Consider the following 71655-nt stretch of genomic DNA (forward strand, 5'->3'; position numbering starts at 1 on the left):
TGCTTCAAGTCAAAACGCTTTACACCGAACTCTGAATTCAACATGCTAATCATATGATTATGTAGCTAACTGTAGAGGTACATTTACATCAATAGTGGCAAAACGTGCATTATTTTCTCATACACAAATTATTATATACAATGTGATTTTCTGTGAGACGATATGTATATATTATGTGTGTGATAGTAATCTCTGTTCAAATCCTGGCTCCGTCCCTGATCTTGAGTCATGGTTATTGGGTTAAGAGCATGTGTTATTTTCTCTTCCGTGGCAACGCACAGGCTCTTTTGCTAGTGATACTACAATGGAGTCACCATCGCCGCTAAAGTCGGATTGTGGATCCCCTGACCAAATTTCCTCTGTTTTAAATTTTAATAATGTGCGTATTCCTGCGCATTTGAAACCGGTGTTGACTTGGGCTTTTTAAGGCAAACTTGGGCATTTAGAGATCTGTTTGAATGAAAGAAAAAACCACAGGGCAGAACCGTCCAGCCCAGCCCATAGTGCAATTACCTCCCGAACCGCCGTCACTGTCTTTTCCATTATCCGCAACATTACCCGCGGATCTCTTCTCCCTCCGACCCCTCCTCCAATGGCGCAGGCCATCTCCCTCCCCGCGCTCCCCACTCCCCACCACCACCACCACTACGTCGCGCCTCGCAGCCCGAGACCCTCGCGCGGAGCCTACTCGCCGTCCCTCCTCAGAGCCGAGCTCCCCCTCTCCGCCGCGCTACGAGTCGGGGACGACTCCTCGTTCCGCGACGCCCGGTTCCTGCTCTCCCTGCTGCGCCAATGCGGCGACCTGCTCCACGGCGAGGACGAGAAGTCTCCGGAAGAGGAGCGCACCGACCTGGCTGCGGCCCGGAGGCTCGCGCCGCAGCTGCACTCACTGGCCGTGAGGGCGGGGCACGCGACGCGGGAGCCCCACGTGGCGTGCGCGCTCGCGGACCTCCTCGAGCGGCTGGGCCGCGGCGCCTCGGGCCGAAGGCTTCTGGCCGAGGGGGACGGCGAGGACTGGAAGGACGCGGTGCTGTGGAACAAGCAGGTGGCGATGCTGGCTGAGGCGGGGGACTGGGACGGCGCGATCGCCGCGTTCCGGGAGATGCGGGCGCGCGGGGTGGCCGCCGACGGGTACGCGTGCGCGCGGGCGCTCCACGCGTGCGGCCGCGCCGGGCGCCCGCGGGAGGGGCGGGCCGTGCACGCGCACGCGCTCCGGGCCGGGCTCGTCGACGCGCACCCGCTCGTCCCTGGGTTCCTCGCCGGCATGTACGCCGAGGGCGCCGACGTGGCCGCGGCGAAAACGGTGCTGCTTCGGACGGCCGGCGCTGGCGTTGTCGCGTGGAACGCGGTGATCGCCTGCTGCGTCCGGCTCGGGCTGGTGGACGACGCCTTGGAGCTCGCGGAGCGCATGGCGAGGGACGCCGAGACGTCGGCGGTGGCTGACCCCACGCTGATCACCTGGAACACCGTGCTCTCCGGCTGCGCGCGCCACGGCCGCGACCGGGAGGCGCTCGCCGTCGTCGGGAGGATGCTGGAGCAGGGCCTGTCGCCGGACGCCGCCACCGTGTCCAGCCTGCTCAAGTCGGTGGCCAACTCCGGCTCCCTCGACCACGGCACGGAGGTCCACTGCTTCTTCCTCCGGCACGGCCTCGCGCCGGACGCGTACACGGGGACGGCGCTGGTGGACATGTACGCCAAGTGCGGCCGCCTCGACCTCGCCCAGAGGGTGTTCGACGGATTAGAGCACCGGAACCTGGCCACCTGGAACTCGCTCGTCGCGGGGCACGCGAACGCCGGGCAGTTCGACAGAGCGCTGGAGCTCGTGGAGGCCATGAAGCGGCACCGGCTCGACCCGAACGTGACCACCTGGAACGGGCTGATCACCGGGTACGCCATAAACGGGCTGAGCTCGCAGGCGATGCTGCTGCTCCGGCAGATCAAGTCCGCCGGCGTGGCGCCCAACGTGGTCTCCTGGACCTCACTGATCTCCGGGAGCTGCCACAGCGGCGACTACCAGTCCTCATTCACCTTCTTCTCCGAGATGCAGCAGGACGGCGTCCAGCCGAGCCTGGTCACCATGCTGGTCCTGCTCCGTGCCTGCGCCGGCCTCGCCCACCTGAACAAGGGCAAGGAGCTGCACTGCTTCGCGCTGCGGCGAGCCTACGACGGCGAGGTCGTCGTCTCCACGGCGCTCGTCGACATGTACGCGAAGGCCGGGAGCCTGACGAGCGCCAAGAGGGTGTTCGGCCGGGTCCAGGGCAAGAACCTGGTGTGCTGCAACGCGATGCTCACCGGGCTGGCGGTGCACGGGCAGGCGCACGAGGCGGCGGCGCTGTTCCACGACATGTGGCGGTCGGGGCTGAAGCCGGACGGCATCACCTTCACGGCGCTGCTCACCGCCTGCCGGTCCATGGGCCTGGTCACCGAAGCGTGGGAGTACTTCGACGACATGGAGGCCAAGTACGGCGTGGCGCCAACAGCCGAGCACCACGCCTGCATGGTCGACCTACTGGCCCGGCGCGGGTACCTCGACGAGGCGATGGCCTTCATCGAGCGGTCGCCGGCCGAGCCCGGAGCGAGCTCGTGGGGCGCGCTCCTCACCGGCTGCGCGATCCACGGCAACCTCGACCTCGCGGAGTCCGCGGCGAGGCACCTCTTCAGGCTGGAGCCGCACAACTCGGCCAACTACCTGGCGATGATGAGCATGTACGAGCAGCACCAGATGTTCGACGAGGCGGAGAGCCTCAAGTACGCCATGAAAGCAAGAGGAGTGGACGCGAGACCAGGGTGGAGCTGGACACAGGTCGGCCGGAGCGTCCGCGTCTTCGAGGTCGACGGCGGGTCGCCGCCGCACCCGGAGACGCCGGAGATATACGAGGAGATGAGCCGCCTGGTGTCGCAGATCAGGATGGTGGGGTACGTGCCGGACACCGGCTGCATCGCCTACGACGTCCCCGAGGAGGAGAAGGAGCGGCTGCTGCTCTGCCACACCGAGAAGCTCGCCGTCGTCTACGGGCTGATCCGGTCGGACAAGAGCGGGGCGCCCGTTAGGGTGGTGAAGAACACCAGGATGTGCAGGGACTGCCATGAGGTGATCAAGCACGTTTCGGCTCTGTGTGGCCGGCAGATCATCCTCCGTGATGCCTCTCGGTTCCACCATTTCGTCGACGGCAAGTGCTCCTGCGACGACTACTGGTGATCGAGCGAGCACCGGAGCACTGGTGATCAGATAATTATAGATCAACTACGATCTTACTTTTTCTGCATCTACATTCTCGGGTTAATTGACATGATGATGAGAATTGGCCATCTGCAGAAGGATCAGGGTGCTTTCATATTGCTCGCATTCGCACCTTCCATTCGTTAAGAAGCACTGTATACATGAAAAGGAAGAGATGCATTCGGTAAAGATAATGGGAGGAAGAAGAAAACCAGAAAACGATTACAATCTTCCGAAAGATGATACAACACAATACTTCAGTACCTAAGAGCAATTCTAGTAGATTCATCATAGCTGCCATCACCATCCGTCGTATGGAGAGCGCACTTGGATACGTAGGCCGTGGCGGATGCATGCAAACACAGAGTTTGCTAAATCTCAGTCGACTAAGATTTAGTGAAGTGTCACATGCTCGACCGTTAGATCAATATATGTTGAGATTCGCTCATCAGTAAATAATTTATCTTTTTTTGGTAAATGAATAACCTGTTCCTGAAAGTTGGTGAAAGGATCGATGCGGCCGATTAGGTGGGGCCGTGGGGTGGGAGAGGTAGGAGACAAAGAATACAGTTTTGCTAAAGCACATCTAGATGTGCCATAAGTATTGCACATCTAAGTCCTATGTCATTGATCTTACGTTAAGATTCGTGTGGATATTTTCTTTTCTTTTTTTCCTCTTTATGCATGATTCACTCACTTAGATGTGCAATAACTAGAGCACATCTAGATGTGCCCTAGACACACCCAAAAGAATAAGCTTAACTTCAAATTTTAGTGCATTGCGAATAAATTAGCTTCTGTAGACATGCAAATAGGTGAGCACACCTATATGCCAAGCCTACAATCTATTAAGCAAGCCAACAATCATACAAAGCAAACTCAAGGAAAAGTATGCTAGGAAAAAAAGTCTAAAACATTCAGGAATGCCAAATTTCACCCACACGGTGTGCAACCTTGAATAGCTTGACTATCAAAATACCAGCTCTGCACATTGATAACAGCCCCTGTTCCCAACAAATTAAAATCATCAAACTTGAAAAGATCAACTAATTTAGCTTTATTTAGGAACCTCATCAAGTACCCATTCTTCACATGACACTTGCATCTCCACTTCCAATTCCAACTAAACATGTTATTGAAGCCTTGAAGAAACTGTGTTGGGGCCTGGCCACAGGCTTTCTTACTTTAATTCATTGCTAGCATCTTCCTAGTCTATCGTATATATCATCCGGGTGATTGGGCATGCATACTTGTGATGTGTGCATGTGAGCGGGAGTGATTCAAATAGATATATACATGCATTATAAGGAGGATTAATTATTCTTTTTTATTCTAAAAAATCACCATAACGAACAGTGAGTAACGTCTCGCATTGCAATCAATGCACACAATGGTAGACAAAACTAGCATGACTTTTGTTAGGGATATAACTATCAGTTAAGACCCGCCCAGAAGGGGCCGGGTCAGCCCCGATGGCGGGTTACAAAGGGAGGCCAGTAAACATTAAGATGATAGTTTATCAAATCTTACAGAGCGGCTTAAGGTCCAATATTGTAAACCGCCGTATGTAAGGAAAGACTTGTAAAGAAAGGCATGTAAAAGAAGTCACCGAGCCGGACACGATTTATGAGCCGGCCGGGACTCTGTAGGCCACCAGGCGTCAACCCGTGTATATAAGGGGACGACCCGGTGGCGGCTTAGGGCAAGAAACAAGAGATCGATAACCAAGCCGGCGAGTTAGCCTCTTGGTGATCGAAACCCCAACAATACCAAACACAACTAGACGTAGGCTTTTACCTTCATCGTAAGGGGCCGAACTAGTATAAAACCTCTCATGTCCTTTGTCCCGATTAACCCCTTTAAGCTTCCTAGTTGCGATGGCCCTACGACTAAGTCCTTCCACTAGGACATCTGCCGTGACAATTCCACGACAGTTGGCGCCCACCGTGGGGCCAGCGCATGGTGGATTGAGTTCTTGAAAGGCAACTTCGAAGGGCTCAAGGGATACGCTGTGGGCCGGATGACCAAGAGTCATCGCGGCAAGCTCTACATCGACAATGAAGGCTGGGGCCCGGAGGCCGGCTCAATTGAGTACGGGTAACGGGTCCCCTTCGGCGGAATTCATGTCTTCATTGGCCGGATCGGCGAGTCAGGCCCTGAGTCGGACGTCCACACCAACCTCGTCGAGACGGCTCAGCGCGCGAGGACCACCCGTGTTCAATCTGTCGTGAAGCATGCTTTCGTAGGCTGCGTCCACGGCGGTGAATACTCTGAAGGATCGGTGGAAGGCGATGAGACGGCCATCTGTTCTGACGCTACATCATCAACAGGTGAGACGGACTCTTTGTACCAGCTGCAGGATGGCATGCTCGGGGGCTGTTCCGATGGCAGCAGTATTCTGGACCCCCTTGAGGCGCCTAATTGGGCCGGAGTCTTCATGGCAGGGACACAGCCCGAGCAGAACTCCACAGCAGCAACAGCAACAGCTACTGGGTCGGCCGCAGCCGGGTCAGGAGACCCTGCGCCCCCCCCCCCCGGCTCAGATTCTAATGTACCTCACGGAAAAACTGATGGCTCTGTTAACCGCCGTGGTAGAACCGACGGATAAAGCCCAGCATGACATAGAGGTGGCACGCGTGCGGGAAGAGATGGTACAAGCTAAAGAAAATTTAGCAGCAGAGGAGGTCAGGATGGCAGCAGAGCGGGCGGCTTTAGACGTTCGTGCGCAACAGCTTCAAGCGGAGACTTTCCGGCTCTCGGTGGATCTGAACGCGTCAAACGAGGTCATGAGAAGAAGGCATCAGAAAACTCAGTCACATCTACCTCTAACGCTCGATCCTAGGAACCTTTTTCATACACCCCGGGCTGGGGCAAGCAACCCGCCGGAGGCGGATCACGACGTCCGGGGCACCGGTTCAACAGCCTATGTCGATTGTGGACCTGACTAATTGTAAACAAGAGGACGGTGAATCTACAACCCATTGGGTGCGCCGGGTCAAGGAGATAATACATTCATCTGATAAGATGGATGCCGGCTCAGTAGTCTTGATGTTGGAGAAAAACTGTCGTTTTGAACCTCTGAAGCAGAAGTTGGGGCGGCTCAAGCGTGACTGCAATGACATGGGCCAGTTGATGACGGCTCTCGTCAAGTATGCTAATTCTGATAGTACCAAGGACCCGGTGTCTGACGAAGAAAAGACAGCGAAGGAAAAGAAGAACGGCAACGACAAGGGTCACCAGCATAACCCGGCAAATCAAGAAGGTAATAAACGTAAGGCTGATGAATTTGTCGCTAATACCAATGCGCAGGGCGACAATCAACGGCGCAAGGGCAGGCAACCCCCTCGGTCGGGCGGGTCAGGTCCTACCCTTGAGCAACTATTGACTTTATCCAAGACACGGCACCCGGGAGAAGCCAGCCACCCACCTGTGGAAGGATTGTACAATCATGAAGCGTTTAAAAATTCAAATGCATTCGATGGAGGTCATGGCCCAGGCGGCGATTCAGGTGGGGGCAGTTTTCATGGCCCGGGCGCCGGATCAGGTGGAGGAGAATTCCACGGTCAGCGCTATCCTGGTAACCAAGGAGGATATAATCCACAACCCGGCCAAAGTAATCAGCAGCAACAGTCCGGATATCAGAGCAACCCAAAACAGCTGAATAGTGGGCAATACCATGTGTTCACCACTAGTTTATGTAAGAAGGACCAGAAGCTTCACAAGAGAGCCGACAATGTCGTTGAGCCGGCGATTCCACGTTACTTACGTTGGTCAGAGCAACTTATGTTGGGGAACGTAGCAATTTCAAAAAATTTCCTACGCACACGCAAGATCATGGTGATGCATAGCAACGAGAGGGAAGAGTGTTGTCCATGTACCCTCGTAGACCGAAAGCGGAAGCTTTAGCATAACGCGATTGATGTAGTCGTACGTCTTCACGATCCGACCGATCAAGTACCGAACGCACGGCACCTCCGAGTTCTGCACACGTTCAACTCGATGACGTCCCTCGAACTCTGATCCAGCCGAGCTTTGAGGGAGAGTTCCGTCAGCACGACGGCATGGTTACGATGATGATGTTCTACCGATGCAGGGCTTCGCCTAAGCACCGCTACGATGTGACCGAGGTGGATTATGGTGGAGAGGGGCACCGCACACGGCTAAGAGATCAAGAGATCAATTGTTCTGTCTTTGGGGTGCCCCCTGCCCCCGTATATAAAGGAGTGGAGGAGGGGGAGGGCCGGCCCTCTCTATGGCACGCCCTAGGGGAGTCCTACTCCCACCGGGAGGGATTCCCCCTTTCCTAGTAGAACTAGGAGCCCTTCCAAGTAGTAGGAGTAGAAGGGAAGGAAAGGGAAAGGAAAAGGAGAAGGAAGGAATGGGGCGCCCCCCCTCCCTAGTCCAATTCGGACCAGCCCAATGGGAGGGGTGCGGCCACCCTTTGAGGCCTTTCTCTCCTTTCCCGTATGGCCCATTAAGGTCCAATACGAATTCCCGTAACTCCCCGGTACTCTCGAAAATACCCGAATCACTCGGAACCTTTCTGATGTCCGAATATAGTCGTCCAATATATCGATCTTTACAGCTCGACCATTTCGAGACTCCTCGTCATGTCCCTGATCTCATCCGGGACTCCGAACTCCTTCGGTACATCAAAACACATAAACTCATAATATAACTGTCATCGAACTTTAAGCGTGCGGACCCTACGGGTTCGAGAACTATGTAGACATGACCGAGACATGTCTCTGGTCAATAACCAATAGCGGAACCTGGATGCTCATATTGGCTCCTACTTATTCTACGAAGATCTTTATCGGTCAGATCACATAACAACATACGTTGTTCCCTTTGTCATCGGTATGTTACTTGCCCGAGATTCGATCTTCGGTATCTCAATAGCTAGTTCAATCTCGTTACCGGCAAGTCTCTTTACTCATTCCGTAATACATCATCTCGCAACTAACTCATTAGTTGCATTGCTTGCAGGGCTTAAGTGATGTGCATTACCGAGAGGGCCCAGAGATACCTCTCCGACAATCGGAGTGACAAATCCTAATCTCGAAATACGCCAACCCAACATGTACCTTTGGAGACACCTATAGAGCACCTTTATAATCACCCAGTTACGTTGTGATGTTTGGTAGCACACAAAGTGTTCCTCCGGTAAACAGGAGTTGCATAATCTCATAGTCATAGGAACATGTATAAGTCATGAAGAAAGCAATAGCAACATACTAAACGATCGGGTGCTAAGCTAATGGAATGGGTCATGTCAATCACATCATTCTCCTAATGATGTGATCCCGTTAATCAAATGACAACTCATGTCTATGGTTAGGAAACATAACCATCTTCGATTAACGAGCTAGTCAAGTAGAGGCATACTAGTGACACTTTGTTTGTCTATGTATTCACACAAGTATTACGTTTCCGGTTAATACAATTCTAGCATGAATAATAAACATTTATCATGATATAAGGAAATAAATAATAACTTTATTATTGCCTCTAGGGCATATTTCCTTCAGCTTATTGTGTGGAGCAGAGAGGATCACCCACCCCGGGTTGATAATCCGGGTCACTTGGCCTTGGTAGTTGGTGGATATAAATTCACTAAGGTACTCATGGATGGAGGCAGCAGCATCAACATCCTCTACTATGAGACGTTCCGTCGGATGGGGTTGACTGATAAGAGTCTTAAGCAATCCAACACTGTTTTTCACGGTGTGGTACCTAGCAAGTCGGCATACCCAGTTGGTAAGATTGAACTGGAAGTAGCCTTCGGGGATGAGTATGACTCCAGAGCAGAAAAATTAACCTTTGAGGTGGTTAAGATCAAAAGCCCATATCATGCTCTGTTTGGACGGCCGGCTTATGCCAAGTTCATGGCTCGGCCGTGTTATGTGTATTTGTAGCTCAAGATGTCGGGTTATAAGGGCACCATTACAGTACATGGAAGCCGGAAAATAGCCTTGGAGTGTGAAGAAGACGATGCTGCCTATGCTGAGTCTGTTTATGCAATAGATGAGTTAAAGTTTTATAAGGATCATGTTGACCCGGCAGACATGACGTCTTTAAAGAAACTAACAACGGAGCATGAGCTGGTGTTGAAGTTCAAATCAGCTGATGACACCAAGATGATTGACTTTGTGCCTGGCGACTCATCCAAGCAGTTCATCATCAGTGCAAACTTGGATCCGAAATAGGAAAGCGCGCTCATCGAGTTCATCCGTGAGAACTGGGACATCTTTGCATGGAAACCTTCCGACATGCCGGGTGTCCCGAGGGAACTCGCTGAGCACACTCTCATCAATATTGATCCCAAGTTTAAACCTGTTAGACAGTTTCTCCGACGGTTCAATAAAGAAAGGCGCAAGGCCATTGGAGAAGAGGTGGCCCGGCTCTTGGCAGCCGGGGTCATTGTGGAAGTTTTTCACCCAGAGTGGTTAGCCAACCCGGTGCTTGTACTAAAAAAGAACGGCACCTGGCGTATGTGTGTGGATTACACCGATTTAAACAAGGCTTGTCCGGCTGACCCTTTTACCCTCCCCCGTATTGATCAGATCATCGATGCTACGGCGGGTTGCGCATGTTTGAGTTTGGATGCTTATTCAGGTTATCATCAGATCAAGATGACAGTCAAAGATCAGGAGAAGACAACTTTTATCACTCCGTTCGGAGCTTTCTGCTATGTGTCTATGCCTTTTGGGCTTAAGAGTGCCCAGGCGACTTACCAACGGTGTGTGTGCAGAATTGTCTTCACAATCAGATTGGGTGTAATGTTCATGCTTATGTGGATGATATAGTGGTAAAATCCAGGAAGGAGGAAACCTTGGTCATAGATCTAAAAGAGACCTTTGATAACCTCCGGGTCTACAAAATGATGCTTAACCCGGCTAAGTGTGTTTTTGGAGTCCCAGCCGGCAAGCTTTTGGGTTTTTTGGTGTCCAACCGAGGTATTGAAGCTAACCCGGAGAAGATTAAGGCAATCACATCCCTGGCCAAACCAACATGCATCAACGACGTTCAACGGCTGGCGGGTCGTGTTGCTGCTTTGAGCCGGTTCATAAGCCGGTTAGGGGAGAAGGCGATGCCTTTGTATCAAATGATGAAGAAAACGGATGATTTTGTTTGGAGCGATGCTGCAAACTCTGCTTTTGAGGATCTGAAGACACAGCTTGCTGAGCCGTCGGTCCTTGCTGCTCCAGTTGAGAAAGAGTCGTTGTTGTTATACGTAGCCGCAAACTCACGAGCTGTTAGGGTGGCAATTGTGGTGGAGCGCAAGGAGGTTGGCAAGGAACATCCAGTTCAACGGCCGGTTTACTACGTCAGTGAGGTGTTAATTGAATCCAAACAACGATATCCACATTGACAGAAGCTTGTATATGTGGTGTTCATGGTGAGCCGGAAGCTTAAACATTATTTTCAGGGTCACCCAATCACTGTGGTTAGCTCTGCTCCTTTGGGAGACATCATTCAAAACAGAGAAGCCACTGGGCGAGTCGCCAAGTGGGCCATTGAGCTTGGGTCTCATGGGTTGAAGTATGTACCACGTATTGCGATCAAGTCTCAAGAACTGGTTGATTTTATTAATGACTGGACAGAGATGCAGATGCCGGAAGAGAAACCAGACAACACATATTGGACTATTCATTTTGATGGGTCCGGACAACTGGAAGGCTCGGGGGCTGGAGTTGTTTTAACCTCCCGTCGAGGTGACAATTTTTGTTATGTGTTGCGGCTGATGTTTCCTTGCACTAACAATGCAGCGGAATACGAAGCCTTGCTCCATGGTCTTCGAATGGCCAAAGAGATGAGCCTGAGCCGGGTCCGGTGTCTTGGCGACTCAGATTTAGTGGCTCAACAAGTATCGGGCAAGTGGGATTCCAAAGATCCTCTCATGGCGGCTTATCGTCGTGAAGTTGATGCTGTTGCAGGGCATTTTAAAGGTTATCAGGTGGAGCACATTGACCGTAGGAAGAACGAAGCGGCTGATGCTTTAAGCCGGTTGGAATCTCAGCGCAAGCCGGTGCCACCTAACATATTTTGGGATATTTTGCATAACCCGTCTGTTAAGTTACCCATAGAAGAGGATCTAGCCGTTCCTGACCCGGAGGCACAGTTGGTGGCGGCTCTTCATGTCATCCCAGATTGGACAGTGCCATTCTTGGCTTACATGACCCGGGGAGAGTTGCCAGCGGATGAGACCCTGGCTCGACAGATAACCCGGCGGTCTAAGTCAATGACGATTTCTGATGGAGAACTATACCATCGCAGCATCTCTGGAGCATTTCAGCGGTGTGTTTCCCCTGAAGAAGGCCAAGAAATACTTCGTGAGATCCATGAAGGCGATTGTGGACATCACGCCGGGTCAAAATCTCTGGTGGCCAAGGCTTTTCGTCACGGTTTTTACTGGTTGACGGCTCACGCTGACGCAAAGGATCTGGTCAGTAGATGTGATGAATGTCAAAAATTCGCACGACGAGCACATGTGCCGGCTCAAGAGCTCCGGATGATTCCAATCACTTGGCCGTTTGCGGTCTGGGGGCTTGACATGGTTGGACCTTTCAAAAGGTCTAAGGATAAAAAGACACATCTTTTAGTGGCAGTTGATAAATTCACAAAGTGGGTTGAGGCAGAGCCGGTAAGTAAGTGTGATGCGGCCACGACGGTTCAGTTCATGAAAAAGGTGATCTTCCATTTTGGTTTTCCACACAGCATTATCACTGACAATGGCACTAATCTATCCCAAGGGGCTATGGAGGAGTTTTGTCAACGTGAGCATATTCGGATTGATGTTTCCTCTGTAGCTCATTCTCAATCCAATGGTCAAGCTGAGAGAGCAAATCAGGAAATTTTAAAAGGTCTCAAACCACGGCTTATGGTTCCCTTACAGCGAACTCTGGGTTGTTGGGTAGAGGAATTACCCTCGGTGATGTGGAGTATCAACACCACACTTAACAGGTCTACAGGTTACACACCTTTCTTCATGGTGTATGGAGCGGAAGCAGTGTTGCCTAGTGACATCCGTCATGACTCGCCCTGTGTGGCAGCTTATGTTGAAACTAATAATGAACAAGCCAGACATGATGCACTTGACTTGTTAGATGAGGAAAGAGACTTAGCAGCGGCTCGATCAGCAATTTATCATCAGGACCTGCGCCGTTATCACAGCCGTTGGGTTAAGTCCAGGACTTTTCAGGAAGGCGACCTGGTGCTCTGGCTCATCCGGGATTTGTCAGATGCACACAAGTTATCCCCACCTTGGGAAGGACCCTTTGTGGTCAGCAAAAACTTAAACAACGGGTCATATTACCTCATTGACATTCGAGAGCACAAAGACTCACGTAAGTCAGAAGAGGAGACCCGCCGGCCGTTGAATATTGCTCAACTTCGGCCATACTACACTTGAGCCACCGGCTCTCAACATGTACATACGTTGATGTTATATATGTCATGATAACTAATAAAGCAGGACCATCGGTCTCTTTTTCTTTTCAAAAAAATTACACATCTTCACTATTTTTTTACTATTATTTTTAAGTGACTATTAAGGAGCTGATCATATTTGAATCAGGTTTAACCTTTTTTGGTCCGGCTTATGATCGTATTCGAATCTAGCTGCAACTCTCATGGTCACCTGGGGGCTTCCTGTTCAAACATAGGTCGTATTCGAACCAAAGAGAACATAGCTGTCATAACCCTTCTGATCGGCTCAAGGCCAAACTCACTAGGGGGCTTCTTGATCGTATCCGAACCATAGCTTAACCCCTTCTGGGTCCGACTTGGATCGTATTCGAATCAGGGTCGTTAAAAACCTCTCAAGATCACTTGGAGGCTTCCTGTTCAAACATAGGTCGTATTCGAACCAAAGAGAACATAGCTATCGGTACCCTCTTGATCGGCGCAACGCCAAAGCCACTAGGGGCTATATGGTCGTATTCGAACCTTAGCTCAACCCCTTTGGTCCGGTTTACTGATCGTATTCGAATCAGAAACTCCCAATCTTTAGTCACAAGGTTAATGTTGTTTCACACCTGTTATTTATCTTATTGGTTTTTTGATATCTCAACTTTCAAAATAAATCAATCATGGTCTTTTCACCGGCTTGATTATATGACAACAAGCCGCCAGGGCATGATAATCATTAGGTATTCAGAAGCATTGACTTCTCGCAAAGACTTGATTATCAACCTCATAAACGGGTCATCTAAACCGGTGGTTTGGAGGTCAAAAGATACAGGTGCGGCTATTGTTTATGAACAGTTTCCTTCTGTATTCATCAAATGTTATTTCAACCGTTGTTTTTCCTTTTTACGACTGGTTCTGTTTTCTACTATGATAACAATTTTGGCTATAAACTAGGTGTTCTGACCCGTTCGGTACTAAGCCGCCAAAGCAAGTCTTTTCCTTTTATCTACAGGACCAGAGTTCAAGTATTGCAGGGACAACCATAAATATGATGCATATATTAACATCAGACAGCACAGAGTAACACACGGTGTCTTATGCACGATGGCATAGGCAGAATATGCAGTGTTTTCACAACTAATCTATTACAAGGCTTTTACAAGCCCATGAAGATGGTCATCACTCCTCCCTCGCCGGTTCACCGCCCTCTGCTGATTGGAAGCTGGGTTTTGACCAATCAAAACCGTTCACGGCGATGAATTTTGCTTCTTCGTCAATTAGGCCGGCCGAATCAACTTCCGGAGCAAATGTATTTTCACGAAGAGGCGGAATTAAATCGGTTACTTTATAGGAGGGAGTCGCCATCTTCTTATTATCCAAATCAAAACCTGGCTGATATTTATCGATATTCGTTTCATCCCCAAGAATGGTGGCCTGAGGTCGCACCTCCCTCACGCAGGCAACGAAGTCATCCTGTTCAAACAGTGACCCATCTTCCTTTACCGTGGGATACCCTCTGGCTACATCAGCCGGGTCTAGATCTGGCACCCAAGCCTTGGAACGGCTCAGGACAGTCAGAGCTCCGGCTCTAGCACATGAGCGCTTGACTTCTTGGAACCTGGCGGGCAAAATTGACAGCTTCTTTAACACATCGCTGAGCCGGTTGGGTCCTTGATTGGCAGGAGAGATAGCGGCGAGTGCTCGTTGTGCGCCAATGTACAACTGCTCTACCAAGGTATAAACCGCCTTCAGCTTAATCACGTGGTCTTGACTCAAATTTTTGCTTCGAGGGCCTGCGTATATTTTGAACACAAAGGGTCAGCTAGCGGCTTGCAGTCCGGATCAAAAGAAGGTAAAAAGTTAGTACAGACGACTTACCAAATATGGCGGACACCATTTGTGACACCCGGTTCTTTAAACCGGTCAGCTCTGTCGTAACCTCTTCAAGGGCAGCTTCAGCCTTCTCGGCACGTTGTGTCAGAAGCATTTTTTCTTCAGCCCAGGTTTTCTTCAGCTCAGAAGTGTTCCGGTGCAAGGAGAGTGTGTATGTGATGATTCCACCCATACTCTTCCAAAACGGATCCCCTCTTGATAGTACGGTTATCCCTATGACTCAATTCCACCGAAAAGAAACGAGGGAAATTAATCTGTCTAAAGTGAAGTCCTCGAGGGGAAACAATCGCATAGTGCCCTTATTAGATAATCTGAAAAGCTTAGTGCACACGATTAGTCCGCAAAAGTATTGCATCAATCACCAAAACAAACCAGTGAAAAGTATGCCCTAACACAAAGGAATCCAGATTTCACAAGAGAACCAAGCACATCAAGAGACGCTTCAATTCCATCCACGATCAAGTCAAGGAGGGAGACATAGAGATTTGCAAGATACATACGGATCTGAATGTTGCAGACTCGTTGACTAAGCCTCTCTCACGAGCAAAACATGATCAGCACCAAGACTCCATGGGTGTTAGAATCGTTACTGTGTAATCTAGACTATTGACTCTAGTGCAAGTGGGAGACTGAAATAAATATGCCCTAGAGGCAATAATAAAGTTGTTATTTATATTTCCTTATATCATGATAAATGTTTATTATTCATGCTAGAATTGTATTAACCGGAAACTTAGTACATGTGTGAATACATAGACAAACAGAGTGTCCCTAGTATGCCTCTACTTGACTAGCTCGTTTATCAAAGATGGTTAAGTTTCCTAACCATAGACATGTGTTGTCATTTGATGAACAGGATCACATCATTAAAGAATGATGTGATGGACAAGACCCATCCGTTAGCTTAGCACTATGATCGTTTAGTTTATTGCTATTGCTTTCTTCATGACTTATACATGTTCCTATGACTATGAGATTATGCAACTCCCGAATACCGGAGGAACACATTGTGTGCTATCAAACGTCACAACGTAACTGGGTGATTATAAAGATTCTCTACAGGTGTCTCCGATGGTGTTTGTTGAGTTGGCATAGATCGAGATTAGGATTTGTCACTCTGTGTATCAGAGAGGTATCTCTGGGCCCTCTTGGTAATGCATATCACTATGAGCCTTGCAAGCAATGTGACTAATGATTTAGTCACGGGATGATGCATTATGGAACGAGTAAAGAGACTTGCCGGTGACGAGATTGAACTAGGCATGATGATACCGATGATCGAATCTCGGGCAAGTAACATACCGATGCCAAAGGGAACAATGTATGTTGTTACGCGGTTCGACCTATAAAGATCTTCGTAGAATATGTAGGAGCCAATATGGGCATCCAGGTTCCGCTATTGGTTATTGACCACAGAGGTGTCTCGGTCATGTGTACATAGTTCTCGAACCCGTAGGGTCCGCACGCTTAACGTCCGTTGATGATATAGTATTATATGAGTTATGTATGTTGGTGGCCGAATGTTGTTTGGAGTCCCGGATGAGATCACGGACATGACGAGGAACTCTGGAATGGTCCGGAGATAAAGATTGATATATGGGATAATAGTGTTTGGTCTCCGGAAGGGGTTCCGGATGTTTACCGAAATGTTTGGGTACGAGAACACTTTATTTGGGCCAAAGGGGAAAGCCCACATGGTTTTTGAAAAGAGCAAAAGGAAGTTTTGCGGAGTCCAGGGGCTAGACGCGAGGGTCCCTGTCGTCTGGGTCCAGACGCCAAGAACCCCTGGCGTCTGGCCCTGGAGTCCGAGAAAGACTCTTGCCTTTCGGGTAAAACCGACTTTGTGGAGGCTTTTACTCCAAGTTTCGACCCCAAGGCTCAACATATAAATAGAGGGGCAGGGCTAGCACCCAAGACACATCAAGAAACACCAAGCCGTGTGCCGGCAACCCCGTCCCCTCTAGTTTATCCTCCGTCATGGTTTTCGTAGTGCTTAGGCGAAGCCCTGCAGAGATTGTTCTTCACCAACACCTTCACCATGCCGTCGTGCTGCCGGAACTCATCTACTACTTCGCCCCTCTTGCTGGATCAAGGAGGCGAGGACGTCATCGAGTTGAATGTGTGCTGAACGCGGAGGTGCCATACGCTCGGTACTTGATCGGGACGGATCGGGAAGGTGTACGACTACATCAACCGCGTTGATAAACGCTTTCGCTTTTGGTCTACGAGGGTACGTAGACACACTCTCCCCTCTCGTTGCTATGCATCTCCTAGATAGATCTTGCATGATCGTAGGAAAAAAATACCGTGTTCCCCAACAAAATGCCCATCTCAAGTTTGACATGGTAAACATTCTCAGTTTTCAAAGGAATGGGCTAGAAAAAGAACAAGTTCAAAATCTCCATAGAGCATGCCCTCCTTCACATGGAATAAATGTAAGTACCAAGAGCAATGGAAAATCAAATGGCAAAAATATAAATACAATATGGATTCATCAAATTTTGACAACGTCTAGATTCATTTAACGATCACACAACCATCAATGGGTAACATAGGTCTTGAACAAGAGAAATCTGGATAATACAAATAAACTTCAAAGAGTCTAGTAATATATCAATTGACTTGGTTGATAGTGTTTGAGAAAATTTTGGTTCACAAAACATGAGTTATTTACAACATCTAATACATCCATATCTTCTCTGCGGAGAGTGCAGTGCTACTTCAACATCTAAACCCAAAGATCATTGTGTGCTTGTCTTCAATTTGTACACTTTCCAAGTGGTTATCTGAATGTTAACTTCTTGTTTGGGGTGAATCATTATCTTTGTGTCAACCAGGCTCTGTCTTGTGAAAAGTATGGATTTGTTGTTTGCGGCGAATGTTGTTGTTAACCCTCACACCTATAAGATGAAACAACTTGGAGTTGGGGTTGGTACGACCCTTCGATGTTATTATGTGATTTGTAACTTCAATCATGTGTTCTCAACTGTCGAGTTATCCTACTATTCATCGAAACATGTCAAGTCGTACTAAATGGTCGTCATATATTTATACCAAACACTTTTACTTATTTGTATTCCATTATAATAAAAAATAACTTTTATTTTAAAATATAATAATCATATAATAGCGGTAACATTAGAAAGTTTATTATTATACAATCAAAGTGCCTATCACTATAAGTACACAAATGCTTAAGTAAAATATTGTTTTATCATGAAAATTATCTTAAATCTTAATCATATAGTTTGGATAGAACATACGACAAAATCACATCTATGTATAAAATAATTTATTCCATTTAGGATTAACAAGACAAAGCACCCTAGGAGCTCTCTTGTTCACCCGATATTTCAAAGTGTTGGATACACCTTGGAGGGCTTAGATCAATACATGTGACACATGGCCATCTTATATGTATTACAATGTGTTCATGTATGTTGTGCCCATTTTAGTATTTGTGGGTATATTGATAGAGTTATGGTAACAAATATTTATATATTAGTATTGTGTAGCTTAGTTTTAACAAACATGACATTCTAGAATATATGGATCTCAACAAGTGTATGTCCTCGAATCCCTTCCTCTCATTTTCGCTAGTTGGTACTACTCATATTTCATGTTCAAATATCCCATCTTCGAGTTTTCTATTAAGTGCAACCAACTTATAAAAATTATGAGTTTATGACTTTACCTCTAACCACTAGAAACCAAACAAACCTTCATACGTCATCACCAAGGTGTTGGTTTCGATGGCCTTCTCTGTGAGCCGATCAAACACAAACTTGGGGTGGAGGAGTTGCACCTCTTCCTGCCCTGGCCAGGAACGGAGGCGCTTGCGCTGAATTAACAACTCGTAGAAGGTCCCCCTAACATGTGTGGTCGCGATGACTTTGGCGAGTGTATGCACCCACAGGCTGACGAACTTGATGATACCAGCACATAAATATGGATGGCGACGAGGATCATGGGGTTTCCTTGCAGAAAGCAGAAGAAGGTGAAACATGAAGGGAAGAGCTCAAAAAGGAGGCCAAATTCAGTACACATCCCCACTGGCCCATGCTCCCTACATGAAAAAAGCAAGAAGAGAGGGGGGGCTCCACCCTGTCTTATAGGGGATGGGAGACTCGAACCCGGGCTGGCGACATGAACATTTGTCCTGTATTACTACTCCACCAGAGAAGAGCCTCTCCATGCTCCCTAGAATGACCCAAGGATTCCGAGCCAGCCATACGAAAGACCCAAACATAATCTAATAGATAAGCTTTCTTTCCCTCCTTTCATTTACCGTGCTTCGTTCTAGGTACCTAAGAAATGCCATTAGCATTACTTTAACAGCTATGGAAAAAACTTACCAACCATGGTACTAGATGCATCTACCAAACCTCCAAATTTAAAGCCCAAATACAATTCATAGCTCTCGAGAAACGAGGAGACAACAATTCAAATATGCCGTGAACAACCATATGTTTAGCATTGTTCATTGCGCCCCTTCTATCTCTTGATTTGTGGATTTAAGTTCAGAAATAAAACCTTGGGGCATGATAAAATGCATCATGTATCAATGCCATCAAAACAATCCAGTTGTTTTCCTTTTGTGAATTAAGTTATATAGTTCTATGTTTAGATAGCAAGCAAGTTTCATAAAAGGACTCGAATATTGTCGAGAGATCAAGATCCAATATGCATGGGTGGTGCGAGAAATTTCTGTCATGTGCGGCAAAAGAAGTTCCTCTGAAATCGTTGATTCAGGCTTTAACAACCGTCAGTATGAATTGTTTCAAGCTCACTAAGAGTTGTGCAAGAAAATTACAAAAACTATGTCCAAGTACTAGTGAGTGGGGTCTCCGGATAGGAGGGGAATGCATTTGCTATTGTGAGATAAAATGGCCATAACAAAATTTAAAGGAGCATGGATCCGAGATCTTGAGGTTTACAATGATGCTATGCTTGCGAAACAGGCTTGGCGACTATTGGAGAACCCTGATAGTTTATGCGCCCAAGTGTTGCGGTTGCGGGGAAGATACAATGCGGATGTCAACTTTTTTTCAGGCGGGCTGCCCGCAAAGTGCATCACCTACATGGCGAGCGATCATCAAAGGGAGAGAGGCTCTAAAGGAGGGACTTATTCGGCGCATTGGCGGTGGCTGAACAACTGAGGGCTGGCATGATAGATGGATAGTTGGAACTACTTCAGTGAGGCCTATCTGTCGTTTGTCTGGCACACGAGTTCATGTGGTGGTTGATTTGATCGAAGAGGATACTCGATGCTGGTACGAGTAGAGATTAGTTGCTGGCAGCCTTGGACATTCCAGACCAAGGTAGAGTTGAGGCCAGTGTGAATGTTGAGAGGCGGGAAGCTCCTGACCCGGGATGGGTCAAAATCAATTGTGATGGAGGTATCGGATTGGTTCAAGGCTGTGCGGGGGCTGGCATGGTCGCGAGAAGCCGGTGCAAAAAGTAAGCACGTGTCAGTCTCTGATTCCTTTGCCATTGAACTGCTAGGAGATGCTTTGCTATTATTGTTGGCTATTGACAGTGGGTTTGAAGTGAACATCAAAACGGACTGTCAGCAGGTGGTGAAGCTTTGGCAATACGGGAGTGACAAGTCTCTATGATACCACATCTTCGGCTGCTCAGGGTCCTCCATCTTCACGAGCCCTAATGCAGCTGCTCATGCTGCGCTATTGTTCAAGTTCCTAGTACATGTGATTATTTTTGGACCCCTGGTCATCTGATTGTTCCTAACTCGCCTATTATTTTGAATAATAAAGTGCCTAGTGGGCAAATTCTAAAATAAATAAATAAAAACTTCTTAAGAGGAATACGCACTAGCTAGATATATTCTCGTCCATGTACCACTGTATGTAACCAGCACCACAATTTGGTTGTATACCAGTTAACACCATGTACGGAAGTCGCCATCTAGTACCAGCCGCCAATGTACATACAACTCATTCAACAGAGAAAACATCCATCCAGCTGCTGTAAATTTAAAGGCTAACAACAACATGTATAGCGGACGAATAGAAGCAATCAAATTTGATTGCCCGGGGGAGAGATGGGAGGGGAGTCACCACCGCCCGTCTTGCTGTGCTGGAACTTGACGACGACGCAGGTGATGTTGTCGCCGCTCCCACGGCCGAAAGCAGTCTCCGTCAGCTTCCGGGCTGCCGCCTCGGGGTCCTCCTCCATCTTAACGAGCGAGACGGCGTCCTGCATGGAGAAAAGGTGAACACACGATGAGGTTTTCAACAATGAAGATGTAGTACAGTACAAATCTTCAGGAGACAACTAGGATAAGTGGCAGAAAAATCTTTTAGATGCAAGTACAAGTGTAACATAGTCAGATACCAGTTGAAAAACCTTCACAAGGTTGCCCAAAAGAACTATGAGATAAATTCTGTTGGCTACTTACTGATTCTACCAGTCAAAAATCACAAATGCATTCCTTAAAAAACCAATAAAATCACAACTGCGCTACTTTTTACTTGATAGGTGGCATTATGTAAAGCACAGAAACTTGCTGCAAAACGTATGTTAATAATCCTCATTCTTGTAAAACCAGTAAAATGAAAGTTAAAAGAAGGTGCTTAATATATTAAATGCTACTCCCACTGTATCAAAATATTGAACTGCAAAAAGGTTTTATATTTTGATACAGAGGAAGTATTTGGCTTTCACAATAAAGAAAAATGTCAGCAAGGTTAAACGAATTTATGCAGCAATCAATCCAGATGTAAATGGCATATTGCTTTCTTGAATTAGGGAATTATATCTTGTGTACTCTCTCTGTAAAGTAATATAAGACTTTTTAGATCACTGAAGTGTTAAAAAATCGGCACACTGCCATGATTTTGTGGACCACATATTACTTGCATGGCAATCATAACGAGTCCTGACTACTTCTTGTTCACAAATCACCACTCCACTATGTATGTGCCATAAATCCAACTAAGCTCATATGTCCAACTGAGTTTATTCTACTCTGGTAGACCTTGTGAACAAAGGGATACCTACACCTCTAAACAAGTAATTAAGTAGATAGTAACTAACCTCATTTGGAACCACATCCCACAACCCATCACTAGCCAAAATCAGAAACTCCAGTTCATCATCTATTTCTTGATCCTGACAAATTAATAAAGGGTCACACAAAAAACCTTGATGACTGATAGTTTGACATATAAGCCATGAAACAGAATATATATATGTGTGTTTTTTTGCTAGAAACAAACACGAAGTATACAAGCACAAGTTACCTGAATCTCTGGTTCCGCGACAACAAATTGCTTCAACAAGCGGTTGCCAAATGCCCGAGACATTGCAAGTACACCACCAACCCTCCAAGTTCCTGAAAAGCCAATTTGCTACTATCAGATTTTCCAAGCCCCACACTCCAAGAAAATGTTATTTCTTCTGCTAAATAAATAGATAGACTACCCAAATGTTATCCAAATATAAACATATGTAGTTCAGTCAAGTTGGTGCTTCTGTGATGGATGCATGACTTACCAGCCCACATAACAATCCCACCAGCACTCTCAATTCGTTTCCTCTCATCACTTCTGTTTGGCTTGTGATCATCAGAGAGTGCAATAGCTGTGAATAAGAAAACACTATTTTACCAACAATTCAGCACGTACATACATCTGGATTGTTAACATTCACACTGTGCCAAAGAAGTAAGCATGTCCCTTGGACATCGCGACAAGTATCAAGACCTCTGATTTGCTAAGCTTAAGGAAGCTTTTGTTAGTGAAATTTGGATGAGATCAAGAAATAATTTAGCAAGTCCCAAAACACCTCTATGTGGACTAGATGTTAATCGAGTAATCTTATGCTAGGCATATTCAAGTTGGTGCATGTCCAACAACCAACTTCATCAGAAAGCCAGGTTGATAAGAAATGAGCAACAATTGTTCCAGAAAAAGAAGAGTGATCAGTGGTGGTAAGTTGACAAACATGTTTCATGCATCTAGGTTAGTGTTTTCCACTATATTGATTGCAAATTATTAGACCCACTACATATTGATCATCATAAATATACCAAGTAACTAATGGAAAGCTGTGATGTATGCCTTCCCAGAGTGTACGGCACCGATCTTTCCAATAATAAAAGATGATGATGACTGAACTCAGTAAAAAGAGACATGTGCTACAAATTTTCACAAAATGGAAAATGTCACTATTCTTAATTTGGTGGAAACTATTTAAAGTAATTAGCATTTCACAACAACCATTAATTTGCATTCATAACAATATACACACCAAATGATAGAGAGAGAGTCCTCCAAAACAAATACTTGATTACATCAACACCGTAACTAAACTCAACTGGTAAGAAAGTGCCCTGAACCATAAACCATCCTACTATTATTGTACAGTAACCATGCTAGGCCCTGTTGTGCATGTGCTAACAAATCTAGCTGAATCAAATACTAATCAATGAACAACACATAAGAATCAATCACCTTTGCCCGACTTTGATATTACAGCCCGAGAGTCACCTACGTTAGCCACGTAAAGATGATTTCCAAGCAGAACTGCTGTCGATGCAGTTGACCCATCATCTCTGTGAGTGTTGATTTCAGAATCCAAGAAATCTGAATCAGTTTTTTTATATGTTTCACCTGCGAGTTACCACTAATTAGATAGTCCACACATGAAATATCAAGGAAATGTTGGAAATAGCATTAACAAAATTATACGAGTTACTTTTTGAAAAGAGAATCTTACTTATTGCTAATTTTGTATCTGACATGAATTGTGGGTGTTTCATGAGGTTCTCAAACAAGTGCTCCTTCAAATACTCAGCAGCACGTGAACCCCCATGACCTGCAAGAAAACAAATGGTTTAGACATAGAACCATTGAGGAAAGATAAGAGAAGTCTACAAGAAAAAAGAATCGCCGACCATCAAATATTCCGAAGAGATTTATTTGTTTATCATCAATTTTAGATGATTTTATGTCAAAGAAGTCTTCCATGCTTGCCCTTTTTCCTCTAAAACTTGAATATCCACAACTCAAACTTCCATCATCACTGCAAATCAGTCAAAATCCAAAAATGCCTGTTGTCAAAATTTAGAAACTTATAATTGCATGTATAAGACAAGTAAAATAATTTTGCAAAAACCCTGATAGCAGATGTGTGTAGCCAAAAAGGCTGTCTAATCGAAGTACAGAACATAATCTGTATATGTTAATAGAAATTAGATGCATGTATTTGAATTAGAAGGTGTAGGTTTAACAAATATGGGTGTATGCGATCAGCAACTTGAATCAAAAAAAGGTAATTTCCTTTTTTCTCAAACTATCCAAGGAAGGAGATTGAAACAATATTCTTTAAATAGCAAGACCAGGACCAAGAAATAGAATCACTAGAAGGGAGCATGTTTAAAGAAATAAAAATTGCACAATTTTTAAGAAGATTAAGAAGACACATCAAGCCATTTGGAAAGAAAATTATCTTTAGAACCATTATTTACGATTAAACCAACGTAATCGACAAGATAATTGCAGCTGCTACAAAATGAGTTCAAGATTTATGAAGTTCTGCATTATATAAAGTACACTTATACAAGGAAATAGCAAACTATTCCAGAACCCTGAGACGCTTCATCTCTACTTTTGGGCCATGCATGATTCCAGCAACCACACTCTAAGCTGCTCATCACCAATGTGGAATGGACTGATGTCACAAGAGAGGATGCTGGGTGTAAAAATGGGAGCAAAATGTAGACAAGTCACCAACTAAATGAAGTAGATGTGATGGACTAGTCATGTTACCCTAGAAAAAGGCATATGATTGCTGATCCCACACAACAATTCCAAGCAAAGTTGGTTTGGTTGAAGAAAGTAATACTGAGTTGAGTAGTTGACCCACTTAATGATGAAAACATGCCAATATTCTATTTCTATCTAGATATTGCACGAGCATCTTTAAGACTGATGATGAAGAAATGTTGTATTAACAGCAAATGTTCCTTTTCAAGACATCATTTCCCATATGATATGTTGTTGATTTTTTTTGGAGAATAACTTGCCAAAATCGAATTGAAACATTTTAGTGAAGCTATATTATTCGTATGGCCAAAGAGTAGTTTAAAGAGTACTGTAGAATTTAGATGTATCTCAGTAGCATGTTCTATCATTCTCAGTTGAAAAGCAGCTTCTATATTATGATATTGTGCTTCCGCATATAATATCCTCCTATAATGTTTCTGTCAAAATAAAAATAACGTATTTTCCTTTTTCAGAAGATGGCATCCCTATGGAGAGCAGACCATGAAAACCAGCAAGCAACCAACTGTTAACGCCTTAACAGAAAAGATACAACATTATGCTTTGCAGCACAATTATGCCGTTCACTGCTCTTTGTCTAAAAGTGAGCATCCACTAACCTTTAGCCGCAGGATGTGTGCATACTATGCAACAGGTTCACTGGATGCTACTTCCAGTAAGAAAAATCGAACAAGAGTTTTCGAATTTATGTTGGTTCCATAAAATTGATGTCCTGGTTCATCCCAAGTCTGGAACAATACATAATTCTGAATAGGGAGAGTACTAGAATATTCCGGCCAGAAAAGGGCAGCGCGGACGTATTGCCAAGGCACACCCACTGCCTTCAGTATTGAATCTAAATTGTCGTTTACCGGTATTTAGTGAACCATGTATTTTCATTAAAGCATTTCTTTCCATTTTGCATGGGAGAGGCTAAAAACCACACGTAAACTTCGGCTCTCAAAAAAATCTATGGTGATGCCAAAATTGGTAGGGCTAGTCGAGTCGTAACCAAACACGCCTTCATAATCCCACAGAGTAACCACCAAGCTAACAAACTGCACACAAAACTTCTTTCAGTTATGATCCTGAATGCAGCATATTGACTCACAGAAAGCTACATTCTGCATCACACACACATGGTCATGCAATTACGTTCTAAGCTCTACCGCACCGCCTTGCATTAAAAACATCAGAACACAAGCTGCACATGTAGAGCATTTGAATCAAACAGGCCAACGGTACTTCGCGCCAACAGATGCGAGCACCCGCAATCGGCGAAGCAAACGAAACCAAGGAGTGAGCCAGCATTATTACCTCTTGCAGCCGCCGCTCATGTAGCCGACCTCGTCGACCCTCTCCCTCTCCCTCTGCCGCTCCTTCTCCTTCTTCTCCTTCTCCAGGTCCTGGTCCTTGGGCACGACCAAAGCCGGCACGGCAGCGGCCACAGCAGGCCCTTGCTTCCTCCTCGCCTGCTCCGGCAGCGCCAGCACCGGCGACGACGACACCTCCTCCTCCTCCTCTTCCTCGGATGAGTGCTCCGAGTCCACCATGGCCACGGCCGCAGCCGGCGACACGTCCATGCCGGCCCCCTCCTCCACCTCCATCTCTACTGCTGCGGAGGACACCTCCATCTCCACCTCCACCTCCACGACGCCTGCTCGCACCTCCCGCTCGGGCGAGGAGGCCTCCTCCTCGACCTCCCCCTCCCCCTCCTCCAACTCCAACTCCTCCTCCAGCGGCTGGTGCGCGGGGGTGACCCCGGGCTCCGCCATCGCCTTCCCCTTGGCCCGAAACCTGCGGTACTTCACGGGGTGCCGCACGCCAAGCCGCTTGTCGCTCCCGGGCTTGGACGTCCCCGCCGCGCCCACAACCTCTTCCCGCCCCGCCCCCGCTTCCGGCGCTCTTCCCCCCCCCGCCTCTGCTACCGCCGACCCCGCCTCCGCAGATGCAGAAGGCGCGGGGATATCCGGCGAACTCTCCTGCTGCTGCTGGTGGTGGTCCTTCACGGCGCCATCGTGAACCATGAGCCAACCTCCAAAACCCTAGAAGCGGCACGCAGAGAGCTCAGATTCAAATCCGCATCCGACGAGCGGGCGAGCGATCTCGGGCACTCACCTTCGGGCCGGATCCGATCGGGCGGCGGGCGGTCGGTCGGGTCGGGGCAGATCGGATCTACGGGGAGCGGCGGCGGCGGCGGCGGGGTGGGTGGGGGTGGGGCGGCGGGCGTGAGCTGGGGTGGGGGGTGAGGTGTGGAGTGATCGGAGCGGAGCGGAGTGTCGCTGCTCTCTGTGCGCGTGCGTGCGTGAGGAGGAGATGAGAGGTGAACAAAAATGGAAGAGGAGAAGCGGCGTTGCGCTACGCCCTACCCCTCCCTACGCTGATGTATTTATTTATTTATTTGTTTCCTGTATTTCTTTACGTATTTAATGTGTATTTATTTACTTGTTTTATTTTTGCCTTCCTGTGTGCGTGGTGGGCCAGGGCGGCCGGGAGCACCTGGGGCGTGGGCGACCGGCGGCGGCAGGTGTGTGCTCGCTGCGGTGTGGGGCTGGCCGGCTCTGGGTCCTGCTGTCAGTGGAGTGGAGTCGACTGGTCCCGGTGGGGACTGGGGAGTGAGGAGGAGCGTGCTGGTCATGGGTCACGGGTGAAACGTGGGCTGGTAATTCTGGATGGGCTACGTAGAAATGGTCAAATGGGCTTTGCCTACTGCGAACTGCCCATGAGCCGGCAGAATTACCAGCACACTAACATCGTACGTGGCCCATCCAGAATTTACTACCAAGCCCATGGGCCGCCAGCCCGGTCTATGCTTTTTCTTATCTATACCTCTATTCACTATAAAAAGATACAAATGGGCAGATCCAATTAATCTCGCCCATCAAATCATGCCAATCCAACGACCTAAACTGCTTCAATGTCAAGCGCTCAACACATTTAGCGTGCAGTTCATTTCATGCCAAATATAATGTTAATCACATAATAACACGCAAATAATATCCTACTTAATATCCGCATGCACTTAATATACTTTCAAATTAACGTGCATTGAACGTACACATTGACTAGTAAGAGTTTAGAAGCTCCTTTTTATCCACCATGGTTTCGAACTTCAGACTTTCTCAAAGGTTCTCTGAATATTTACTTATTGTTTTCTATATCTATTTTTCATGTTTTATTTTCCTTTTAGTTTTGGTTTTTCTTCTTTATGAGTATTTTCAAAATTAGGAATATATTGAATATTGGGGAACATAATTTAAATTCTTGAACAATTATTTGTAATCATAAATGGTTTCTCCAAATTTGTGAAAAAATTAAACATCCCTAATGATTTTTCATGTTCATGAATATTTTAAAACTTTACAAACATTGTAATAAATACACAAATTTAAAAAAAAAATCATGAGCAGCTATAAAACTCATGAACATTTAATAGAACTCATGAAAGAAAAATTCATATTCATGAAGGATTTATAAAATCATGAATATGAACATGGTTTAAATTCATGAAATTTTTACAAATTTATGAACATTCTGTAAATGAAAAAAAGTAATTACTAAATGTTTTGTTGAAGTGTTTCATAGACCAACCCTAGTCTTTTCCTACGTACTTTGTCTTCACTCGTGCACATCCAGAATCAACTACTCAGTCAGTCACTCATCCTCAAATTGCTCCAACCCAAGCATGCTTAACTATGAAGTTTCTTTTGGATGGGCTTCCTGATGAAGAAAAATGCACCATGTTGATATGAGTAGTCTATCATTCATATTAAGACGGGATGCCACAGGGTCCACTTCGAATAAAATAAACTTTGAAGCTTCCCCATGCCTCTATCCATTGGGAGCTTAGTAATTACAAAACAGAACATTTTCGCAAAATATATAGATGTTTTCTTCAAAATTGTGAACATTTCTGCAAATCCATAAATGTTTTCTTCAAAGTTGTGAACATTTCAATAGAATTTTTAAATAGACGGTATGGAAAAAAATTCATGCTTATGAACATTTTTAGAATTCAGAAACATTTTTTAAATCCGCAAACATTATTTAAAATTCATGAGTATTTTTTAAAAACATGAACAACTATAAAACTCGTGAATGTTTTTTAGAAGTCCTGATTATTTTTACATATTTCTGAAGAATATATAACTAACACTCCTTAAATTCATGAATGTTTTTAAAAAATTGTAAAACCAAAAATATTAATGTTCTTGAATATTTAAAAGAAACTGAGAAGCATTTTAATAGAATGTTGGTTTCGATCTTGTTATGCTGGACCCATGACCTAATACTTACAGGTGGGTCCACTTTGAATAAAGAAACTTTGGAGCTCTCCTAGCCTCTATTCATAGGGAGCTTGGTAATTGTAATTTTTTTACATTCTAGAACATTTTTTTGACATTCTGAAACATATTTTAATTCTTGAACTTTTTCAAAATCATAAATTGTTCTCTATTTTTTAAATTTCATAAATGTTTTGTTGAAAAGTGTGAACATTTTTTAAAAATCCATAAATATTATTCATATTCGTGATTTAAAAAATAAAAATTAGAAATCCATGAAGATGATTTAAAATTCATTCCGATTTTGTAAAAAAAATGGGAAAAGGATATATTACTCATGAACATTTTCTGGAATTCATGAATTTTTTAAAAATTGCAAGCATTTTTTAAATTCACGAAAATTGAAATTCTAGATTTTTTTATAGTGTTTGGTATTCAAGACCCACAACCCGGCAAGCGCTTAGAGGTGGGGTACACTTCAAATAAAAAAACTGTGATGCTCTTCTAGACCTCTATTCCTTGGAGCTTAGTAACTATAAGGATATGCAGTCTTGTATTAGCACGAAACCCAAATCAAGATCTAAAATTGCAATCAAGTCCATATCATCATCGTCGCCGCACATATGCGCTCTAACAACCACTAGGGATGGACCACTTGGGATGGTCGGACAACAACCCTGCTAGCTCCAACAGCAAACTGCAAAGGAGAAATGGATGGACTCCAGAGCCGTCTGCAACACTACTCCTCAAAGGCGCCAAGCCAAGAGGAGATGAGTATGTGTTAGTAGACGCGTTTGCTCTCTCGAAGCTGCCCTTCACTAGTAGAGTAATTGACAAACCGAAGAGACCGAAAATTGAATTCACTTCCATGGCTAGCGCTAAGCCATCATTTCGTGATTATATCCGACATGACACATGTTGCATTTCCTTAGTTGGATCTGCTCTCGCGTGCAGTTGTTGCTTTGAGCTATTTATTTAGTTGTCAATCGATAGTGATTCGTCATCATTCGAAGAAAATGGCAGGCGTTGTACCTCTTCCAACAACATCGATGAGTACGAACATCTCCATAATCGCCAAATCCAAGAGTTCCACTCGATTTATACATTGTCACCCTCGCGTTGTTGGTGCAAAGAGCATAGTGGGGGACGACCTCTAGCAGGTTCTGATCTAGCCAATTCTAGCAACCAACCCTTCGACAGCCAAAATCGCAAGGAAGATCACAAGAAGAACGAGAGCAAGCTCCAGAGTCGATTTATGTAATCGCAAAAGGAAACATCAAAACATCACAAATCCTATGGCGAACACATCCTCCTCCATCCACTGCCCCGGTCGGAGACAACTGCGAAGGAGGGAGGGAGAAGGGTGGTTGGTTTTTACAGCATTGAGCCAAACTCCTTAAGCTAAGATACACTAGAGAGGAAAGGCAAAGTGGGCAGGGGCATGTGCTCGAAAAGCTCTTTGAAACAAAGCCCTTTTGTTGCAACTTTGACTAACATCGCCTTTGCCTAAGAGAAGAGGAAACCGATGTCCATGACTTATGGGTAGGAGGACGAGAGCGAACTGGAACAAATCAATGAGCTGCGACTTTGATACTAACTTTGTAAAGTTTGGGGTGATAATGAGTCATGAATGATAAGCTAGTTAAAGATGAAATTGCAAGTCAAACATATCGATACTAATGCTTCTTCGAGTTTGTTTCGAACATTCGAAAAAACAAGCACGTTGAGCTAGATGTTTGATTCGTCATCCGAGATCTTAATTACATTTGTTTGTCATGACCGCAGTATCATGAACAACCATCCTACATGGACATGTCGCATGGGTTTTCTTTGTTTTTGTGTGTTTCTTATCTTGGTACTGCCGATTTCACGTGTATTTCATATGAAGACACGATTTGATTCGTATGAAGACATAGTTTGTTTTCCCGAGACATGGTTTTGAAAAAAAAAACCATAATATAAACTTTTGGTTCCTTCCAAATACTAGAATCATCATAATTTTGATGGTCCTCTGAAAAAAAGTTTCACATTCTAGGGTCAAACATAAAGTTTCACCATTCAAAAGGGGTGGAAATATAAGACCCTTTCCAGATTCGGAAGAAATAGGGAGGGGATGGAGGGGGAAAGGTTTTCGGGGGTATAAATACCGGGAGAGAAGCCCTCGTCTCGTCTCTATCCCCTGCGCCGTTCCCCTCTCCCTCTCGTGACGGCTGCGCGCTTGAACCCCCCACCCCGCACACACTCGCGCCGGACCCGACGAATCGCGGCGGCGGAGGGCGGCGGAGGAGGAGGCGGTGACGGAGGGAGAGAGAGACAGGCGGCCCGGCGAGATGAAGTACGTCCTGGTGACCGGCGGCGTGGTGAGCGGCCTCGGAAAGGGGGTGACGGCCAGCAGCATCGGCGTCGTGCTCAAGGCCTGCGGCCTCCGCATTACCTCCATCAAGATCGGTACGCGCCCCGCCCCCTCCTCGCCCCCCCGCGCCCCGCTCCGCCGAGAGAGAGACTCGATACTGGCGGCGGCGGCCGCCGCCGCCGGCCCGATACGTTTCTTTAGATGTCTTTTCCCCTCTTTTCCCGAGTTTGTTACACGGGGGTCGTCCTAGATCGAAATACCCCGATTTTCGAGGGGATTCAGCCGTCCCCGGGCAGCAATTTCAGGCGAGGCCCGTCACCCGTCCCCGTCCAGGGGGCTCCGCATTGGGGGGCGCCGCTGGCGCGGCCTTGGGATTTTGAACGGTGCTGAACAGTAGCAGCGGTTTCACCCGGCACCAGCCAACCATTTGTTTCGCATGCCCGTGATTTGTCCATGGATCATATTGATGTCAATCTGGAAAGGATCAAGAATTAGCTGGGTTTGGTCCTCAGTGCTGTTGTATCTAATCTAAATGGTACAAGGTGGCCAGGATAAGTTTAAAGAACCACCACTAGGTTTATCCCTCCATTTCTTGTTTCTGTGCTGGAGGCCTTGTGTGTTCCGGAGGGATTCTCGATGCGTTGTTCGCGGCGCCACGCAGGCCCGGTTTAGATTTCTACCATTCCAGCATCCAACCATTGGCGATACACGTAGGGTACACGTTGGATAAACTCGGATTAGTTTGTTTATGCTATTCATCGTTTGATAGTTATTGGTTTCTAGTTAACTACACCCTTCTTTCTCTTGGCTCGTTGTGGCTATTTGTTTATGTTATTGCCAGGAATCATCATTTCGAGTAATTTTTGTGTTGTAGCGTTGGGGCAATGCTGGCTATTGCCTGGCCGGATGCTTTGACTGATTACTTCTGTTCTTGCAAGGTTGGCATCTTCTGATTGTATCATTCAAATGTGCAGATCCTTACCTTAACACTGATGCTGGAACCATGTCTCCTTTTGAACATGGCGAAGTGTTTGTTCTAGATGATGGTGGCGAGGTATTAGAATCTGCTATATGACTAAGTCATTGATGTTTTAATGCTCGCACAGATCTGTTCATTTGATATGGCTTAAATCATTGCAGGTGGACTTGGATCTTGGAAACTATGAGAGGTTTCTAGACATTAAGCTGACACGGGACAATAACATAACTACTGGAAAGATCTACCAGGTGTGCAACTACAACCTACCACCTCTTGCTTAATGGCAATGTCGAACTATAGCTGGGTCGGATAATGGACATGCTGAATCATTGGCTGTATTTCAACATCACTGCAATTTATTAATCTCAACAGTATGACTTGGTCATACAAGGTCATTAGCTTCTTATCCACTTTCCTTGTTACATAGCCATCAAACATAATTTAATTTAATAAAGCTTCGTACATTTTGATGTTGACATCTTGTAACAGCTTAGGATATAAAAAAACTTGTTTTCTCATCCACCTTTATATTGAATGTGCAATATAACTTATACTTAAGCATATGAGTAAGTGAGAAACTCAGAATAGTGGCATGTAAAACATGTGCATTTGTAAATATGTGTTGTAAAAGTTGCAAAATAGTCTGATCTTGCTTGTTTATTTAACTTAATATATTTTTATGGCAGTCTGTTATTAATAAAGAAAGAGAGGGAGAATACCTGGGAAAGACTGTGCAGGTGCAAGCCACTTCCTCCAGACTCATCTTTTTTTTTTCTTACTTGAAATTGGCAACTAACATTGAACATTTCTTGGGAATCTAATATGATCAATCATGTTTTCCTTTTAATTAAGGTTGTCCCACACATTACAAATGCCATACAAGATTGGATTGAGCGCGTTGCAATGGTTCCTGTTGATGGCCAGGAGGGACCTGCCGATGTCTGTGTTATAGAACTGGGTGGCACTATAGGTGCAAGAGATAACTTTTAACATTTTGTTCATTTTTAAGACTCTTTCTTTGCTTACAATTCATTTTGGAGTTCTAATCTTCTGTAACTTAATGATGTGCTGCAGGGGATATTGAATCCATGCCATTTATTGAAGCTCTAGGTCAATTCTCCTATCATGTTGGTAAGGAACTTGCATGTTACATTAAAAAGATAAACTTCTACATGGTGGTACTAATATCATTATTTCCATGTTCTTTATTTATTTGCCAGGTGCTGGTAATTTCTGTTTGGTACATGTCAGTCTGGTTCCGGTATTGAATGTTGTCGGTGAGCAGGTAAGTAAACTTCTCACTTCTCAGTCAGTTCATAATGCCAGTCTTCGCTTTGCTAGTTGTGGCTTGGTGTTGTGACTAAGGCACTAAGCATAACTAACATCATATTTAATATACTATGTTACGTATGGCTTGTTGTTATTGTAGAAAACTAAGCCAACTCAACACAGTGTACGTGGTCTGAGAGGACTTGGTCTCACGCCAAATATGTTAGCTTGTCGCAGTACTAAGGTTAGTCAATGGACCTGTCCAACTTACCATGTGTCCTGACCCGTATTGATTTATTAACTTCGCATGCTTTATTGGTGACAGGAGCTAGAGGAAAATGTGAAAGAAAAACTCTCCCAGTTTTGTCATGTGCCGGTATTGAAATTGTCCTTTTCTACAACGGATAATGTATATGTGCAGCTGATCGCTCTTGTTGATAATGAATTCTTTTGGTTGCAGGCCGCTAATATTTTCACCCTATATGATGTTTCGAACATTTGGCACATTCCTTTGCTGTTACGGGTATAGCACATCTCATTATTTATGTATAAATGTATGTTTTCCCCATGCACTATATGATATTTTCATTTTCCATTTCAGGACCAGAAAGCACACAATGCTATCCTTAAAGTTCTGAATCTTGAAAGGTTTGTTTTCATGTACCTTATTGTGATTTTCTTCCAAAGATGGCATGCTGACATGGTATCTGAATCCTCTTTCCCATGTTTGCAGTGTTGCCCAGGAGCCGAAGTTGGATGAATGGGTGGCAAGGGCCACTTTATATGACACCCTACAGGATGAAGTTGGTTTCTGTTTGACCTTTGCAATTGTTTTATCTGTCTGGAAACCTTTACTTAGGGCCGCTTGTACTGTACTGTTGTTTCAGGTGAGGATTGCCATGGTTGGAAAGTACACTGGTCTGTCTGATTCGTACCTTTCTGTGTTAAAGGTGAGATGATCATTGTGGTCATTGGTTCAGTCTTGTTGTTAAATCTGTTTATTGTTGTCCAACATTTTTTTCTGCATTCTTTTGTAGGCACTTTTGCATGCTTCTGTCTCTTGCCACAAAAAACTTGTTGTAGATTGGGTTGCTTCCACTGATCTTGAGGATTCAACTGCTTCTGAGGTTTGAACTACACATAGTATGCAGTTACTTTAGTCTTTTCTTTACTGCATTTCCTCACCTGTCCGTGGTTAAATTTTATAGGCGCCTGATGCTTACAAAGCAGCATGGACTTTATTGAAGGTAGGAGTTTATGCCCTTAAATACTGTCAAATTTACAATTTGTACCTGTCTGACAAATTTTCATCCCAGGGCGCTGATGGCGTTTTAGTGCCCGGTGGCTTTGGAGACAGAGGTGTTAAAGGGAAAATGATGGCTGCTAAGTATGCCCGTGAAAACAATGTCCCCTATCTTGGCATATGCCTTGGCATGCAGCTTGCTGTTGTAGAGTTTGCGCGCCATGTTATGAAATTCCCTGATGCGGACAGCACAGAATTTAATCCCAATACGAAGACCCCATGTGTTATTTTTATGCCAGAGGTAATCTTCAAGCACACACACACAACACACAACCTCCACCCATAACTTCAACAACTTGCAGGGGAAATTATTTATCTGCAGACCTGTGGCATTTTTTCTGTATACAACGTATTGCATTTAGTTTTATTTTGAAACTGGAAACCGCCTTGAGCTCACATATGGTTCCTTACAATTTAATAATATTTTTTTAGGGTTCAAAAACACATATGGGTGGGACCATGCGCCTTGGATCAAGGAGAACATTTTTCAAGGTTACTGACTGCAAATCTGCCAAGCTGTGAGTGCAGTGCATGTTCTCTGTTATAGTTGTCTGGGTTGACACTACTCCTTGCCCACTCATGAGTTTTGTTTTGATCACTCAGCTATGGTGATGTCAACTATGTAGATGAGAGGCATCGGCACAGATATGAGGTCTGTAATAATCTTTGCTCAGTCATATCGATGTCTAAATGCTTTGGATGCGTTTAACATGGTCTTTGTTCCCTTTTTGACCACTTCATTGTTTTGTTTTAAAATGGGTGTCTGCAGGTAAATCCTGATATGGTGCCAGCATTTGAAAATGCTGGACTTCAGTTTGTTGGCAAGGACGAGACTGGACAGAGAATGGAGGTATGTATAATAACAGAACCAAGAATCTTACTTGTGCTTCACCATGCTAGTTGATTCACCATTATAACTACCATTTTTCTAGATCATTGAAATACCTGATCACCGGTTCTTTGTCGGCGTCCAATTCCATCCGGAGTTCAAGTCAACGCCTTCAAAACCTTCACCTCCATTTGTCGGTAAGCTACTCGACACTTACTGGAAACTATCTCGGTCCGGTGGGGAAGCTACAGCAAACACTGACAATCTGCTCAAACATCCACACATGCCTGCAGGACTAATCGCTGCAGCATGCGGACAACTGGACCAGGTGCTGCAGGACAGCTGCAATGGCCATGTGGTTGCGGCTAAACACAAGCTCGGCGACAGCTCCTCGACACCCCTAGTACACCAGAACGGGCACGCGCAGAAGCAAGCCAATGGTGGTGTAGCAAATGGAACCTGCCATGCCAACGGCAATGGCAGTACCCATGGTTAGCGCGCCGCGGGTTTCGCCAAGGGGATCATCTCGCCTGTCTTCTGTGGTCCTCATCGTCCCGTCGACTGCGACAACGGCTGAGCAACTTATCAGCAGGGCCGGCGGCCCTACAAGAAGGGCGACGGTCAGAGCCTAGGAAAAAAAAATAGAGGACTAGCATTTTATACATGAGCACCTTTGTATAGTATTAGGTTCTGTGCTGATATGCAGCCGAATGTTTTTGATCCTTGCGTGTGGACTAAATAATAAGCTAGACATCTTAGAAGGTTTTAGTTGTCGAGACAGAGCCTGGGTGGTTGGGTGTGTACTTTGATTTCCTTTAAGAAACTTATGGTTACTGTTTCTTCCCAGTTAATTCCAGTTTCTTTCTCTGTTTGTAGTTTGTAGAGCTAACTAAGATAAGCTTCTTTGCATTCAAATTAAAAGTATTTGGGTCAGTCACATGGCAGTACAGCACTTTTGTTGATTGGAATGCTTTAACCATATTTATGTTGATCAGATTATGTCGTTTCAATATAACGGTTTTACATGAAAAGAACATCCAAGCCAAAATATTCTTATAATAGCATAATTCACTCGAGCATTATTAATCTATGAGCATGTTTGGTTAATATCCACACATTGCCAAACTTTGCTGCAAATGTGGCAGTGGCTTGTGGTTTGTTTGTTTCACTGTCATAGTTGTGCCCTGCCACACTTTTTTAGCAGCATGCCCTACATTTCATAACCCGATATCTTAGATTCTTGTGAATCAAAGAGGAAGAGTTTTCTCAATATTTTTATTTTAGTCATAATAGATTTTTAAAATCCAATTTTCATGGTTCGTACCAAACCATAAGTTAACCCACAAAAAGTTAATAGGTAAATACATCACAAGTCATAGAACTTGCACGTGATGATCAGTTTGGTGCATAAACTTGTAAAATACGTGTTTCTGGCCATCGAACTTGTCCTTTTGTTTATATACGGTACTTCCTAACGTATTCGGCCGTATCATGTACACACATGGCGTGCCAATGTGGTAGGGGCCCACTGTCAGCGGTGGGTAATCCGCGTGCACTATTTTTTTTCTTCAGAAAGCATCCTTGCATTTTATTTGCTTCTGCAAAAAAAATCCTCAAATAAAATGAAAAATACTAGACCGGCAGTGGGAGTTGCCACGATTAGTCTCGCTTAGATAGCCACTTGACATCCTTACCGTTGACATTTATAAAGCACAATTAGCTTTATATAAGACAAGCCGTATGAGTTAAAATAGAAACCAAAACAAGAAAAGGGGAAGGCACCGGTTCGAACCTATGACCTATGACCACATATGCTCGCCGCGTGTGCAAGCACCAACCATCCGGCCACAATGAGTTTTAAAAAAAACAGCCACAATGACATTTAAATTGATAAACACAATTTATCTAATGTATTCTTCTTTTTTATCTATTTACGAAAATTACTTATATTCTTGATAAACATTTTGGACAAATCAACTAGATTTTTGTTTGAATTCATTTACGTAATTCTAAAATCTAGACAAAATCAAATATAGTGCAGAATGAGTGTATGTAATTCTTTTGGACAAATCAACTAAATTTTTGTATGAATTCGGATAATTTTAAATAAAAGGATGTAGATAAAAAATATAGTGCAGAGTGAATGTACATAAATTCTTCTGGACAAGTCAATGAAACTTTTGTTTGAATTCAAATAATATTAAATTCGAAAATCTAGATAAAACACATTATAGGTTAGAATGAATGTACGAAATTTTTTTGGACAATGGAACTAATTTTTTGATTGAATTCGAATAATCTAGATAAAAGAAAATATAGTTCCTAATGAATATACATCAATTTCTTTCGGACAAATCAACTAATTTTTTTATAAATTCGAAAATCTAGACTAAAACATTATATGTAAAAATTATGTACATCATTTTTTTGACAAATCAACTAATTTTTCGTTTGAATTCAAATAATTTAAATTTTAAAATATGGATAAAAGGTAATATAGTGCACAATGAATATACACACTTTTTTTGGGGACAAATCATAAATTTTTTGTTTGAATTCGAATAATTTGCATTTTGAAAATCTAGAGAAAAGGAAATATGGGTCAGAATGAATGTAAGTATTTCTTTTCGGAAAAATCAACTATGTTTTTCGAATTTGAATAATCTATATAAAATAAATATAGTTCATAATGAATGTACCTAAATTTCTTTCGAACAAATCTGTGGAAATTTTGCTTGAATTTGAATAATTTTAAAATGAAAAATCTAGATGAAAGAAAATATGGGTCCGAATGAATTTACATAATTTTTCCCAGAATAATCAAATAAACTTTTTGTTTGAATTCGAACAATATTAAATTAAAAATCTAGATAAAAGAAAATGTAGTGCAGAATGAATGTACGTGATTTTCTTTTGAACAAACCAGCGGAAAGTTTGTTTGAAGTTGAATAATTTTAAATTTGAAAATCTAGAGAAAAGAAAATATATTCAAAATGTGTACTTTTATCCAAGAGGTGAAACGCCTTAGTAGACGAAGTGAAACTGCAAGCATGATTAGTTTTGGTGGTTAGGTCGCTAGCGCCATTACAACTGGTCGCTTGTTCGTACTCGCTTCGTCCCATTTTTTCCAGCCCAATATATTTACAATGTACACTGACAATGGGACCTAGCGGGTAACTATTATTGGAGTTCTTTTGTACAAAGTAAGAAAAAGGAGGGTGTTTCTGCAGAAAAACATCACATGCCCTAGCCACTGACAAGGGGCACTAGCCACACTGGCATGCCACGTAAGCAGCGAATTTGCATGCCACGTACGAAAAATGTGACCGTATTTGCATGCCATCACAAGTTTGATGACCAAAAACACGTATTTTACAAGTTTGTGCACCAAACTGACCGTTACGCGCTAAGACTTCTAGTGTATTTACCTCAAAAGTTAACCCAACAATCCAGGCTCTATCTCGACACAATGATCCTGCACCGGCGTCGGAGAGTTAAATCCATAAGTTAAGGCAAGTTAAATCCAATTGAATCCTTATGGACACTAATATCGGAAAGTTAAATCCAATTTTCATGATTCATACCAAACCTAAGGCGATAAGGGAGAGCCATCGTCCTCCACGGGCGTGAAGCCCACAAGCCCAACTCCCGACGTCGTATCATGGATAGTTAGCATTAGGGTTTCACGACGACGCCTACAAAAAACATTCCTCCAAGACTTCCAATCTCGAAGACGTCGTCTGCAGTGGCGGTGATGACTCGGGCCGACTTTTTTCGCTAGTGAGGTTAAGGTGTCCAGAGATTTATCGGCAAGGAACCATCGGCGGCCTTTATTTACATTTTAGTCATCCCGCTTCGTTTGCATCAAATCAGTGCGGCGTCCAGAGCCGATGTGAGGCCTATGAGAAATTTTGGAGGTTTGACTCTTCTGCAATTCACCCTACCGTGACATCTTCTTCTCCATGCGCTCATGTTACCGTGATCTTTGACTTCCGCTCACGACCAGCACTAGCATGATTGCTCCAGCGATGTAACAGCGGCGGTGGCCCTTCGACCAGTGGAGTGGATGATGATAGACGCACCTTGCAATTTTTTAATTTTTATTTCTTGGGCGTTTAAAAAGTCACACCTGTGGTTTTTTATGCAAAAAAAAAGTGTTTGGATCAGAATACCACCGTTAAACCTTTATTCCTATTTAGAGATACATGAATAAAATGAAAATAAATATAGGAGTAGGTTTAATTTGTTTACCGCTTCCCCTTGGAGAAAGCGGAAGCCGCCGCGACTAACGGATACTCCCATCGGGGGCGAGCCCGCTAAACTGAACAGATAACGTCTTTCACTCCACTCTCAGGCCGCCTGCCTGCGCTCCCTCCAATGGCGACCCCCGTCGCCTCCCCTCTCCTCCTCCCCCCCCCGCCCCCCCTTCCGCCCCCCCCCTCCCCCCCCCCCCCCCCCCCCCCCATCCGTCGCCTCCTCCTCACCTCCCCCCCGCACGCCGGCCGCCCGCGCCTCCGCGACCCGCCGCCGGCGCCGGTGGAGGAGGCCGCCGCCGCCGCCGTGGAGGAGTACGAGGCGCCTCCGCTCAGGCTCCTCGACCCGCCGCAGGAGGAAGAGCCCTACCCGGATGAGGTGATTTCCTAGCACTGCATTGTGCCGCTCCCTCCCTCGTTGCGTTGCTGACGCTGCTTGCGCAATGTGGTTGTATTGGTGCAGATGGAGGCGGCCGACCCGGACTTCTACCGGATCGGGTACGCCCGGATGATGCGCGCCTACGGGGTCGAGTTCCTCGAGGGCCCCGACGGCATGGGCGTCTACGCCTCCCGGGACGTCGACCCGCTCCGCCGAGCCAGGGTGAGCCGCTCACCGCCGTTTCCATTTCCTGCCCTCTGTTGCTGCATCGAGCGTCTCATCACTGATGTTCATCCTCTCCAGTCTGCGCGCGCTGTTTAGTTCAATTTTCCGTGCTATTTGCAAGCGCGCGCGCGTGTCAGGAGGTGGGTGTTTCGGCACCACTACCACCACACATTGCTCACTAGTGAGTGTGTTATCGATACGAAGATTGTGCGCTGATGCATGTACTGATCAGTGAATGATGAAGCAAATGATTTATGCGAGGGACGTAGTCTTGTGTCAGTTGCAGTGTTTTACAGCTGCAACTTGATGGCGAGCTCCATGCATCAACTTAATGATGGCCATGCCTGTTCGTTTCTACACAACATTTGAACCATCCCACTGCAGCGCCTGCAGTTCTTACAAATAGTAGTACTCGGTGTCTCAGTGTCATGCGGGACCTGGACATTCTGATGGCCGGTGCTACTTCTCCAAAATGCCAACTCTGGTCGTATGGTATGGTTCACGCGCAAGCTGGATCAGATGGAACAACAGGGATAGGTTTACAATTATCCTTGTTTGCTACCAACTTGATCATCTATTCAACGATTCAATCCAACAAGGCAATGCACAATGGTGCAGATTTAAAGCAATACCTATCACCCCTTAATGATCTTTATTATTTATGTATTTTACATTTGTACAGTGATGTTTTTAACCAATAAAAAATTGACGCGTGGATGCCACATCGACTAGTCAGAAAGAATGATGTAGCTACTAGCTAGCCATTCATGCTGTTGCTGTTTGAATGATAGATTAAGTTTAATTGCACAATGGTGAAGAATTTTCTTCGCTGATGTACTAATTTCTTTTGTTCTGTACCAGGTGATAATGGAGATTCCATTGGAGCTCATGCTGACTATAACTAAAAATCATCCTTGGATGTTCTTTCCTGACATTATCCCACTAGGACATCCTATATTCGATATTATCGAGTCAACAAATCCCGAGGTAAATGGATGAGCTGTCAATGTTGTGAAAACGGAAATCAAACTATTGTTTTCCCCTGGGTTTCTTGTGTATTTTATGGGCAGCTCTGGTCAGTTTGTTAACCACTTATGGGTTCTTACATCAAATAATTTTATTTGTTTGGTTATGTGAAACACCTTGGAAAGATTCTAGTTCCGATGTGTTTAAGCTGTGCTTTTATGTTTGTTCTTCGTTTCCATATATTTTATGGTGTACATTTCTACGGCATGAGTGCTGAAGAGCCTGCGTAATTGAGACTCCAGAGCAATTCTACTGCACATTCCTACCATATGCCTGCGAAAATCATCCTTACTGTTAAATTGGATCAGAGGGGATTATATCACTCTCAATACTTGATGAATCCTGTTTTCTCCGTTCATTTGAGTGTCAATGCTTCAGTAATCAACAGGGATGTAGACTGCAGACTAATGTGATTTGTATTTTCTTGCAGACAGATTGGGATTTAAGATTAGCCTGCCTTCTTCTCTATGCATTTGATGTAGAAAACAACTTTTGGCAGTTATACGGTGATTTTTTGCCTAGTGGTGATGAATGCACCAGCCTGCTTCTGGCACCGAAGGTACTCTATAGCTAACTAAGACGTAACTCCTGCTTTGACTTTCTTTTCAGATGGAAGCTTCTCACAACTTTGAATGAGTTTGCTTATTTACCTGCCTGGCTTGCAGGAGGATCTAATGGAACTGGAAGACGAAGATCTGTCCTCAGAGATGTTAAAACGCCAGCAGCGAGCAGTTGATTTTTGGCAGAAACACTGGGTACACTTTTGTGCTATTTTATCCACTTTGCTGGCTTGGATACCTCTAACACTAGCTTGATGGGTAATGTCCAGCACAAAGCAATCCCTCTCAAGCTAAAGCGGCTTGCCCCTGACCACGAGAGATTTCTCTGGGCATTGAGCATTGTTCAGTCTCGCTCTTTCAACTTGAATATGAGAATGGGAGCTTTCATTCAAGATGCAAATGTCCTAGCTCCTTATGCCGGTACTTGTTTAATGTTTTTTCTTCTTTCACCCGTTTACTTATTTTCAGTCTGAAAATCAACAAAAAAAACTCTTTTAGTAAATACTTACACTTTTTTTTTGTATCGATGAATACTGTATGATTGTTCATTAGTATTTTGTAATTCTAGCATATGAATTGTTTGAAATCGTGGTCACAAAATTCAGAACTGCAAGCCTGAAAGATGACTTTCTCTTTTTGCTCCAGATATGCTGAATCACTCACCTGATGCTAACTGTTTCCTGCATTGGCGTTTCAAAGATCGAATGCTTGAAGTTATGATTAAGGCGGGGCATGCTATCAAAAAAGGAGATGAGGTACTGTTTAAAGAGTAGACTGTACACAAGCTGTAGATGGATGCACCTTGGCTGCAGAACACTTATTTTGCTTTTCAGAGGGCCAATCCTTACGCCTTGGTACAAAAATGTTTTATAGCACTTGAGAGGGCAATCCTTGTATTTCAAGACCAATTGCTGGCAGATTCATCTTTTTTTTGAGCAAACGGCAGATTCATCTGTAGTCTCCCTCTTTGCTTTTTTAACTGTCGCTCAGTTAGCTGGCTGCTTCATGCTCACAGCCCATTGGGGTTCGAGGCTTGGCCTCCCCACGGTGCTTGGTAGTTATTTTAAATAAAAAAAACTTCAGGTGCTAGTGTCTGTAGGTTGAGTATTTTTTGTAATCATGTGCGAGTTATACAGTAGTCTGTTCAGTCCTACTAGTTCTTTGCAGGAACTTGTGCTGTTAGACCCAGCATAAAAGTATGCTATTCTCTCAAAAATTTGAAATCACTTTTCTTAATGCAATCTTTATATTTGACCATGCACAGATGACAATCGATTATATGAGTGCGGTGAACAGCACGTTGATGCAAAGATATGGCTTCTCATCACCAACGGTAATCCATGCCTTTCAGTTTAATTATCATTTCCCTGTATGCAAATTCAGTAGCGAAATTCCTTTCCCACTTTCCGAACTTACAACAAATTCTGTAGAATCCCTGGGAACATATAAACTTCTCGAGCCCTGCCAAGATCCACCTGGATTCTTTCCTGTCAGTCTTCAACATAGCTGGCCTGCACGACGAGCTGTACCACAACGGTAGGGAGCACAAAAATGTTCTTACGGGTCATTTCGCAGAGAATCTGGCTTGACCCACAACGTTCTGATTTAAACTATCGTGTTCATCCATTCATGTTTGCTTGCTTGCAGTTGCATTGACATCGGGAGAAAGCACCTTTGTTGACGGAGGAGTGGTGGCAGCAGCAAGAACTCTGCCGACATGGTCGGACGGTGACCTTCCTGCCATACCGAGCGTGGAGAGAAAATCCGCTCAGGCGTTGCAGGAGGAGTGCCGGAAGATGGTGGAGTCTTTCTCGACCACGATCCAACAGGACGAGGAGATCCTAGGTAACACGCTTCTTGGTTCCCACTAGTATTTATTCACCTTCTTCTTGGTGCCTTCTCTGACACTGAAGCTGGACTTCTTTATGCGTGTTGCAGATTCCGACGAGCCTATGAGGAAAACACGCGAAATCGCGATCAAGTATGTGGAACCAGCTGACAAATACCCTATGCCACTACCCCCATGAAGTTTCTCACTGGGAACGAGCACGTTATATCATCAATCATTTTGTCCCTTGACCACTGTCTTTCTAACAGTTCGTTACGTTGCCGAATGCGCAGGTACCGGCTGCACCGGAAGCTGCTCTTGCAGAAGATCATCGACTCGCTGGAGATCTACCAGGATCGGATTCTGTTCTAGCTAGATGTATAGCCCTAGAAGGTGCGGGTGTGTCCCGAGTGTTCTGAAGGGCGTTTGCACCACCACCACACCACCGTTAGATGATTTTGAAGGGCTTGAGAAGCCTAGGTTCATAGGACTACATAGTAGGTTACTACTAGGTGACAGTAGGAGGATCCCAGCAGAAAGATAATGACAAGTGCCAAGTGGCGCCAAGGCATGTCGGAGGTGGCACCATGGTTTTTGGAAGAGGGGGGCCGGCCTGCCGGGATTCATCAGCACATAGTTGCCCCACCTATCAGGATAGGTAAACGCATCTCGATTTCTCGAGGAATGTCTTACCTGTTCCATTTAAATGTGATTCATGCTGATGCTTCCATGAAAGATATCATCATCGGTGCAAAATGGAATCTACTACTCCCTCCGTTCCATAATTCTTGTCATGGTTTTAGTTCAAATAAATTAAAACCACGACAAGAATTATGGAACGGATACTAGATAAGCAAAAGCATCAACGTAATCGTGACCAATCAACGCCAAGTTTGTCCACACAAATGAAAGCCTCCGCATGATGCATCAGAGTAGATCTTGTACCCTGCTATACAGCGGTTTCTTAATTAGCAGAAGTGAGTTTTTCTTTTCTTTTCTTTCCTGCTGAGTGTGAGGGGTTCGGTCCTGATCACTTTGTGGTCTTGACTGTGTTCTGTAGTATACTCTGGGGCTTCGGCCCCTTTTCTCCTTCTATAAAGATTTGGCAGAGCTCCGAAAAATAGCTTCGGCTTCTTATTTTCGGTTTGTTCTTGAGTATAGCGATCCCGCACTATTAAGAGGGGGTCGTTGGATTTCGCGAAAGGACTTGCTCAAACCTACAACTCATACCATCTCAATATTCTTCCTCTAGCTTGTGCACAAATGGTAGTATGCTTCTTAGCTAATAGGTCCTACTACCACCGGACGTCCGAAGTCTACGGACGTCCGGCCTCTCTCAACCAATCGGACATCCGACCCTCTCCAGTCGTCCGGTAAATCTTCACAAAACTAATATTAATGGAAGACCGATCACACCGAACGTCCGTTCATCTCCGGATGTCCGGTGCACTTCAACATAACTGAAATTAACGGATATCCGACAACACCGGACGTCCGGGCTCCGGACGACCGGCGCCTTCCGGACGTCCGCTACATGTGCGTCCCCTTCCACACCTGTGCCTCTGGTTGGTGTTCCAGCCACCGGACGACCGGCCGCCCTGCCGTACGTCCGGTCTTCTCTGTGTCACCGGTCGTTCGGTATCCACCGGACGTCCGTCAGCTTTAAGTGGCTCAACGGTCTGTTTTGCTCTCACACTATATATAGCCTTCTCCCTCTTCCGGGATGAGGTTGACCATTCACTTTGATCTTGCCAAGAACACTTTTCACTCTCTCTCTCTCTCTCAATCCTCTACACCAAATTCTAGATCCCCAAGTGATTTGGGAACATTTGAGAGAAGTTCTCCAATCAAGTGATAGATCCACTCCTTCCCCTTCTTTGCCCCCAAGGAATTCGTGATTTGAGCAAGTCTTGCGCTTTTCCCCATCGTTCTTGTTACTCTTGGAGGTTGGGGACTCCTAGGCGGTAGGAATCTTTTGGAGAGGAATCGACCTTTGTGATTACCCCCGGAAAAGTTTGTGAGGGTTTGGAGAACACCCCAAGGTCTACCACTAGTGGTTGAGAAACGCCTCCATGGTGTTGTCTCAAAGGGAGAATAGGGTGAGCCTTCGTGGCGTTGGTGTGCCTTCATGGTAACATTCACCTCTCTAACGATGACGTAGCTTCCCTCCAAGGAAGTGAACATCGGCATACATCCTCGTCTCCCGGAGTTGCGGTTATTCCTAACCCTAACTCCCTACTTGTGGTTACTTGTCTCTTAGCACTTACCTTTATCATATTGTGCTTGCCTACTTACATACTTGCTTTACTTGCTTAGCACTTAGTACTACTTTTGCAATTGTTAGGCTCACCTTCACATTCCGCATTATTGCCTAAAATTGCTAAGTCATAATTCAAATTTGTAATTGTACCTATTCACCCTCCCTCTAGGTCCATCTCAATCCTTTCAACAAGGGGAATTTCAGGTCGAACAACACAGGCAGTTTGCAACAGAGACATGTTTCATCACGATCCGAGAGCAAATCCGCTAATGAGCGAGATTCCTATTTAAAGCGGGCATTTAGTTGCTAAAACCGTTTGTAGATTACACTTACATCACATAGAATATGACCGACCAAAAAAATTCGCGCGGGGAGACACGGTTGAGAAAGATAGCCCGAAGGTCGGGTTCCTACAAAGGGAACTTAACGCGTGTAACTCAGAAAGTTCATGTATATATATACTAGCAAATATGCCCGTGCGTTGCAACGGGAGAAAGAATATCCCAGCATGACGACACCCTTCTAGTTAAAGAATACACTCAAGGATCGAGCTATAGAAATATGGTAGGCATAAAGGAAAATATTGAACATATGTGAGAATGAGATACGTACTTCTAAAAGGCCATTCAGAAAATAAAAAAAATTGAAGGTCTAATTTCCTAAGAACATTCACGTTGTTGTTATTTTTTGTCTAAAGTTGCTTCTAAGCTACATGTTCTAACCCCTAAACAAATTGATACAAAAAATTGACATTGGAATGACATACCAATGACCGCGGCAAGGTGATGCCAAAATTGCCAACATCTGATTCACGTCCACAGGTGGCAAGGATCATGTGACACAACCAACAACAACAATATGAAAAGGAACAATGTCTAGGAGATTGGCGACATCTAGGTGAATATATGGGTGCTAAAAAACATCACCGATCACAACGTAGGATTGTAGTAGTCGATGTAGATTAAATGGCAAAATTTGTCCTTCAAGATGCACTCTTCGAGATTTTCTTCATTTGAATAGATTTTCCTTGCCAATGCAATCCTGGTGGTATGTGGATTCGACCGAGGAAGCTCTGATGTGTTGCTGATGATAACAACGGCTAGATGCTCTGAGATGACGACGGCGGCATCAGGTTCCTATGGCAGCTGAGGGCAATGGCTATATGCCTGAGAAAGAAGTATAGGAGGAATACAGGGAAGCAAACGATCGATTGATCACATGTGGAGGCCCGTGCACTTGGACGATCGTTGAGCCGTTTGGCCGAGTCTTCCTCAATGGTCAAGTTTGTTCCTATTCGGCGCGTAGGTCGCTGTCTAGCAATGTAGCTAGTGCATGCCCTCCAGCGCGCCTGTCGACAGTATAGGCCGACCCAGTTTGGTTTTTTCCCACCCCATTTTGGAAGGTTCTAGAATGCTTCCATGAACTGGTTTTCTTTTTAATTTTTCTTTGTTATTTTTTCTCTGATTTTTCATTGTTTCTATATTTCTTATTTTTTCCCTTTAACCCTTTTTATTTTCACATTTTGCTCCATTTACTTATTTTTCATTTTCTTTTTTCAAGTTCATTATTTATTTATTTTTATTTTTTCTTTTAATTTTTTGCAAAGATCTTTTTCCAATTCAAGAACTTTTTTCAGATCCTGAACATTTTTTAAAATCATGAACATATTTTGAATTCATCAATATTATTTATGAAACCATGACCATTTTTAAATTTGCGAACATTTGTTCAATTATTGCGAACATTGTTTTTGAAACTTCTGAACATTGTTATGAATCGCCGAACATTTTTTTGAGTCAATGAAGATTTTTCGAATGGATGCAAATTTTATAAAACTTGTGAAAATTTTATTTAAATCGCAAATATTCTTAGAATAGCTGAACAATTTTTGAAATGATTAACATTTTTTGAAATTCCTGAATATTTTTTATTTGATGATTTTTTTGAAATGCATGAACCTTTTTTAATTCACAATAATTTTATGGCTAATTTTTTTAAGTAATGCATTTTTTTTATTAATTTGCATAAATATTACGCCCAAAAATGATTTTCAAAAATAATACACCGTCGGCCCACAGCACGCCGACTGGTCCTAGTGGGCCCACAACAGGCCGACTGGGGGCCTATCTGCTTGCTGCTGGCCGATTGGCCTGTCGGCCACCAGGGCAAGTCCAGTTGGCCAACCAGGGCAAGTCCAGTCGGCCAACCGGTTGCCGACAAGGTCCAGTCGGTCTGCTGTGGGCCGACATGAACTAATTGGCCTGCTGTGGGCCGACTGGTGCATGCATACCATATTATAGATTTTTTTTGCCCCATACGATATTACATTTTTTTGTTTTCAAAACTATGATGTATTTTCGCGCAACCCTTTCCCCTCAATATGTTCCCGCCACCCGTTTCCCGCCATACTGCAGTCGTTCTTTCCCGCCATTTTCTCCTCTCTGCCTATAAAACCCCCTTCAGACGGATGTGGATAAGCATTCCAGTGTAGTGTAGTTGAGATGTCCCATTATCCTTTCGATCGTAGTTTTCACCCTGAGACGAGCAGGACCCTTCTGAGGCTAGCTACCGATTTTAGGATGGACAATAGGATAGTTTCATAGGACGAACTCACCGGTAGTGACACCATAATGAATGAGTTGGCTCACTAATTACGTAGGTCTGGATGGCCTGAAAGGACCTATGAGGAGGTACGCAAAGAACTTCTTAGGTTGCATGAAAGGTGGAAGAAGGTAGTGGAGCCGAAGAGTGAAACGTTCAGAAGGACTGCAGAAAAGAATCCATTTTTATGGACCGAGGAGAGCGAGGACGAATATGATATCTTCATGCCGCCGCTTCCGGGTTCTGCATACTCAAAGGGCAAGAGTTCTTCATCGTCGAAGGGCAAGGTTTCTGCATCGTCGAAGGGCAAGAGTTCTTCATCGTCGAAGGGCAAGGTTTCTGCATCGTCGAAGGATAAGAGTTCTTCATCGTCGAAGGTCAAGCGTTCTTCATCATCGAAGGGCAAGAGTTATGCATCGATGGAGGATGACAATGATGACTTCATGTAGTTTTTATGATGTATGTTGTAAGTTTAGTCGTACGTACCGTTAATTTAGATGTAGTTCTATCTAGTTGTTTGTACTGTCTTGTTGTACGAGCATTATGTTCTATCTAAATATGATGTTGTAGTTCGGATAACAGAGTACTAAAATAGAGTAGGCATATGTCTCATACATAAGTACATAGTCATTTGTCTCATACAGAAGTAGATGGTCATGTCTCTACTGATAGATGGAAGCGTTAGTGACGACGTCTGTCCTGGCGGGGAGGCGGATCTGGAAGCGGCGTCCATCCCAACCTGTTAGGTGGCCTAATGTTACGAGGAGGAATTTCAGACTCTCCCTGGTCATGCTATGTATCCTGTGTGGGGCCTGGTGGAGGAGTCGAATACATGTTCATCCAATGGGTGTGCTGCGACATCTGAGCCTGCATGTTCTCCTTGGGATGTTGACCACTCCCCCACGTATCATGTGATGCTGACATAGACGCATGATATCCGTAGGCTCCTGCATGATGGAACGTTTAGTCATGAAGAATGAGGTCGCCTCAATTAATATTGAAAACAATAAATATGAAGACACTTACCTGTTGGTTGTGACGGCTGCTCTGGCTCAAACAGGAAGCTCGACGAGGGACCGTGCTGCTGTGGCTGTGGAGAAAACACGAAGCTGGATGAGGGACCGTGCTGCTATGGCTGTGGAGAAAACACGAAGCTCGACGTGGGACCATAGTGCTGTGGTTGCTGCCACGTTGAACTGCCAGGTTGGTCAGGACGGGGTGGCCTGGTTGTCGGCTGATGTGCTAGACGTGGACGTGGTTGATGTCGGTGCATGGAGTAACGTGGCTGCTACTGCTGGTGCTGAACAACGTCGGTTCTCCGGGTGCACGTGATAGCCTCATACACAGTCCGTATCTTCTTATGAATTTGTTCCAAGAAGGGATGTAGCACTGGACGGTGCTGAAGAAGAGGTCCAAACGACAATGATCGTCCAAAGGTGGTCACGTCCTCGTAGAGTTCGTGTGTCAAGGTAGCCTGCAAATTTCCATGACGATTAATAATGTATGTCTCTTGCACGTCAAAGTATGTGACAACATTACTTAAAGAAAATATATCTTACCGTGTACTGCCTAGAGTCCGAAGTGTCATAGCTCGGGTACATATCCGACGGAGTAGGATCCGGTATATCCTCTGGGTGGGAGTGCTCAACGATGCGTAACCGTGTTCCAGTCATGTAGCGCCGCAAATAGATATTGAATTCATTGAGATCAAAATTGTGATTCTCGTGCCATATATGTGTGTTTGTTGTCTCCCATTCTATAACATATGACTCTAGTCTAACTAGCCAGTCAGCAGTTGTCCTGGTCATGTGTTGGAAATATGCCCTAGAGGCAATGATAAATTAGTTATTATTATATTTCCTTGTTAATGATAATCGTTTATTATCCATGCTATAATTGTATTGATAGGAAACTCAGATACATGTGTGGATACATAGACAACACCATGTCCCTAGTAAGCCTCTAGTTGACTAGCTCGTTGATCAATAGATGGTTACGGTTTCCTGACCATGGACATTGGATGTCATTGATAACGGGATCACATCATTAGGAGAATGATGTGATGGACAAGACCCAATCCTAAGCCTAGCACAAGATCATGTAGTTCGTATGCTAAAGCTTTTCTAATGTCAAGTATCATTTCCTTAGACCATGAGATTGTGCAACTCCCGGATACCGTAGGAGTGCTTTGGGTGTACCAAACGTCACAACGTAACTGGGTGACTATAAAGGTGCACTACGGGTATCTCCGAAAGTGTCTGTTGGGTTGGCACGAATCGAGACTGGGATTTGTCACTCCGTGTAAACGGAGAGGTATCTCTGGGCCCACTCGGTAGGACATCATCATAATGTGCACAATGTGATCAAGGAGTTGATCACGGGATGATGTGTTACGGAACGAGTAAAGAGACTTGCCGGTAACGAGATTGAACAAGGTATCGGGATACCGACGATCGAATCTCGGGCAAGTATCGTACCGATAGACAAAGGGAATTGTATATGGGATTGATTAAGTCCTTGACATCGTGGTTCATTCGATGAGATCATCGTGGAACATGTGGGAGCCAACATGGGTATCCAGATCCCGCTGTTGGTTATTGACCGGAGATCGTCTCGGTCATGTCTGCATGTCTCCCGAACCCGTAGGGTCTACACACTTAAGGTTCGATGACGCTAGGGTTATAAAGGAAGTTTGTATGTGGTTACCGAATGTTGTTCGGAGTCCTGGATGAGATCCCGGACGTCACGAGGAGTTCCGGAATGGTCCGGAGGTAAAGATTTATATATGGGAAGTCCTGTTTTGGTTACCGGAAGAGTTTCGGGGTTTATCGGTAATGTACCAGGACCACCGGGAGGGTCCCGGGGGTCCACCAAGTGGGGCCACCTGCCCCGGGGGGGCCACATGGGCTGTAGGGAGTGTTCCTTGGCCTACATGGGCCAAGGGCACCAGCCCCACTAAGGCCCATGCGCCTAGAAGGGGAGAGGGGGCAAACCCTAAGGGCAGATGGGCCCTAAGGCCCATATACCCTGCGCCTCCCTCTCCTCCCCCTTGTGGCTGCCACCCCTTGGCCATCTAGGGCTGCCGCCCCCCCTAGGGGTGGGAACCCTAGAGGGGGCGCAGCCTCCACCCCTTCCCCTATATATATGAGGCCTAGGGGGCTGCCCAAAACACACGTGATTTGATCTCTGCCTGATGGTGCAGCCTTCCCTCTCTCCCTCCTCTTCTGCCTCTCCTCCCCCTTGTGGCCGCCACCCCTTGGCCATCTAGGGCTGCCACCCCCCTAGGGGTGGGAACCCTAGAGGGGGCGCAGCCTCCACCCCTTCCCCTATATATATGAGGCCTAGGGGGCTGCCCAAAACACACGTGATTTGATCTCTGCCTGATGGTGCAGCCTTCCCTCTCTCCCTCCTCTTCTGTGGTGCTTGGCGAAGCCCTGCAGGATTGCCACGCTCCTCCATCACCACCACGCCGTTGTGCTGCTGCTGGATGGAGTCTTCCTCAACCTCTCCCTCTCTCCTTGCTGGATCAAGGCGTGGGAGACGTCACCGGGCTGCACGTGTGTTGAACGCGGAGGTGCCGTGCGTTCGGCACTTGGTCATCGGTGATTTGAATCACGACGAGTACGACTCCATCAACCCCGTTCACTTGAACGCTTCCGCTTGAGCGATCTACAAGGGTATGTAGATGCACTCTCCTTCCCCTCGTTGCTAGTCTCTCCATAGATTGATCTTGGTGACACGTAGGAAAATTTTGAATTTATGCTACGTTCCCCAACAGTGGCATCATGAGCTAGGTCTATTGCGTAGATTCTATGCACGAGTAGAACACAAAGTAGTTGTGGGCGTTGATTTTGTTCAATATGCTTGCCGTTACTAGTCTTATCTTGATTCGGCGGCATCGTGGGATGAAGCGGCCCGGACCAACCTTACACGTACTCTTACGTGAGACCGGTTCCACCGACAAACATGCACTAGTTGCATAAGGTGGCTGGCGGGTGTCTGTCTCTCCCACTTTAGTCGGATCGGATTCGATGAAAAGGGTCCTTATGAAGGGTAAATAGCAATTGGCATATCACGTTGTGGTTTTGCGTAGGTAAGAAACGTTCTTGCTAGAAACCCATAGCAGCCACGTAAAACATGCAAACAACAATTAGAGGACGTCTAACTTGTTTTTGCAGGGTATGCTATGTGATGTGATATGGCCAAAGGATGTGATGAATGATATATGTGATGTATGAGATGATCATGTTCTTGTAATAGGAATCACGACTTGCATGTCGATGAGTATGACAACCGGCAGGAGCCATAGGAGTTGTCTTAATTTATTTATGACCTGCGTGTCAACATAAACGTCATGTAATTACTTTACTTTATTGCTAACCGTTAGCTGTAGTAGTAGAAGTAATAGATGACGTGACAACTTCATGAAGACACGATGATGGAGATCATGGTGTCATGCCGGTGACGATGATGATCATGGAGCCCCGAAGATGGAGATCAAAAGGAGCAATATGATATTGGCCATATCATGTCACTATTTGATTGCATGTGATGTTTATCATGTTTATACATCTTATTTGCTTAGAACGACGGTAGTAAATAAGATGATCCCTCATAACAATTTCAAGAAGTGTTCTCCCCTAACTGTGCACCGTTCCTAAAGTTCGTCGTTTCTAAGCACGCCGTGATGATCGGGTGTGATGGATCCTTACGTTCACATACAACGGGTGTTGACGAGCCTAGCATGTACAGACATGGCCTCGGAACACATGCAAAACACTTAGGGTTAACTTGACGAGCCTAGCATGTACAGACATGGCCTCGGAACACAGAAGACCGAAAGGTCGAGCATGAGTCGTATAGAAGATACGATCAACATGAAGATGTTCACCGACGTTGACTAGTCCGTCTCACGTGATGATCGGACACGGCCTAGTTGACTCGGATCATGTAATCACTTAGATGACTAGAGGGATGTCTATCTGAGTGGGAGTTCATAAGATGAACTTAATTATCCTGAACATAGTCAAAAGGATTTTGCAAATTATGTCGTAGCTCACGCTATAGTTCTACTGTTTAGTATATGTTCCTAGAGAAAATTTAGTTGAAAGTTGATAGTAGCAATTATGCGGACTAGGTCCGTAAACTGAGGATTGTCCTCATTGCTTAGAAGGCTTATGTCCTTAATGCACCGCTCAGTGTGCTGAACCTCGAACGTCGTCTGTGGATGTTGCGAACATCTGACATAACATTTTGATAACTACGTGATAGTTCAGTTAAACGGTTTAGAGTTGAGGCACCGAAGACGTTTTTGAAACGTCGCGAAACATATGAGATGTTTCGAGGGCTGAAATTGGGATTTCAGGCTCGTGCCCACGTCAAGAGGTATAAGACCTCCGATGATTTTCTTAGCCTGCAAACTAAAGGGGGAAAGCTCAATTGTTGAGCTAGTGCTCAGATTGTCTGAGAACAACAATCATTTGAATCAAGTGGGAGTTAATCTTCCGGATAAGATAGTGATGTTTCTACGAAGTCATTACCACCAAGCTGCTAGAGCTTCGTGATGAACTATAATATATCAGGGACATATATGATGATCCTTGAGATATTCGCGATGTTTGACACCACAAAAGTAGAAGTAGAAATCAAGGAGCATCAATTGTTGATGGTTGGTGAAACCACTAGTTTCAAGAAGGGCAAGGGAACAAAGGGATACTTCATGAAACGGCAATTCAGCTGCTGCTCTAGTGAACCCGAGGTTGAACCCAACCCCGAGACTAAGTGCTTCTGTAATAAGGGGAACAGCCACTGGAGCAGAATTACCCTAGATACTTGTAGATGAGAAGGCTGGCAAGGTCGATAGAAGTATATTGGATATACATTGTGTTGATGTGTACTTTACTAGTACTCCTAGTAGCACCAGGGTATTAGATACCGGTTCGGTTGCTAAGTGTTAGTAACTCGAAATAAAAGCTGGAATAAACGGAGACTAGCTAAAGTGAGCTGACGATATGTGTTGGAAGTGTTTCCAAGGTTGATATAATCAAATATCGTACGCTCCCTTCTACCATCGAGATTGGTGTTTGCGTTGAGCATAGACATGATTGGATTATGTCTATCGCAATAGGTTATTCAATTTAAGGAGAATAATGGTTACTCTGTTTATTTGAATATACCTTCAATGGTCTTATACACCTAAATGAATGGTTTATTGAATCTCGATCGTAGTGAACACATGTTCATGCCAAAAGATAGTAATGATAGTACCACCTACTTGTGGCACTGCCACGTAAGTCATATCGGTATAAAACGCATGAAGAAGCTCCATGTTGATGGATCTTTTGGGCTCACTCGTTTTGAAAAGGTTTGGACATGCGAACCATGTCTATTGGTGTATATGCATAAGAAACTCCATGCAAATGGACCTGTTTGGACTCACTTGATTTTGAATCACTTGAGACATGCAAATCATACCACATGGGCAAGATGACTGAAAGCCTCGGTTTTCAGTAAAATGGAACTAGAAGCAATTGTTGGAAGTAATACATTTTTGATGTGTGCAGTCCAATGAGTGCTGAGGCATGTAGTGGATATCGTTTTGTTCTTTCTTCACAGATGATTTGAGTAGATGTTGAGTACATTTACTTGATGAATCACGAGTCTGAATTATTGAAAGGTTCAAGTAATTTCAGTGTGAAGTTGAAAGATCGTCGTGACAAGAGGATAAAAGATCTATGATATGATCATAGAGATGAATATCTGAATTACGAGTTTGGCACAAATTAAGACATTGTGGAAATTCGTTTCACAACTAATACAGCCTGGAACACCATAGTGTGATGGTGTGTCCGAACATCATAACTGCACCCTATTGGATATGATGCATACCATGATGTCTCTTATCGAATTACCACAATAGTTTATGGGTTAAGCATTAGAGACAACCACATTCCACTTTAAATAGGGCACCACGTAATTCCGATGAGATGACACCGTATGGTTTAGAGAAATCTAAGCTGTCATTTCTTAAAAGTTTGGGGCTGCGACACTTATGTGGAAAAGTTTTAGGCTGATAAGCCTCGAACCCAAAGCGGATAAATGCATCTTCATAGGACAACCCAGAAACAGTTGGGTATACCTCCTGTCTCAGATCCGAAAGCAATTGTTTCTAGAATCAGGTCCTTTCTCGAGAAAAGTGTCTCTCGAAAGAATTGAGTGGGAGGATGGTGGAGACTTGATGAGATTATTGAACCGTCACTTCAAACTAGTGTATAGCAGGGCACAAAGAGTTGTTCCTGTGGCACCTACACCAATTGAAGTGGAAGCTTATGATATTGATCATGAAACTTCGGATCAAGTCACTCCCAAACCTCATAGGATGACAAGGATGCGTACTACTCAGAGTGGTACGTTAATCCTGTCTTGGAGGTCCATGTTGCTAGACAACAACGAACCTACGAGCTATGGAGAAGCGATGGTGGGCCTGGATTCCGATAAATGGCTTGAGGCCATATAATCCGAGAGAGGATCCATGTATGAAAACAAAGTGTAGACTTTGGAAGAACTACTTGATGGTCGTAAGGCTGTTAGGTACATATGGATTTTTAAAAGGAAGACGGACAATGATGGTAAATGTCACCATTAAGAAAGTCGACTTGTCATTAAGAAGTTTCCCGACAAGTTCAAGGAGTTGACTACGGTGAGACTTTCTCACTCGTAGCGATGCTAAGAGTCTGTTGGAATTATATTAGCGATTACTGCATTATTTATGAAATCTTGCAGATAGGATGTCAAAACATTGTTTCCTCGACGATTTTCTTGAGGAAAGGATGTATGTGATACAACCGGAAGGTTTTGTCAATCCTGAAAGATGCTAATAAGTATGCAAAGCTCCAGCAATCCTTCTAAGGACTGGAGTGAGCATCTCGGAGTTGGAATGTATGCTTTGATGATGATCAAAGATTTTTTGGGTTTATACAAAGTTTATGAGAAACTTGTATTTCCAAAAGGGTGAGTGGGAGCACTATAGAATTTCTGATGAGTATATGTTGTTGACATATTGTTGATCAGAAATGATGTAGAATTTCTGGAAAGCATATAGGGTTATTTGAAAGTGTTTTTCAATGGAAAGCCTGGATTAAGCTACTTGAACATTGAGCATCAAGATCTATAAGGATAGATCAAAACGCTTAATGGTACTTTCAAATGAGCACATACCTTGACATGATCTTGAAGGTGATCAAGATAGATCAGTCAAAGAAGGGGTTCTTGCCTGAGTTGTAAGGTATGAAGTTAAGACTTAAAGCTCGACCGCGGCAGAATAGAGAGAAAGGACGAAGGTCGTCCCCTATGCTTAAGACGTAGGCTCTACAGTATGCTATGTTGTGTACCGCACCTGAAATGTGCCTTGCCATGAGTCAGTCAAGGGGTACAAGAGTGATCCAAGAATGGATCACAAGACAGCGGTCAAAGTTATCCTTAGTAACTAGTGGACTAAGGAATTTTCTCGATTATGGAGGTGGTAAAAGAGTTCGTCATAAAGGGTTACGCCGATGCAAACTTTGACACTAATCCAGATTATTCTGAGTAGTAAACTGGATTCGTATAGTAGAACAGTTATTTGGAATAGCTCCAAATAGAACGTGGTAGCTGCATCTAGGAGATGACATAGAGATTTGTAAAGCACACACGGATCTGAAAGGTTCAGACCCGTTGACTAAAACCTCTCTCACAAGCAACATGATCAAACCCAGAACTATTGAGTGTTAATCACATAGTGATGTGAACTAGATTATTGACTCTAGTAAACTCTTTGGATGTTGGTTACACTGGGGATGTGACCTGTGAGTGTTAATCACATGGCGATGTGAACTAGATTATTGACTCTAGTGCAAGTGGGAGACTGTTGGAAATATGCCCTAGAGGCAATAATAAATTAGTTATTATTATATTTCCTTGTTCATGATAATCGTTTATTATCCATGCTAGAATTGTATTGATAGGAAACTCAGATACATGTGTGGATACATAGACAACACCATGTCCCTAGTAAGCCTCTAGTTGACTAGCTCGTTGATCAATAGATGGTTACGGTTTCCTGACCATGGACATTGGATGTCATTGATAACGGGATCACATCATTAGGAGAATGATGTGATGGACAAGACCCAATCCTAAGCCTAGCACAAAATCATGTAGTTCGTATGCTAAAGCTTTTCTAATGTCAAGTATCATTTCCTTAGACCATGAGATTGTGCAACTCCCGGATACCGTAGGAGTGCTTTGGGTGTACCAAACGTCACAACGTAACTGGGTGACTATAAAGGTGCACTACGGGTATCTCCGAAAGTGTCTGTTGGGTTGGCACGAATCGAGACTGGGATTTGTCACTCCGTGTAAACGGAGAGGTATCTCTGGGCCCACTCGGTAGGACATCATCATAATGTGCACAATGTGATCAAGGAGTTGATCACGGGATGATGTGTTACGGAACGAGTAAAGAGACTTGCCGGTAACGAGATTGAACAAGGTATCGGGATACCGACGATCGAATCTCGGGCAAGTATCGTACCGATAGACAAAGGGAATTGTATATGGGATTGATTAAGTCCTTGACATCGTGGTTCATTCGATGAGATCATCGTGGAACATGTGGGAGCCAACATGGGTATCCAGATCCCGCTGTTGGTTATTGACCGGAGATCGTCTCGGTCATGTCTGCATGTCTCCCGAACCCGTAGGGTCTACACACTTAAGGTTCGATGACGCTAGGGTTATAAAGGAAGTTTGTATGTGGTACCGAATATTTTTCGGAGTCCCGGATGAGATCCCGACGTCACGAGGAGTTCCGGAATGGTCCGGAGGTAAAGATTTATATATGGGAAGTCCTGTTTTGGTCACCGGAAGAGTTTCGGGGTTTATCGGTAATGTACCGGGACCACCGGGAGGGTCCCGGGGGTCCACCAAGTGGGGCCACCTGCCCGGGGCCACATGGGCTGTAGGGAGTGTTCCTTGGCCTACATGGGCCAAGGGCACCAGCCCCACTAAGGCCCATGCGCCTAGAAGGGGAGAGGAGGCAAACCCTAAGGGCAGATGGGCCCTAAGGCCCATATACCCTGCGCCTCTCGCCTCCTCCCCCTTGTGGCTGCCACCCCTTGGCCATCTAGGGCTGCCGCCCCCCCTAGGGGTGGGAACCCTAGAGGGGGCGCAGCCTCCACCCCTTCCCCTATATATATGAGGCCTAGGGGGCTGCCCAAAACACACGTGATTTGATCTCTGCCTGATGGTGCAGCCTTCCCTCTCTCCCTCCTCTTCTGTGGTGCTTGGCGAAGCCCTGCAGGATTGCCACGCTCCTCCATCACCACCACGCCGTTGTGCTGCTGCTGGATGGAGTCTTCCTCAACCTCTCCCTCTCTCCTTGCTGGATCAAGGCGTGGGAGACGTCACCGGGCTGCACGTGTGTTGAACGCGGAGGTGCCGTGCGTTCGGCACTTGGTCATCGGTGATTTGAATCACGACGAGTACGACTCCATCAACCCCGTTCACTTGAACGCTTCCGCTTAGCGATCTACAAGGGTATGTAGATGCACTCTCCTTCCCCTCGTTGCTGGTCTCTCCATAGATAGATCTTGGTGACATGTAGGAAAATTTTGAATTTCTGCTACGTTACCCAACATCATGCCCTTCCTTGTCGTCCTAAAATTGTGGTGTGTGTTCAACAATTATCTAAAGCTTCAAATGGAGTACTATGAAAGATAATGCAACATTGAAAAACTGGTTAATACATGTGGATGTGTGCTGGCACCGGTTCTCTATAGGGGGAGGCAGCTCCAATTGCAGAAGACAAATTGCCTCATAACCCTCTGTTGTGCCATCTCCTCGACGAAGACATCGAAGATAATCTTTGATTTTGTCATCCAGTAATCTCGGTCCCTTGTGCATAGCATAGACATACCACCAGGGTATCTCTCTTGTATGGCTGCTTCCATGTAGGGCTGCTAGATGACCCCGGTGTACGCATCGAACTGCTCATTCAATGATGTGTATGCCTTCCTGGTCTGATCACTAGCAAAGCATCTCTGCAGAAAACAAAAGTTAGTAGCCGCTAGCATCGAACTATCTCTTGTACAGAAAAAATTTGCATTAAACTATAACACGGTGCATACCTCGCGACGTGTCCAACACAGACCAAAAGTAGGCATGTTGATGCCGTCAACATCAAACATGGCGTCTATAGGCTCACTTACATGTACATCTGGTCGCCCTATAGAGAACCTCTCCCATGACCACAGCTGTAGGAATAGAGGGCATCCAAGAAGGAATGGATTTCTCGATGTAAGCTGGCAACCGTTGCACATACCTCGGTATGTAGCCGCTAAGACCGCCGAACCCCAACTCCTCTGTCTGATCTGATCTGCCGTCTGAGCGCTCGCTATCTCGAGTGCCATAGGGATGTAGAGCGTGCTAATAGTGGTGGCATGGTTCTCTGTGAACATCACCTTGCCGAAAAGCCACATTAAGTAGGCCTCCAGGCTCCGAGTGATCTGTTCTGCAGTCAACGGCGCCCGGAATTTCTGGATCTGCATTAAGCAAAGAGAAAGTTTTAGTAAGCCATAGTTATTTTCTGTAAAACCGTATGCACGATAACTTGAAGATAAGAGGTAGGGGAAATTACCTGGAAATTGAGCAACCACTCATACTTAGGTCCGTGATGCTCCCATACCGGATCCGGAGCATCTGGAAAAACACCATGAAAACGTTGTGTAAGAGCTCGCTCCCACCCAGCCGGTGCGTCCAATGGTCCGATGGCATGACCTGCCAACGGTAGTCCGAGCAAAAGTGACACATCCTCCAGAGTAGGAACCATCTCTCCCTATCGGAAGTGAAACGTGTGGGTCTCTGGCCTCCAACGGTCCACTAAGCAGCTCAGCAAGGACCCGTCGATGACAAGGCGTTTCTCACCCGGGATAGACTCAACCAAACGCGCAAAAGGTAAAATACCGGCCCATTTCAACCTTCATCAGAGAACATTTCAGTTAGTGTCTCCCATTAATATGCATGTCAGTGTGCAAATTAATAAAGCACGTACCGCTGAAGCCATCATGGGTGTATCATCCAGTTTTCCTTAGGAGTGCGAGTGACTAGAGGCTCAAACTTGCGCTCATACCATATCACAGCACCATGACCCCTATCAATGTCCCCATTCAGCAACCACATTCCCGACATTCCTGCATATAAAAAATTCAGAACATAGCGCCACACTTAATAAAAATTCAGAACATAGTGTCACACTTAATATAAATTCAAAACATAGTGCCACACTTAATACAAATTCAGAACATAGTGCCACACTTAATACAAATTCAGAACATAGTGCCACGCTTAATACAAATTCAGAACATACTACTGCTAGCTTAGTTTCTTCCTCTCGCCCTTACTCCTCTGCTGCCTCTACCTCCTCTTCTTCCCCGGTTGCCTCGTCCACGCCCAGTGACGAAAGTGGGACAATTAGTGTCCCTATGGCCAAATTCATTGCATAGAATGCATTGCCTAGTCGGACCTCCTGCTTCAGATTCATCCATATCATTCCGGATGCGCTGACACTGCCATCTGCCTCGTACGCATATGCTCTGGGTTTGGAATGTAACGCCTTTCAGCAGGGTTGACGTTGTTGAAATTATCCATTGATCGAAAACCCATCAGCTCACCTGTCCAGGTATTGAGGACAAACTCTTTCAGAAAAAATGGAGACATAAACGATATTGCGTCCATTCCAAGCTGCCCGCAAGCAGCAAGTACATGTGAGAAAGGTAGGTGAAGCAATTTCGGTTTGTTGCATGTGCACTCACACGTTGGCCAGGCTTCATTACCAATTTTCACCTCATGCGTCCTCAACTCATTTGCACATCCGAATTTGTTGTTGGCTAAGCGGACCTCAAACCTTCTTTCTTGATTACCGATGGCGACTACAGTGTGTGACCTAGCTTTTTGCATCTTGTTGTCCATGTACTTTGTGACTCTTTCACAGTACTGTGTATTCGGGTTGTTGAAGATATGCTGCTCTGCTTTTTGACGTCTATCTCTGAAATACTTGACGGTGCCATAGAAAATACCCTCAACGATGGCTGTAAGTGGCAATGCCCGGTTTCCTCTGAGGACAAAGTTGTATATTTCTGTGAGGTTCGTTGTCATGACACTGTACCTTGCTCCATGTGTGTCATGTAGCAAAGACCACCTCTCCAGAGGCTCATGCTCTATCCACTGCTCGAAGGTTTTAATCGACCTCCCAAGCCTTCTCCTAGTACCAGGTGGGTTAAATCCTGGCAGGTCACATAGCCCAACAGGCTCCTCCTCCACGGCCGTTGTTCCTGTTGCTAACTGTGCAGCTACTGCTTCAACATGTGCCCTCACCGATGCATCTCTTGCAGCTTTCCTGTCCCTCATGTGCCCCTGCGTGCACACATTAAGTCTGTCGCGTATCAAATTGTACTTCCATAACTGGTTCTGCTTGCAGAGTTTTTTGAACAGATTCGTCAGATTCTTATTTCTAAACTGCGAGAAGAAATTAGCCCCCAGATGGCGCATGCACCAACGGCTCTGCAAGTCCTGCCATGGAACTTGTTCCTCAGGGCCTGGGTTTGTCAGTGTCCTTATTGCACTGAGTATACCTGCATTCCTTTCATGAAGGATGCACACATTGGGCTTCTCCTTCACAACTGATATTTTCAACTGCCTGAAAAACCATGTCCAACTTTCAATGTTCTCACTCTCCACAAAAGCAAATGCGAGTGGGACGACTTGATTTTGGCCGTCTTGACCTATGGCTGTCAAGATCTGACCCTTGTACTTGCCTGTGAGAAAAGGACCATTAATACATATCACCGATCGGCAATGCCTGAAAGCTTCAATGCATACACTGAAAGAGAAGAACAGACGATGTAGCACCCTCACAGTTGGGAACTCTGACATGAACATGTGTTGGATATCGATATAGGTGCCTGGATTCCATTGCTGCAGGGTGTGGAGGAGCTGGACAACAGAGTCATATGCATCAAAATAAGAACCAAATCTCCTCTCAAGCGCCGCATGCTTAGCCCTCCAAGCCTTGCCATAAGAAATTTTGTACTTGAACCTGGCGAAGACTTTTGTCTGGACTGCCTTCACTTCCATAGCTTTGCCCTGCACTATCTCATCGTAAAACAACCGAGCAATAAGCTTGGATGAAAGGTTGGCATGATTTTGAGGGATGCAGGGAATACGACAAGTGTGATTAACTAAGTCACTTGTCACCCAACTTGTGCCATACTTAGGGGGAAAACCGTGCACCCTGGCGGGACAATCTGCGTTCTTGCATACCATTGTCAGGAATTTCTGACTGGACACCTGAGTTGTGAAAACCGTTTGCGTGGACATTGCCCAGTTAATTATTGCATCCTTCAGGGCTTGCTTGTTCGGATACATAGCACCCGTCGCAATATTGTTCTGGTGATATTGCCAAGCTGAATCATGTCCATCATTCACGGTCATTGCAGATGAGAAGTCATGATTCCATGATGCAGGATTCGGGATCTCCTCTGCATTTTCTTCTTCATCTGACTCGTCAGAATCATCGGCATGACCCCTTTCAACATCGGTGTCTTCTTCTTCCATCTGGTCCTGCATGTGCCCATCTACCTCGTCAGCGTCCACCTCGCCATTGTAATCACCATCGGCATTTCCTCCTTCTACCTGACTACTCTACCCTGGTTCATAACCATAAGCATTTCCTCCTTCTACCTGACTGCTCTGTCCTTATTCGTAACCATCATCTCCAGCAGTTGACATAGATAATTGCCTCCCTACACTGCTATGACCAGGATCGTAGCCACCCTCACCTTCATGTGCAGTGACCTCCTTCACGACGGGAAGCACTAAAGCAACAAGATTGCATCCCCTTCGTTCACAACCTTATAACCACCGCACCCATTCGGAGTCTCGCTCTATCGGCCTCAAATAAAAGTAAATTATTGTACTTGACTGTGTCCATAATGCATGAACACCGACGGTGTGTGTTTCAGTATCAAGACCTAAACTTGCCGCAATTCATTCTTTCAACTGACTGACAGACCATATTTGAGGTGCCCTCATTGGCACATCTATGTGAGTAAATTCACTCAGATCTGCTCCCATCTCAGTTGTTTGGATAGTACCAGGACCATAGCAAAATCTGAACTTCACTACATCGGACATCTCGGCTCACCTATTTTTTTCAACAACGAAATACAATTCACTAACAAATATTAGACATGTCTATATATATTACAGAATATTAACGGAGCAACTAATACAATTCACACACCTACAAGTATATTACAAATATTTGCCGGAGCAACTACAAATATTTACTGATTTTAATATTTGACTATCTATATTACGGATTTTACCGGAACTACTCCAAATACTGACACTCCTACATACTTCACATCCACATATAGTACGGAATATTACCGGAGCAGCTACACATTTTTACACAAATAATTAGTTGACATCTAAATATATTTACGTATACTACCGGAGCAAATAACAATAATCGCACACCTAATTTATTTCACATCCAAACATATTAGCAAATACTACCGGAGCACCTACGAAAAATAAAATGTTTGCTGAAATATACCCTTGAAGCGTGCGTGGGAACGAAGAACGATGAACGACGGCCACCAAACTGCCGGTGCTCCGCCTCCAACGAAGAACGGCGAACGACGAGCTTCACCTCCACCACCTCCACCACACTGCCCCAACTTCACCACCACCACCTTCACCTCCACGAGCTACCAAAATGCTCACCACGACCACCATGAGCTACCCCATCAGTAGATCGAGGACTCTTTTGGCTGCCCTAACTAAGTTGAATCCATTCACGGTGCCAAATCCGCAAAAAACTGGCTCATTTAGGTGTAGAAATTGAAGGTATCTTCGTGTAGAGAGAGGAGAAGGAACGAACACAGGAAGAACAGATATGCTCGAGTGGGAATAGAGGAAGCAGCCACAGGGAGCCAGGCGTGCTGCGACGTGGGGTCGCACCCTGTCGGCTCGCAGCTGGCCGATCGACCCGTGGTAGGCTGACAGGGGCTCACCCCGTGAACACCGCAGCGACATCTCCCTCTCCCCCCCGCGACGTAGCCTGCCCAGTGCGCGCGCGACACGTGGCAGGCGGGCCAGCTGTCGGCCGGCTACTGGCCGACTACGCCCAGTCGGCCTGCTGTGGGCTGACTAGGCCCAGTCGGCCTGCAGCGGGCCGGCGGTGTATTATTTTTGAAAATCATTTTTTTAGCGTAATATTTGTGCAAATTAATAAAAAATGTATTATTTAATTTTTTATTTTCAAGAATATTGTTTTAAAATTGACCGAGAATCGATTCCTGTTTGCCTCTCAATTTTTTTCCAGGCTTGAATGGACTAAAAGTGACGAACGATGTACGAAAAAGAATAATTAAAAAGATGGAGAAACAATCCATCCTTTAATATTAGATAGAGATAGAGATAGAGAATAGAGAGTAGAGATAGAGATAGAGAGTATATATATATATATGCGAAATTGTGGATATCAAAACTGACTATGGGCATAACTATCGCTGCCATTGACGCGCGCGCGGAGATCCGTGCTGAGATTCGCTGGCCGAAAAATGGGGCGGCTTGTTTGGTTTTCTGCGGGCGTCCGGCCTTTTTTTCTTCTGCCATGGTTGCAGTCTTTCCTGAGCTAGCGCAGAGTGGCAGGAGGTGGTCACGAGCGCAAAGCCGCAAACCCATCGAATCCTCTCTTTCTTTCTCACCTGCTCCCACGCGTGTGCCGCCCCACCCCGTGTCTCTGAGCATAATTGGTTTCATGCCAACATTTGGCATTGCCAATATTTGACAAGCCAACATTTGGCAAGCCAACATTTGGCAAACTCAAAAGTTACCAAATTTTGACAACTTTTTGTGAGATTGACAAGAAAAGTTGATAGTCAACCAATCACTAGCCAACATTTGGCATTGGCTTCTTCCTCCACCCGCACCACGCCGACACTCCGCCTCCACGCGTAGCACCAAATCCACCGCCTCGTGCTCTTCCTCCACCTCCACTTTTATGGAGCACCAAAGCCACCACGCGAGGGCCCACCATCCTCACGGAGACGGAACTCAACGGGAGCGACGACAGCCTCCCTGTCGCCTCCTCCACTAGGAGCGACGGCAGCCTCCACCAAGATCTGCGTGGGGAGGCTGATGTTCTCGACGGGCAGGGGCACTCGCGGACGTGCTCCTTCTCCTCATTTGCCACCTCTGTCGAGAGCCGCGTGACTGTCGCCCTCGAGAGCGCGGCTGCAGCCCATCCATGGTGTGCGTCCAGAGCCTTGCGACGACATCACCAAGTCGGCGAGTGTGGGATCCACACCTCCAGTGAGCAGTGTCTCCCCTCCCCCGTAGTTTGACAAGACACCATGGACTCCCCCGCCACAGTCCTGGTGGGCCCGCGGATGAGGCAGCTAGCCCAAGGCGAGCTGGACGATGTGTGCACGCCGAGCGACAACGACAGCGGTTGCTCGCTCAGGTCAACCACCGCGCGTGCAGGCCACCATGGTGTCCGTCGCGGCCGTTGAATCTGCAGATCGGCGGGATACAACGTGGTGGGGAGGAGGTGAGCTGGCCGTGGTGGGGAGGAGGAGCAGCTGTGGCGGGGAGAGATTGCCGCTGTGAACACAAACCGCAAAAAATCCATCCACATCAACGTTGTTGAAATTGAAGTTGGCCATGAGGTGAGCTTACTGCAGTCCCCCCCTCCAATCCTTCTTGCAATGCTTTTGATGATTCATGATCCTGGAGTAACAAGTAGAATTAGATGGATGGATTACTACACCTGAATTTTGATGTAATTGCGGTGTTGCTGAGCTTCCCTCTTCTTGCTTTGTTTCTGCAAACATAACCTCCTGGTTTTGTACCTTTTAAGAGAGATTGTTGTTGTGATATAAAAATTGTTTGACCCATATTTTTAGTGCAGACAAAAGCACATCCACGGGCCATGGAGAAATTTTCCAGACACTAAACCAGGAGAATTATAACTTATTTTGTCTAAACTTCTCTGTTTTATGCTCACAAGCTTGGATGCTAAATTGTATACTATATAATTGTTTGTACATGACTTTGCAACTTTCCTAACCGGACTTTGATATTTACAATATTCGAAAACACTTTTAGGGTTAGTTTGGCAACAAAGTTTTTAACAAACCATGGTAATTGAATACCACAGTATTCTGATGTGTGGGCAAGCAATACTTCAGTTTCTTTAAACCATGGTTTTTCTCAGTTTTACCAAAACTATCGAGGTGTTTGGTTGGTGTTCTTATACTGCAGTTTTGACCAACTGTAAGGATGGATAACAGATGAAACTAACTCAGCTACACTGAAGGAGCTACATGACCGGACAAAATAGTATGTACTTCCAGCCGGGACAAAGTATTTTTGAGAGTACTGTGTGCTTTCTGATTGATCATCTAGCTAGCTTTGCCTGATGCGTATGAGTGCAACCCAGCCTGGGCAAAACTCTTTATGCGTGTATGTGCACATCTTATAATCAATCGGCTAGCTAGCTAGCCTGCTGCGTACCAACGAATCAATCTACTCCATGATCAATCTTTGCTTGAGACATGCGCTACTCACTCGAAACTAACTGGCGAGTGTGCAAGATCGCTACATATAATTAGTGCCATATTCCCATCCACTGTTGCCACCTCTAATCTATATGCCGCCCGTCAGCGTTGTAATCACCAGATGGACTAATGAGAACGGGATATGCTAGGGCTAGAAGAGGGCGTACCTTTTTTCCCTCTTGGCGAGATTGATTCGCTCATGGCTGCAGCCTGTAGAGGAGGAAAGGACGACTGGCAGGTGACGACAGCCAGAAGGACTCGGGACACTAATTAACAGTAATCCTAATTGAGTCGCCTATTAATTAGGAGATAGAATAAGATTCGCTAACAAGATATAACGGAAAGAGGCAAAATAGTAGCAATCGTATGCATCTCATATCTTATCTCAACATGTACAGGAACTTCAAGTGCGCTATCTCCGATGACTTCTCTCGCTTCTGTTTAGAAAAAATAGGTCCGGACCTCTTTTTCAGAAACTACAAAAAAACCAAAGTTTCTAGCATACTGCAGTTTACGAAACTTCTGTTTTTGTTTCATCCAAACACCTCAAAATATGTAATACCAAAGTTTTTTTAGAAACCACGGTATTTCCAAAAAACTGCAAAAATACTTTGCAAACAAACGCACCCTTAACTTTTGAAGTGTGATGCTTGTGCTCCTGCACCGAGTTTTAATCTACTGAAAGTTGACTAGTGAATCTTTGATGGACATTTTGAGCTCATTTTCTGGTCATGGCTGAAACACTTTTAACTTCTGATTTTGGTAATTTTGGGGAGATGTAAATCTGAATAAATATTGTAAGTGAAACATTGAAGGAACTGTTATCTGAATCAACGCATGTTGAATTTGACCTCAATTGCCAATGTTATCTGAAGGAACGCACACACTTTTAGATCTACACACATGTTCTCTGAATAAACCCCTTTTTGATGCAAGTTATCTGAGTATGATGCACTTGTACTCAAATTCTTTAACTGTGTGCCATGGTCTGGGCCTAGGTTCAGAAATTTTAACTGCTCCGGCTACCGACGACGCATCGGGAGAAAACACCACACTGCGTAAAACTACACAGGGAAAGGTTGAGACTGCATTTTCCTCCTTGGTAACAATTCACGAGCATACATGTCACACGGTTGACTTGGGATCCCATGTCGAAAACCCCACAAAGCTGACCAGTGTTTCAGGCTTCCCGAGCACGCGAACAGGACGCCTTCTGCAGTATTAGCTGCCCGCCACCCGCTCTGGAGTCTGCCTCTTTTGTATTTTTGGGTAGAGAATGGAAGGACTGTAGGCATGCAAACTACTTCCTCCGTCTCATAATGTAAGACATTTTTTGACTCTAGCATAGTGTCCAAAACGTTTTACATTATAGGATGGGGGAGTAGTATTTCAAGTTGGCCATCATATAAAAACAGGACGGACAACTAGATCGTTTGCTTGGAGGTTGGAGCTGGTGTTGTCGCTCGATACCTAGTATTATCTCTCCTTACACTTGACTAATTATGTGTAAACCACACTAAACCTCATACTCTCTCCGTCTCAAAATAAGTGTCTCAATTTTGTACTAGCTTTAGTACAAAATTGTACTAAGCTTGAGACACTTATTTTGGAACCGGACGACGTGACACGAAGGGAGGTGGTGGGTTCGCCACAAAGAACCGTCAAAACTACACTTTGAACCGTAGTACAATTTGCAAAGAACCGACATCCGACCATCAAGGAACCGGACGACGTGACACGGAGGGAGGTGGTGGGTTCACCACAAAGAACCGTCAAAACTACACTTTGAACCGTAGTACAATTTGCAAAGAACCGGCATCCGACCATCAAGGAACCAGATGACGTGACATGGAGGGAGGTGGTGGGTTCACCACAAAGAACCATCAAAACTACACTTTGAACCATAGTACAATTTGCAAAGAACCGGCATCCGACCATCAAGGAACCGGACGACGTGACACGGAGGGAGGTGGTGGGTTCGCCACAAAGAACTGTCAAAACTACACTTTGAACCGTAGTATGATTTGCAAAAAACCGGCATTCGACCTTCAAGGAACCGGACGACGTGACACGGAGGGAGTGGTGGGTTTGCCACAAAGAACCGTCAAAACTACACTTTGAACTGTAGTACGATTTGCAAAGAAACGGCATCCGACCTTCAAGGAACCGGACGACGTGACACGGAGGGAGGTGGTGGGTTCGCCACAAAGAACCGTCAAAACTACACTTCGAACCGGTTGGCAGCTTTCGGCCAGAACTTTTACAGAAAATGGCAGGCTGTGTGCAGTACATATATGCGAGGAAAATCAAGCAAGGAGAGAGAAAAGGAACTAGTTGAAAGGAAAGGTTCCAATATTGATGCACCCACGTGCGGTTCCGATAGTAATGACCGGGGTACGTTAGAATAAATTCGAGGCATACCATTGATCATCCGAGGACCAAGCAATCAGACGAGCACGGCACCGAGATTTGTTAACGAGGTTCACCGATATGGCTGCATCCCCGGGGCCTGACTGTTGGGGAACGTAGTAATTTCAAAAAATTTCCTACGCACACGCAATATCATGGTGATGCATAGCAACGAGAGGGGAGAGTGTGATCTACGTACCCTTGTAGATCGACAACGGAAGCGTTAGCACAACGCGGTTGATGTAGTGGTACGTCTTCACAATCCGACCGATCCAAGCACCGTTACTCTGGTACCTTCGAGTTCTTGGCACACGTTCAGCTCGATGACGCTCCCCGGGCTCCGATCCAGCAAAGCTTCGGGGAGGAGTTCCGTCAGCACGACGGCGTGGTGACGATCTTGATGTTCAACTGTCGCAGGGCTTCGCCTAAGCACCGCTACAATATGACCGAGGTGGAATATGATGGAGAGGGGCACCGCACACGGCTAAGGAACAATCATGAAGATCAACTTGTGTGTCATGGGGTGCCCCCTGCCCCCGTATATAAAGGAGCAAGGGGGAGGGGGCGGCCGGCCTAGGAGGGGGCGCGCCAAGGGGAGTCCTACTCCCACCGGGAGTAGGACTCCCTCCTTCCTTGTTGGAGTAGGAGAAGGGGAAAGAGGGGGAGAGGAAGAAGGAAAAGGGGGCTGCGTCCCTTGTCCAATTCGGACCAGAGGGGGGCGCAGGCCTCCTTCCTTTTGGCCTCTCTCCTCTATTCCCGTATGGCCTAATAAGGCCCATATACCCCCCGACGAATTCCCGTAACTCTCCGGTACTCCGAAAAATACCCGAATCACTCGGAACCTTTCCGATGTCCGAATATAGTCGTCCAATATATCGATTTTTATGTCTCGACCATTTCGAGACTCATCGTCATGTCCCCGATCCCATCCGGGACTCCGAACTCCTTCGGTACATCAAAACTCATAAACTCATAATATAACTGTCATCGAAACCTTAAGCATGCGGACCCTACGGTTCGAGAACAATGTAGACATGACCGAGACATGTCTCCGGTCAATAACCAATAGCGGAACCTAGATGCTCATATTGGCTCCTACATATTCTACGAAGATCTTTATCGGTCAGACCGCATAACAACATACGTTGTTCCCTTTATCATCGGTATGTTACTTGCCCGAGATTCGATCGTCGGTATCCAATACCTAGTTCAATCTCGTTACCGGCAAGTCTCTTTACTCGTTCCGTAATACATCATCCCGCAACTAACTCATTAGTTGCAATGCTTGCAAGGCTTTAAGTGATGTGCATTACCGAGAGGGCCCAGAGATACCTCTCCGACATTCGGAGTGACAAATCCTAATCTCGAAATACGCCAACCCAACAAGTACCTTTGGAGACACCTGTAGAGCACCTTTATAATCACCCAGTTACATTGTGACGTTTGGTAGCACACAAAGTGTTCCTCCGATAAACGGGAGTTGCATAATCTCATAGTCATAGGAACATGTATAAGTCATGAAGAAAGCAATATCAACATACTAAACGATCGGGTGCTAAGCTAACGGAATGGGTCATGTCAATCAGATCATTCATCTAATGATGTGATCCCATTAATCAAATAACAACTCTTTGTCTATGGTTAGGAAACATAACCATCTTTGATTAATGAGCTAGTCAAGTAGAGGCATACTAGTGACACTCTGTTTGTCTATGTATTCACACATGTATTATGTTTCCGGTTAATACAATTCTAGCATGAATAATAAACATTTATCATGAAATAAGGAAATAAATAATAACTTTATTATTGCCTCTAGGGCATATTTCCTTCAGTCTCCCACTTGCACTAGAGTCAATAATCTAGATCACATCGCCATGTGATTTGACATCAATAGTTCACATCTTTATGTGGATAACACCCATAGTTCACATCGATATGTGATCAACACCCAAAGGGTTTACTAGAGTCAGTAATCTTGTTCACATCGCTATGTGATTAACACCCAAAGAGTACTAAGGTGTGATCATGTTTTGCTTGTGAGAGAAGCTTAGTCAACGGGTCTGCCAAAATTCAGATCCGTATGTATTTTGTAAAATTCTATGTCTACAATGCTCTGCA

The 71655-nt window shown here is 45.2% G+C and overlaps 4 protein-coding genes and 1 long non-coding RNA gene across 5 annotated transcripts; 4 read left to right on the top strand and 1 right to left on the bottom strand.

The window, feature by feature from the left end:
• The first annotated feature begins 531 nt into the window (after positions 1 to 531).
• Positions 532 to 3339, top strand: LOC125531539 (pentatricopeptide repeat-containing protein At4g01030, mitochondrial-like). Its single transcript, XM_048695913.1, has one exon. It carries the CDS (start codon positions 593 to 595, stop codon positions 3197 to 3199), a length of 2607 nt encoding a protein of 868 aa, XP_048551870.1. The 5' UTR covers positions 532 to 592; the 3' UTR covers positions 3200 to 3339.
• A 16985-nt stretch (positions 3340 to 20324) lies between these two features.
• Positions 20325 to 26653, bottom strand: LOC125531549 (probable protein phosphatase 2C 52). The gene is made up of 9 exons (XM_048695919.1): positions 26431 to 26653; positions 25630 to 26357; positions 23445 to 23572; positions 23267 to 23365; positions 23002 to 23160; positions 22043 to 22129; positions 21790 to 21881; positions 21584 to 21658; positions 20325 to 20743 (listed from the first exon to the last, which is right to left on the bottom strand). Exons 2-9 carry the CDS (start codon positions 26337 to 26339, stop codon positions 20564 to 20566), a joined length of 1530 nt encoding a protein of 509 aa, XP_048551876.1. The 5' UTR covers positions 26340 to 26357; positions 26431 to 26653; the 3' UTR covers positions 20325 to 20563.
• Positions 26654 to 30756: 4103 nt separating this feature from the next.
• LOC125531560 (CTP synthase-like) lies at positions 30757 to 36199 on the top strand. Its single transcript, XM_048695922.1, has 21 exons — positions 30757 to 31043; positions 31923 to 32002; positions 32089 to 32175; positions 32614 to 32664; positions 32780 to 32897; positions 33002 to 33058; positions 33148 to 33212; positions 33357 to 33440; positions 33522 to 33572; positions 33657 to 33719; positions 33798 to 33844; positions 33930 to 33999; positions 34084 to 34146; positions 34234 to 34323; positions 34405 to 34443; positions 34513 to 34740; positions 34932 to 35017; positions 35103 to 35151; positions 35269 to 35349; positions 35432 to 35525; positions 35622 to 36199. The coding sequence occupies exons 1-21, from the start codon at positions 30926 to 30928 to the stop codon at positions 35822 to 35824; spliced, it is 1824 nt and encodes a 607-aa protein (XP_048551879.1). The 5' UTR covers positions 30757 to 30925; the 3' UTR covers positions 35825 to 36199.
• A 3486-nt stretch (positions 36200 to 39685) lies between these two features.
• LOC125531571 (protein PLASTID TRANSCRIPTIONALLY ACTIVE 14-like) lies at positions 39686 to 44355 on the top strand. The gene is made up of 12 exons (XM_048695927.1): positions 39686 to 39960; positions 40045 to 40182; positions 41047 to 41172; positions 41642 to 41770; positions 41877 to 41966; positions 42041 to 42191; positions 42417 to 42526; positions 43036 to 43104; positions 43202 to 43307; positions 43419 to 43616; positions 43710 to 43752; positions 43893 to 44355. The coding sequence occupies exons 1-12, from the start codon at positions 39706 to 39708 to the stop codon at positions 43969 to 43971; spliced, it is 1494 nt and encodes a 497-aa protein (XP_048551884.1). The 5' UTR covers positions 39686 to 39705; the 3' UTR covers positions 43972 to 44355.
• Positions 44356 to 65482: 21127 nt separating this feature from the next.
• Positions 65483 to 66666, top strand: LOC125540148. Its single transcript, XR_007297220.1, has 2 exons — positions 65483 to 66234; positions 66477 to 66666. It is a non-coding gene; the product is annotated as an uncharacterized LOC125540148 (long non-coding RNA).
• The last annotated feature ends 4989 nt before the right edge of the window (positions 66667 to 71655 follow it).

The sequence above is a fragment of the Triticum urartu genome, chromosome 1, assembly GCF_003073215.2.
Source record: "Triticum urartu cultivar G1812 chromosome 1, Tu2.1, whole genome shotgun sequence".
Classification (NCBI taxonomy): domain Eukaryota; kingdom Viridiplantae; phylum Streptophyta; class Magnoliopsida; order Poales; family Poaceae; genus Triticum; species Triticum urartu.

Coding starts and splice junctions, on each gene's coding strand:
- LOC125531539 (XM_048695913.1), top strand. CDS start 593: ATGGCGCAGGCCATCTCCCTCCCCGCGCTCCCCACTCCCCACCACCAC.
- LOC125531549 (XM_048695919.1), bottom strand. CDS start 26,339: ATGGTTCACGATGGCGCCGTGAAGGACCACCACCAGCAGCAGCAGGAG. Junction 23,573..25,629: donor ATGAGCGGCGGCTGCAAGAG/GTAATAATGCTG, acceptor ACTGATTTGCAG/TGATGATGGAAGTTTGAGTT. Junction 22,130..23,001: donor AATATCAAAGTCGGGCAAAG/GTGATTGATTCT, acceptor TCTTATTCACAG/CTATTGCACTCTCTGATGAT.
- LOC125531560 (XM_048695922.1), top strand. CDS start 30,926: ATGAAGTACGTCCTGGTGACCGGCGGCGTGGTGAGCGGCCTCGGAAAG. Junction 33,213..33,356: donor TGAATGTTGTCGGTGAGCAG/GTAAGTAAACTT, acceptor TTGTTATTGTAG/AAAACTAAGCCAACTCAACA. Junction 33,441..33,521: donor TAGCTTGTCGCAGTACTAAG/GTTAGTCAATGG, acceptor TATTGGTGACAG/GAGCTAGAGGAAAATGTGAA.
- LOC125531571 (XM_048695927.1), top strand. CDS start 39,706: ATGGCGACCCCCGTCGCCTCCCCTCTCCTCCTCCCCCCCCCGCCCCCC. Junction 40,183..41,046: donor ACCCGCTCCGCCGAGCCAGG/GTGAGCCGCTCA, acceptor GTTCTGTACCAG/GTGATAATGGAGATTCCATT. Junction 43,617..43,709: donor ACAGGACGAGGAGATCCTAG/GTAACACGCTTC, acceptor TGCGTGTTGCAG/ATTCCGACGAGCCTATGAGG.